Source organism: Astyanax mexicanus, chromosome 1 (assembly GCF_023375975.1).
Source record: "Astyanax mexicanus isolate ESR-SI-001 chromosome 1, AstMex3_surface, whole genome shotgun sequence".
In the NCBI taxonomy this organism is placed as follows: domain Eukaryota; kingdom Metazoa; phylum Chordata; class Actinopteri; order Characiformes; family Acestrorhamphidae; genus Astyanax; species Astyanax mexicanus.
In genome coordinates, this window is record NC_064408.1 from 63,614,816 (window position 1) to 63,666,528 (window position 51,713).

At 36.4% G+C, this 51,713-nt stretch overlaps 3 protein-coding genes across 4 annotated transcripts; 1 reads left to right on the forward strand and 2 right to left on the reverse strand.

Annotated features, from left to right (window-relative positions):
- Positions 1–408: 408 nt before the first annotated feature.
- Positions 409–24,056, forward strand: hook1 (hook microtubule-tethering protein 1). Its single transcript, XM_022664663.2, has 22 exons — positions 409–567; positions 5,560–5,645; positions 7,157–7,229; positions 7,344–7,394; positions 7,658–7,790; positions 8,550–8,617; positions 9,010–9,072; positions 9,691–9,774; positions 11,510–11,673; positions 12,743–12,883; positions 13,129–13,330; positions 15,087–15,197; positions 15,297–15,384; positions 15,634–15,700; positions 17,659–17,799; positions 18,874–18,961; positions 19,118–19,149; positions 19,554–19,636; positions 20,774–20,874; positions 21,201–21,302; positions 21,391–21,459; positions 22,417–24,056. Exons 1-22 carry the CDS (start codon positions 523–525, stop codon positions 22,570–22,572), a joined length of 2,148 nt encoding a protein of 715 aa, XP_022520384.2. The 5' UTR covers positions 409–522; the 3' UTR covers positions 22,573–24,056.
- A 1,726-nt stretch (positions 24,057–25,782) lies between these two features.
- On the reverse strand, positions 25,783–35,463 carry LOC103035066 (cytochrome P450 2J4). The gene is made up of 9 exons (XM_007259503.3): positions 35,191–35,463; positions 31,669–31,831; positions 31,114–31,266; positions 30,011–30,171; positions 29,685–29,858; positions 29,383–29,524; positions 28,124–28,311; positions 26,371–26,512; positions 25,783–26,268 (listed from the first exon to the last, which is right to left on the reverse strand). The coding sequence occupies exons 1-9, from the start codon at positions 35,377–35,379 to the stop codon at positions 26,093–26,095; spliced, it is 1,488 nt and encodes a 495-aa protein (XP_007259565.3). The 5' UTR covers positions 35,380–35,463; the 3' UTR covers positions 25,783–26,092.
- A 4,212-nt stretch (positions 35,464–39,675) lies between these two features.
- LOC103035382 (cytochrome P450 2J2) lies at positions 39,676–51,354 on the reverse strand. 2 transcript variants are annotated; one of them, XM_049481708.1, is made up of 9 exons: positions 50,926–51,353; positions 43,896–44,055; positions 43,196–43,345; positions 42,720–42,880; positions 42,363–42,539; positions 42,121–42,262; positions 40,968–41,155; positions 40,706–40,847; positions 39,676–40,142 (listed from the first exon to the last, which is right to left on the reverse strand). In XM_049481708.1, the coding sequence occupies exons 1-9, from the start codon at positions 51,106–51,108 to the stop codon at positions 39,967–39,969; spliced, it is 1,479 nt and encodes a 492-aa protein (XP_049337665.1). In that variant the 5' UTR covers positions 51,109–51,353; the 3' UTR covers positions 39,676–39,966. The 2 variants fall into 2 exon arrangements, with proteins under 2 accessions (XP_049337665.1, XP_049337668.1); XM_049481711.1 differs by having other exon boundaries at positions 40,054–40,616; positions 50,926–51,354.
- Between the last annotated feature and the right edge of the window lie 359 nt (positions 51,355–51,713).

A 51,713-nucleotide genomic window follows, 5' to 3' on the forward strand; every position in this document is an offset into this window, starting at 1 on the left:
AGGACATATTTTTTCTTTCTTTAAATTCAGATACAGAGACCTTCAGCACTACACTGCCTTTTAACCAAATAGGCGACACAGAGTGACAAGCAATCAGTCATATATGGGGGAATGTAATGGTGACAGATTGCAAGAAACACTGTGACAGAGTGACAAATGAACAGCAGCTGATAGTAATTGTCAGTGTTCTGGCAGCTTCTTATGCTACATTATTGCCTTTAATGAGAGTCTCACAGTGATTTTGGTGTAGGTACTTTCTTCTTCCCAGTGCTTCCTTCAAAGTAAGTGGCTTTTGATTCCGCCTAGGCAGCATGGCATTGAGGCAGGTGCCCTCCGTTTCAGATACAGCCTAGGATCGACTAACCAATCAAAGCGAGGGGGGGGCGTGGTTTCTCCGTGAGACGGGTGGAAAACAAAAAAAACGCGAACGCCTCCAGGTGAGGTCAAATGCAGTGGGAAAGGGGAGCGCTTTGTTGACAGGTGGACGGAAATATCTGCCGGACGGCGGAAAGAGAGAGAGTCATGGAGTTGAACAAAACGGTGCTGTGTGAGAGCCTCATCGTTTGGGTGAGTTTATCCGCGGGGTTTCCGTACAGCGGGCGCTCGCCTGCTCCTGTAGTCTCACATCAGTGACGGTGCGACTAACTACCTGTCGCAGGTAGGGCTGGACCTCGGGCACCGCCGTGTGCACAATTCACACATACACACTCACACACACCCCTTGATAAAGAACACAGACAGGAAATGAGAGGAGGAGGCACAGGTTAGCTGTGTTAGCTCCCTGTGTGTGTGTATTTGCTGCTGGTGGTGCTAAAACAGCGCAGCTAGCTCACGCGCCGCAGCCGCAGGCAGAGTTCAGATAGGAAACGTTAACCAGCGACGTTTTCATCCGATTTGAGAGTTAATCTGTTTAGCTGGAGCGGTATTTATGGAATGTCTGCTTCTCTTATGCAATCTAACATGATCCAGACTGAGGGCAGCGAGGGGGGCTCTGCGCTCTGGTGGCAGGGGCTAGGTGTGCTGATTTAGAGCAGCAGAAGCCGCAGCAACAACACACACACACACACACACACACATAGACTGCAGTGATCGATAGTGACTGCACCGCTCCCAGAAGGGCTGCTGCTCCTGGCCCTGACAGTGGGCTATTCTCACACCAGGGAGAGAGAGACCTGCAGCCAGGGATCCACTCAGCTGCTGCAGATCACTGCTTTCTGCTGTTTACCACCTCAGACCCCAGTACAGTGCAGAACACACACACACACACACACACACACACACACACTCACGCCATACCCTGCTGTTTACACTCTCCCCATAAGGGATCTACTCTGGCAGAGTGCCATATAACCTACACATTTGCATGTAAAAGCCACTCGATGACGACTCGGATCTATTTCCTTTTAATCATTTTATTACAGTAGATTAATTTCAACCTCTAGTCATTTCTAATAGTCTGTGCAATAGATTAGTTTCTGAACGCAGTTCTTTATGCACAATTCCAGTCTCCCTCTACCTTGTTATTTTGAGCCAAAGCACTTCCACTGTTTTACAGTAACAACTAGTGGTACTGATACTATGTCTATCACTAATACAATTTATTCAGAAAGCTTTACAATTACAGTAACCCAAACGAGCCAATGGTGCTGTATGCGTCCCAGACCCATTATAATCTGTTTTAAGTTCCTTACAGCAGCCTGTCCACACTTTAACACTCTACAATATGATGTGACATGCATTGAACATCCTAAAAACACCACTACAGGACAGTGAGTAAATGTATAATCATGTTCCCTTATTTAAAGGGGCGTGCTGGGTTTGTGCTGAAAATAAAACTAGCTCATTTAAAGGTTTTTTTTTTTTTTGTTTCTTCAGCTCAGTTCTATTTTGTTCCATCAATTTCAACTAGTCGGATGCTTTACTTCAATGTTTTACATTCTGTAGAATGTTATTGTGTCATTAAGTAGTATATGCTTTATATTATGCAACTGTAATAATAATACCTGTAAAGAATGCTCAGCACAGAAAAAAATAAATTGGGGAAAAAAATACAATGCTGAAAAACAATGGGCCTTGAGTCCCTTCTTAGAAGCCCTTAATTCCGCAAGAGCCCGAAATCATCACCTGAAGAAAAACTTTATAGATATTTCTGTGAGTATTTTTATTGCATTTAAGCCACAAGGTTTGATGTAGTAATGTGAGCAGTCAGGTACTTATGTTAATTAAATCGTTCTGGATCTGGAGTTGTTGCATGGAGTTATATCCACAAGGATTTGTGCCCCTTTGATTCACATTTGGCACTGTGTGTTGTGACCCTAGGCTCCAGATTATTTCATTATATTTGCGTTATAAAGCTACAATTTCTATGGAAATTAAACTGTATTTTACACAGTGCAACAAACAGGAAACATATGGATGCTGCAACCATGATTTACCCCAATGAGACTTGCTTTAGTTTTATTGTGGCCTGCAACTATGACTGTAAATCCGACTGTTTTTCCTTTTTAAATACAAACATACATAAAGTCTGTTTGATAGAGGGCTGCCATGCTTGAGTGTCATTCCAGCAAACACTGGGATCAGATTCTTACTGTTCCACAAGCTCTACTGATGATCCAGACCCTCAGATTAAAGCTGTCTGTCTTATAGGAATACATGCCTACTGAAGCAACTCTCAGTGGCTTAATGCCCCACAAAGTGACAAGTTTTCCCCCGAATGCATTGCTTGTTCAGTTTGATTGTCAGTTTGGAACTAAGAGGGCAGGTTGCAGTGTTTGGACACGCTATATTGTTGTGTCAGGGTGTGTGGGTGATTTAAGACCTGAAAACAGACTGCCAAGTCACAAAAAACAGCACAGTATAATCCTGATCTTTTAAGATTAATACTGAGAATTTTTTAAAATGCATACCATTTCCTATATCATGAGCTAAATTAACTATTCTAATTCTTAGCTTTCGTCACACAACTTTCTCAGTATTCAAATTTTACCAATAAGTGACATTAAAAAGTTCAGGTACCCTGTCAAAATATCTGCTGATTACCAAAAGGTATATGATTAAAATTACATGTTTTTGAAATATTTTAAGCAAGATTTTTTTTATTCCCATCATTTTCAGTTTCAGAGTAAGATAAAGGAAAGGGCATAAACCCTGCATGGTCAGTACTTAGTAAACCCCTCTTTGAAAAGACTTTATTTGGCCGTTCAGCCATACTTCCTTCCTAAAAGCTTAAGACAGTGGTGAGGTTCTTGGGTTGTCCTGGATGCATCTTCCTTTGTAGTTCAGTCCAGAGTTATGATGATGTTTAGGCCACGGGAGTGCAATGACCCCAACTTGCACTTCTTGGGTAGTCCATTTTGAATTTGAGGTGTATTAAGGACTGTCTTAAGCTAACCCTGACATTTTTTGGAAGAATCGCAGGTACGCCTGCCGGGATGATTACATTATCGACTTATAGTACTTTGCTGCCCTCTGTAATGCTTGATAATATGTGTATTTTAGCAGATAAGTTACTTTTAGCCAGTCAAGCTGTTCCATTCTCCTCTGCTACACACACACACACGATTGCAGTTTTACTTCTGTATATATAAAACATGGTGGTGGTAGTGTGATGCTTTACTTATTTAGGATCTGCAAAACTTGCTGTAATAAATGGAACCAGGAATTCTGCTTTTTACCAGAAAATCCTGAAGTAGAATAGGTGTGTAGGTGTAGCTGCATAGTACAACAGTACACCACCACTCTCTACTTTGTTACAGCTTCTTAAAGGTCTTTTAAACTGGTTTTGAACAGTTCCCTTGAAATGCTCAATAATATAGAATCCACAAAAGTGAGCACACCCCTCACATTTCTTCAATTATTTGATTATATGTTTTTATGGGACAATACTACAGAAATAAAACTTGGATATAGCTACTAAGAGTAGTCCGTGTACTGCTTGTATAGCAGTCCTCTGAAATAGTCTTAACACACAGACATTTATTTCTAAATACCTGAGTAAATACCTGAACATACACCACACAGTGAATATGTCCAAATTGTGGCCAACGTGTTTTTTGACTACTATGATTGTGTAGAACTGCCATAACCCTCCAGTAAATATATACTAATTTACAAGCTTTACACTGACTGCTCTAAGTTTTATCCTAATTTCAGGTATAATAAAATATTTGTGGAAATGTGAGGGTGTACTCAATTTTGTTGGATACTATACTGACTACTACGACTGTTGGATGAGGTCCAAGGTGGGTTTTTGCCCCCTTTGGCTATAGATAGTGTGCACGTGCCTTGCTGCCATTTTACCATATCTATGTGAACTTTGGATGAGCTTGACATTCCTGTAACTGTAAAGAGTTTACAACTTCAAACTGCTGATTAAACTGCTTTATTTATTGGTTTGGAGGCTCTAACGATAATTTAGAGGTAAATACACATATATGCAAATATTTGGGATGCTGTTAATTGTAATAAATGCAAGATAAACCATTTATGTACTTCTGATAGAGTATGAAATATATACTTTAAGGCTGCTTCTTTTCAACTCTGTAGTAAATAAAGGCATTGGTATAGGGTAGATGATATCTTCACAGTTGTATTAATTTTTCAAACAGAAAATATATGTTACGTTTTGGAGGTAATAAATGTAGAACAAACAAAACATAAAACTCAGTTTGTTTCCTCAAAACTGACAAACACAGTTCAGTGGTAAATGTGTGGTTGTGAACATTATAAGTACAGTATATTAACAGGTAGTACACAAAATCTATATTTTATATATTTTTAAAAATCATCTAGTATCTGGTGGAATCTTTTGATGTAACTTGGATGTCCAGACGTGGGTAATTAAATGCACCTTAAGTGTCTAGATATGCTGTATTAAATTAAATACCCACCAGCAATAAACTGTACACTGTAAATGCACTATAAATATACAGGGTTTGGACAATGAAACTGAAACACCTGTCATTTTTGTGGGGAGGTTTCATGGCTAAATTGACCAGCCTGGTGGCCAATCTTCATTAATTTCACCAGTAAGAGCAGAGTGTGAAGCTTCAATTAGCAGGGTAAGAGCACAGTTCTGCTCAAAATATTGCAATGCACACAACATTATGGGTGACATATCAGAGTTCAAAAGAGAACAAATCGTTGGTGCACGTCTTGCTGCCACACCTGTGACCAAGACAGCAAGTCTTTGTGATGCATCAAGAGCCACGGTATCCAGGGTAATGTCAGCATACCAACAAGAAGGACGAACCACATCCAACAGGATTAACTGTGGATGTAAGAGGAAGCTGTCTGAAAGGGATGTTCGGGTGCTAACCCGGATTGTATCCAAAAAACATAAAACCCCGGCTGCCCAAATCACGACAGAATTCAATGTGTACTTCAACTCTTCTGTTTCCACCAGAACTGTCCGTCATCACAACAAATTACTGTGGTCTAAAACCAGGTGTTTCAGTGTCTTTTTCCAACCCCTGCACCTTTCCCAATAACAATAAAAAAAGCTGTTGTGTCTTTCAGTGCTAATGTTTGTATATTTGTTTTGCTTAATTTCTTCAGCTGCAGACTTTTAACACTACAGCACCATGTAAGACAGTGAACGATCTCACCACAGGTGCGGCCATGGCCCAGGCTTTACACCAGATGTGAGTACATGTTGTATTTTATTTTAATATTGTTGTTTTTCTGTATGATCATAAATCCCTCTTTTTCTCTCTCATTCTCCCTCTTTCTTCTATATCAAGAAATAAGCCTGTTCTCTTTTAGCATTTAGGATTGGAGAGTACAGAGTAGAGAATTTGAGACCACTCCTATGTATATGATCTTTTTAGACTATCCAGGGTCTCAACCCACAGATTCTAATGTGCTGTAGATCAGGTACCTGAGGAAGTTTATGTTTATTGAATTTAGGTTTATTAGCAGATCTGGACATAAGTTTAAGATCTTTTCTCTTGCTGAACATATCAATGTATCAGTCCATTTAAAGTCATAGGGTTACTTCTTAAATGTTTTAAGAATCTGAATAACCCTAAAGAAAGAGAAATATTAATTAGGGTAAATGCTTTAGTTACATTTTTCATTATTTTTTGGATGCCAGTAAATATTAGCAGAATCTTAGCGCAATCTCTCTTAATGAATTTAGCTCAAATAAAAGTTGGATGTATACAGTACTGTATGGATGTTTCAGATTCCAAAATGTGTAAATATCTCTCTGCATTAACGCAAAAATGTCCATATCACATTAAAATGGACGCAGTTAAACATGAGACATAATAAGAATTTCTCTGTTAGTGTTTGCTATTTTTTGAGTTAGTTTAAAGAACAAAGATTCAGTTCCAGATGTCTCCTGAAAATTCCCAGCCAGCACTTGTGTTTGGCCAATTCCATCCGCACATCATCTGATTTAACACCATTAAACACTGAATTTTGTAACAGCAACGATAAATAGTACTAGTCTGCCACATGGAGAGCTATGACAATGTTTTAATGTACACAATTAAATACACAGTGTGTTCTGTATTAATTTAATTTTTACTGAGTAAATGAACATGTACTGCTCAGACTGCTGAAATAGCTTGTGTGCCTAAAAGCTTTGCACAGTACTGTAAACATGTTTTTCAGTGTGATATTAAGCAAATTCTGTGAAAGGTAAATTTTGAAATAACCCAGATTTTTAAAACCTTAAATTTCTTTTTAGAACCACAGTCAAAAATTGTGAAAGGGGCAGTATTTGTTGTTCTTTCTTGCTCTCGTGCAAGCCACATCTGTCCACTTGTGACCAGAATTACTCATTTATATCTCAGCTCCTCCTTGCCTTAATAATTCATTACAGCCACTGGTGAATTGTGGGTAGTCTGGGGGTTGGTTGTATTACCTGAACAGTCGACCTTAAGTTGCCACATTCTTATTCACTCAAGAACATCACGTTTCATTATGTTCAGTTGAACATTATAAAATTAAACTTTATTTGCTCTAACTGAGTTTTAGGATGAGTTTTATATATATATAATTATCTAATTATAGCAGGCAGGGATAATGTTGCCTAATGTAATTACAATTCAATTCTGATCCACTTTTTAATTCAACATTTAACCATTTGCCCTGAATAAAGGCATATTTAACAAATCTCCATTGAACACAATGTGTTTTCTTTCAGAGATCCATCCTGGTTCAGTGAGAACTGGCTCGCACGTATTAAAGAAGATGTAGGTGATAATATGAGGCTCAAGGTAAACTACCCAAATCTATACAACAGTTTCTGTCTAGCTCCAGTTTAAAGTTTCTGTTCATTGATATTTCCTGCTTTATTAACTGTTAATTGTTTTTAAACATGAACTGTTTAGGTGAACAACTTGAAAAAGATCCTACAGATCATTGTGGATTACTACAATGAGGTAGGATTGACAACAGTTTCATATTAAATAAATAGTTTATGCTTAGTTACAACCTATTTCAAAAGTTGCTATTATCATCATCATCATCATCAGTAATGACTGTGTGGAGCTTTGTGGTCTTAGGTGTTTTTTTTAAGTATATAGAATGGAAATTCTTACATTTATGTTTAAGATGAATTATTTATATTTCTTAGCGTTTGCTAAGCATCATAAGCCTGTAGTAGACACCCCCTCTCTGTTTTCTTTCTGTCCTCCTCTCTCAGGTTCTGAATCAGCAGATCTCAGGTTTCACTCTGCCTGATCTGGTGCGGGTGGCTGAGCACTCTGATCCGGTGGAGCTGGGGCGCCTCCTGCAGCTCATCCTGGGCTGTGCAGTCAAATGTGACCGGAAACAAGGTACTGTCCAGCTTCCGTCTGAAAAAAAAAAAGACCAAACAACCAATAACATGCTAGTGCATTCAGCATAATCACCTAACCACACAGTAGTAAAAACAAATTAAAAAATTAATTAATAAATACATTAATTAATAAGCAAAATGTTTTTGTTTATTATTTTTATATATAAACTCTGATAATTCAGATACTAAATTCTTGACTGTAAGACCTTTTTTAATATTTCGTAAAATATCTAACATTCAATATGTAACATCCAACACTATTCAAATATGACCTGTGAATGAAAATTTATATACGGTATGTATTTTTTACCTCCAATTTTTATGTTTGCACAAGACGTGGTCCTGTGGAAAATGTCTAATCTAATCAGCAAAGTGTTCTATTGGATGATGTTAGCAGGAAATTAAATATTTCAGTAGGTTAGATATTTATCCCATTCATTGCAACAAAGATGATAGTCTACTTGTAGAGGGAATTTGTCTGTTTTTAAGAAACAACTAAAGTATTTTGCTTGATTTGCATACCGTAGTTTAATATTATATTACGCAGTAAACCATACTAAGACTTACAGTAAATGTCTTACCAGTCAGGCTTTCTTTTAACATGGTAAAAGTTTGTGTTGTTCACTGTTAAAGGTAAAAAACAAAAAGGTGAGGATAATAAAACATGATAAAAATAATAAATCATATCTCAGGAAATCTTGACACTTCAATACATATAGTATGTGTTTATCAGTAACCATGTTATTATTTCTTCCAGAGTACATCCAGATCATAATGACCCTGGAGGAGTCTGTGCAGCATGTAGTGATGACGGCCATTCAGGAGGTCAGACTGCAATTCGATTTTTAAAATAAAGTTTTTGTTACACATACAGAACAGCACTGTGCAAATGCTTGGTCAACTGAAAAAAAAGGCAATAATCTGTGCAGTAAGCATTTGTTAAAACATTAGAATTTTTTGACACATTAGAATGAATTCTATCATCAAAGTAAAACAAAATTGCTTCTGCTGCAACAGAACAAATCCATACAGTGACTGGAGTTCACAGGGAATCAGCAGCCTAACCTCTGTTCTTCGAACTGTTTTTTATTCAGATCGATATATCACACTGCTCTCTAACTTTACAGACCACACCTTATGCTGTTCCTAAAACATTTGCACTCTACATTATTTATAGCGTGTTTCTGTTTCTGTATCTTTCTAAATGTCTTGTACAGCTGATGAGTAAAGAGTCCAAACCCCATTTTGGAACAGAACTGGTTGGGGATGTTGATCAACAGGTAAGATAATTCAGTTCTAGCGGACAAAATGAAGGATCTTACTGTATGTAGAAAAAGCTTTTTTAAATTTCTTATGTTATCCGATTCTGCCTTATGATTCCACACTGAGTTCTGCAGACATTTCCATGATCCAAATAATGTTATATTTAGCATTGTTTTTTTTTTCACTGCTTGTCTGTAACTTTACATAATGATCACTCTAGTTCTCTGTATGAATATCCATGTTTTTCTCTCAGCCAGGATCTTTTTTATTCAAGCCGTGTCTATACTTACTTTAGCCAGACTTCTATAGCTTAAACAAAAATGTCTAATTCTTATAAACCTCTAAAACATTGTTACCAGAAGGCAGTACACATATCAAACTGTTATTACCAGAAAGTTTAGCTGCTGCGGGAAGTCAAATGTGGATAAATAGGTCTCTGGTATGCAAATATGGATAACAACTGTTGAACTGTGTTGTGGTGGGGTTAGTGCTACTTCCCCAGAGGCAGGGTGTGAAACTTGCAGTACCAGGATACAAATCCACAAACGAGTGCTTAGCCTACTCTGCTATTTAGATGTAATTCTAATAGCTGCTTAGAAAAATCACTAAGCGTGTTTTATGCATGTGTTTGATAGCTGAAAAAAGCTCTGGAAGATTTGTCAGGAGTGATGGCGGAAAAAGAAGAGCTGGCACAGCGCTGTCAAGAGCTGGACATCCAGGTAAGGAATTTCTCATTTTTTAGCATTTACACAGTGTGAAAAGAAGAGAACCTTTAAAGAAGGTTCTCTATCCCTTAATGTCTTACATTGTAGTAAATAAGGAGGTCAATGCAAGTTATTAAGTAAAGTCAAAGTAAATTTAAAGTAAGACTAATTCATGTCAATACGATGTTACTTAGAATGCAGTGTAGAGATGAAGTTCTGTGTATTCAAATCTAAAAGGTGTGATGCATCCTAACATTGCAAAAAAATTGACAACTCACTGCCAAATATAAGCATGTAGCTGTGTTGTCATTAGTGCCTAACTTTTTTACCCAGAAATACAGAGGACTAGATAAACTGCAGTTCAGACCTAACGTGGTGTCTCTTCCTCCCTCATAGTTCTGTCTGAATAGACGGCATATTTTTATATTTTATATTTAGACTCAGCACATAAGCAGCTAGAACTAATTTAACCCACCAGCTGTTTAGAACCTGCTTATAAGCAGGCAGGGAGTACTTTTATCTACCAGAATGTTTAGAACCTGATCGTAAAAAGACAGAATTGACTTACCATCATATTTAGAATCTGTGTGGAAGCAGACAGAACTGATGTTACCCAGCAGCATGCTTAGAACCTGCTGAAAGCAGAGAGAACTGACTTCATCTAGCAGCACTTTTAAAACACTAAATTTTGTCAAATTATGAATTTATTTTCTGTATTGCGCTGACTAGTGTTGTTCTTTTCTGGTGCTTGACTGGAAACCATAATTGTAATTGGAACATTTGCTGAGCTCAACAGGTCGCAGGTTTGTTCTCAGACTTGTTCTGTCAATCCCGGCTGAGTATCGGCTGCTAAATATCACTAAATGTGCACAATAGTGGTAGTTATTAGATACATTATTGCCTTATTCATTAGTTCTTATTCTTCTTATTAGACTGTTAAACTGCTAAATATAAAAATATTAGGAATAGTCACAGTGGATTTTTCCAATAATAATACCATTATCCTTACACTCTCATTGCGCTGTGGTAATCTGATTGACTGCTGACACTGATTTTTGACAGATTGAGTATTAACAGTTCCATGGTGAACGAGGTAAGTCCAAATGGCTGCATGGCTACAGAGCCTAACCAAAGCCTTACTAAAGCCTTGTCTTAACCAAGCTAACACTGGCAGCAAACACTGGGGAACGACTCACAAAACCTGAGGTAGGGCTTTTTTTTGTATGGCAGTGCTGCTAAACCTTGGCTTTACAGTTTGCAACACTCAACAGTTTAACATCTAATACTGACACTTTGTTATTGTTCTTTATTATACTTTATACTCTTCTGACAAATGGTTGCTTTTGGAAGTGTAACAGTAATTAATTATCAACAATAATGGTGAGTTTCACTTATGTTTCCATTAAGGAGTTAATTATATCTGTCTCTTTCTTTCTCTCTTCGTGCTTTAAATTTGTCTGTCTGTTTTTGAACATCTTATTTTAGAGGATTAATGAAGCATTTTGCATCAAATAGTCTTCATCTATTTGAATGATCTGTTGACCTAATGTGTAAATACTGCAGACATCCACAGGATTTATAAATTCTTTGATTCAATAGGTTGTAAAATGATGTCAGCAAATATTAAAAGTTAATATCGGTAAATAAGACCTTCAAAAACAAATGTTGTTTTCATACCAGAGTAACACCAATAGCAAGATCTACTTTTAAGGTCGATCTCTGCCCCATTAACTGTTGATCCCCTGGACAGGTGGCAGTTCTGCAGGAAGAGCGCAACAGCCTCTTAGCAGAGAACGATGTTCTGACAGACCGAGCCAATCAACTGGACACGTTTGATGATCCCAGCACTCCATCAGGGAAGAAACATAGCCAGCTCCAGCTGCAGCTAGAACAGCTCCAGGAGGAGAACTTCAGGTAGTGCTGCTCTGTATACTCATGGTTCTTGGCCTGCAGATTGCTATGAAGGAAAACATATATTCTGATTTGCTCATTAAATAATTCCATGTTTTATATTTTAGGTTCTTAAAAGTATCTCCTCTTGCGTAGATGACAGTTTTGCAGTTCTTGAGAATGTTCTCAGTCAGCTGTATGATGTCAAATTTCAGTTAACAGCTGTGCTAAACTTATCAAGAGTTAATTACTTGAATTTGCTTGTCTCTTAATGTGTTTGAGAGCATCAGTTGTAAAGTTGTGAAGAGGTAGAGTTGGTATACAGCGAATAGCCCTACAGCTCTAGGAAAAAAATAAGAGACCATGTAATGATGTTTTCCTTGATTTTGCCAAATTGAAAACCTCTGGAATATAATTAGGAGGAAGATGGATGATCACAGGCCATTTCAAGAATTTTTGCACCAGGAGTGGCATAAATTTGTCCAAAAGCAGTGTGTAAGACTGGTGACGAGAACATATGCCAAGATGCATGAAAACTGTGATTTAAAACCAGGGTTATTCCACCAAATATTGATTTCTGAATTAAAACTGAAAGCTCTGCATCTTTTTTGTTATTGCAGCCATTTCTCATTTTCTGCAAATAAATGCTCTAAAGGATGATATTTTAATTGGAATTTGGAAGAAATGTCTGTAGTTTATAGAATAAAACAGCAATGTTTATTTTACTCAAACATCTACCTATAAATAACAAAATCAGAGATTTTCTTCCGGAGCTGTATTTGAGTTATGTTCTAATCCATATTGTAGCAAGAACTTTTCAACTAAGTAAAGAAAAAAATATTTAGGAAATGATGGTTAGTCAAACTGAAGAATTTCAAGAACTTTGAAATTACCCTCAAGTGCAGTCTCAAAGAGCATTTAAAAACATTATGATGAAACTGGCTCTCATCAGGATGCCCCAGGAACTATAGTGTACTAGTTGAAAGTATCCTAAAAATAATAAGGTATATTATATTCTTCAAGGTGCTGAAAATGACAGAACTAATCAGAACAAGTGCAAAATGCTCTGTGTCTGGTTGTGTGCAATTGTCAGACTGGAGGCAGCTAAGGATGATTACCGTATTCACTGTGAGGAGCTGGAGAAGCAGCTGGTGGAGGTTCAGCACCGAAACGATGAGCTCACCAGCCTGGCTGAGGAATCTCGCGCACTGAAGGATGAGCTGGACATTCTGAGGTGTGAAATTGTTTTTATTGAATTCTTTTTTTTGGACCAATTTTTGATTCCTTCCTCAAAATGAACCCAAAATCATGTAGAAGGCATAGTCTAATATACTGTTCAGTGGAGATGCAGTACAGGCAGTTTTCCATGCAAAGCTCCATACCTTTTTCTAATCATTTGCTGTAAACTAAGCTGTGCCCAGAAGCAGCTGCTTTGCATTGTTTATTTAGAGAGCTCTATCAATATGTGTTTGTGTGTAGGAGCTGCTCTGACCGGGCGGTGAAGTTGGAGGCATCTGTGGAGACGTACAGGAAGAAATTGGAGGACTTAGGTGACCTGAGGAGGCAGGTGAAGGTGCTGGAGGATAAGAACATGACTTATATGCACAATACTGTCAGTCTGGAGGAGGAGCTCCGGAAGGCCAACGCTGCACGAGCCCAGCTAGAGACTTATAAAAGACAGGTATTACACAGTGGATACACTGCACATGTTGCCCACACACATACAGTATATTAGGCTGCACATACAGTCATGTGCAAAACATTAAAGCCATTATCTTTGTGTTTTTTAAACTATTTATCATAAGAACATTTGGTCTTCATTTAGTGTTGAGACACGGTGTTAATATAACTAAAGAAATGTCTGAAAAAGAAATGTCTACAAAATTATTTGTAAATCATTATTAATAGACAACAAGTCTTAAATGTTTAAAATTATAGTTAGGTGCAGCACATTAGCTCCAGTTGATTAGTACGTTGTTATTAAAACAATTTGGAAGAGTCTTATTTAAATCTCTTGAGTGGGTGTGAGGAGACATTACGACTGATGCTGTAACTATATACAGATTAGGGCTGCACATTAAATATCATTTCAGCATCGGCATCACAATGTGTTACAACAGTTACATTGCAGGACATGGAATGTCATGTAGGGCAAATTTATTTTAAATGTTATAACAATTTAGCTGCTTGATACAAAAGGACAATTAATGTTCCTCTGATTTCCCATGACAGAGGAAGATTAAAGCTGCTTATGTTGTTTATTTTGCTCTTTGATCTTCCATAAACAGAGTACACATCACAATTTGATGGATCATTGACTTCTGATAAAATGTTTTTTATATATAAATATGTATATGGCAAAAAAGGTCACCACTTGGATTGAATTAAGCATATAGGTAGAGGCACCATTAAATACATTATGCATGGGTGATTGTTTTATCTGGCCACAAGTTATGCAACCCTAACTAGTGAGTAGCTTCTCATTTGTTAAACAGCCATTGGAGGGACGCATCCTGTGGTGGTGGAAAATATGTTAATGACGGATTTCTTTTATTTATTTATTTTTATTATTATTCAAAGGAAGCAGTTTAATATTTTAATTTTTAGTAAACCTTACTGTAATTTATAGTTCTATACATCCATATTCTGCCATTTTCAGCTTCTCTTCTGTGGTTAAAAGTCGTCTATTCTGTGTGTGAGGCTCGTATGTGTGTGAGCTTGCAGCCTGTTGTTCCTTGATTGTCTGGACACAGTGCAGCTGCCAGATTGATTAAAATGTGGAAGGACAGTGGGAAACCATCATCTTTGAGGAAAGAATGTGGTTAGAAATTGTAACAACGGGTTATGTTTAATTGATGCACCCTTCATGCCTAGGGTCTACTGTACAAGCCTGTGGGGGGCAGGGCTATGATCTGGGGTTGCTGCAGTTGCTCCAAATAATGAGGTCAGCTGACTACCTGAATATACTGAATATAGACCAGGTTATTCCATCAATGGATATTTTCTTCCCTGATGACACAGGAATATTCCAAGATGACAATGTCAGGATTCACAGGGCTGGAATTGTGAAAGAGTGATTCAGGGAGCATGAGATCATCATTTTCACACATGGATTGTTCACCACAGAATCCAGACCTTAACTTCATTGAGAATCTTTTGGATGTACTGAAGAAGACTTTGTATAGAAGTCAAAATCTTCCATCATCAGTACAAGTCCTTGGGGAAAAATGTATGCAACTCTGGACTGAAATGAATGTTGTGACAATGCAGAAACTTGTGTCAAAGGTAGCACAGCGAATGTGTGCCGTAATCAAAGCTTACAGTGGTCCAACTAACTGTATGTGATTTTTTTTATTTTTATTTTGAAAGGCAGTGTATATTGCAAGTGAAAAAACTATTATTCATACTAAAGACATTTTTATTATTTTTTTCACCAGGTCCAGGAGCTTCACAGGAAGTTGTCCGAGGAGACACGCAGGGCTGATAATTTGGCCTTTGAGATGAAGAAGTTTGAGGAAAAGTATGAAACCCTAGTGAAGGAGAAGGAGGTACATACATGCGTGAATAGATATCCAAGATCCTGAATTCTCACAATTATTCTGCCCCCATTTGATTGTGAATTTGTGTTTTGGTGTCCAATCTACCAGAGAGTCATCATTGAGCGGGACTCTCTAAAAGAGACCAATGAGGAGCTGAGATGTACACAAGCTCAGCAAGACCAGCTTCTACAAGCAGGTACAGTATTGGATGGGAGCAAAGACTTCTAAAGCACCGAGGAGAATGCACACTCAAAATCAAAGCCTCACTTGCTTGTCTAAATGGTTCTATTAACAGCTAAAAAAACATGGTTGTTCAAATTACATTGTTATATGGTTAAAATGTAATGTTCAAATATAAGAATATGGAAGCTCTTTGAAAACAAGGATAAAGAAAAATGTAACAAATCCAAATGCAAATTCATGTATGTGTGTTTTTGAACTGTAGGAATGTTTAAAACTGGGAGTCCAAGCCATGACAACTTGGCAGCTGAGATGTTGCCTATTGAATACAGGTATTGTTTGTATTTGTGCATGTGTGAGTTATTTGTGTTTAAATGTGAGATTATTTTAGTTTGGATTAGATCTCAAGTTATTTTTAGGTTACCTAAAATAAACCTACATTGACAATGTTTTTTTTTCAGTGTCACCAATAATCTATCAACAAAAAATGGGCAGTAGAACACACCAAAAAACTTTTTTTAAAGAGAAAACAAAGGGTGATTAACATAACATGGGAGCTTTGCCCCCAGTGCTATAATACAGTTTTATTTAAATAGTAGAGAAGTAGAGAACTAATTGTCAGTCAGTAAAGTAGTATTTCACTAAACTCATTAAAATATGAAATTAAAATAGATTTTGCAGTATAATGGTATTTTTACATGATGGTTGAATATGTATATGGCTATTGATTTAATATGATTGATGAATGATTTGCATTGTATTAATTAATTAATTTTTTGGCAGTTGGAATTTATCTGAATATACAGTGGTGTGAAAAAGTGTTTGCCCCCTTCCTGATTTTTTGCATGTTTATCACACTTAAATGTTTTGGAACATTTAAACCAATTTAAATATTAGTCATAGACAAACACAAAATGCTATTTTTAAATGAAGGTGTTTATTATTAAGGGAGAAAAAATCCAAACCTACATGGCCCTGTGTGAAAAAGTGATTGCCCCCTTGTTAAAACACACCGTCACTGTGGATTCTGACAACTGAGTACACAGTCTCTAGCCACACCCAGGCCTAATTATTGCCACACCTGTTCTCAATCAAGACATCACTTAAATAGGACCTGCCTGACAAAGTGAAGTCCACCAAAAGATCAATAAAAGCTACACATCATGCCGAGATCCCAAAAAATCCAGGAACAATTAAGAAAGAAGATAGTTGAGATCTATCAGTCTGGAAAGGGTTATAAAGCCATTTCCAAAGCTTTGGGAATCCAGCGAACCACAGTGAGAGCCATTGTCCACAAATGGCGAAGACATGGAACAGTGGTGAACCTTCCCAGGAGTGGCCGGCCGCCCTAAATTAGCACAAGAGCACAGCGACGACTCATCCAAGACGTCACAAAATACCCCACAACAACATCCAAAGAACTGCTGAGCAAAAAGAACTTAAAGCTTGTTTCAATTTTTCCAGAACACATCTTGATGATCCCCAAGACTTTTGGGAAAACATTCTGTGTACCAACAGTAAAACATGGTGGTGGTAGTGTGATGGTCTGGGGCTGTTTTGCTGCATCAGGGCCTGGAAGACTTGCTGTGATAAATAAAACTATGAATTCTGCTGTCTACCAAAAGATCCTGAAGGAGAATATCCGAACATCTGTTTGTGACCTCAAGCTCAAAAGAACTTGGGTTCTGCAGCAGGACAATGATCCAAAACACACCAGCAAGTTCAACTCTGAATGACTGAAGAAAAACGTCTTTGGAATGGCCTAGTCAAAGTCCTGACCTGAATCTGATTAAGATGCTGTGGCAGACCTTAAAAAGCCGTTCATGCTCGAAAAAACCCTACAATGTGGCTAAATTACAACAACTCTGCAAAGATGAGTGGAGCCAAAATTCCTTCACAGCGCTGTAAAAGACTCATTGCAAATTCTTGCAAACGCTTGATTGCAGTTGTTGCTGCTAAGGGTGGCCCGACCAGCTTTAGGGGATTAGGGGCAATCATCTTTTCACATATGGGCCATGTAGGTTTGGATTTTTTTTGTCCCTTAATAATAAACACCCTCATTTAAAAATATTTAAATTGCTTTGATGTTCCAAAACAAGTGTGACAAACATGCAAAAAATCAGGAAATCAGGAAGGGGTAAACACTTTTTCACACCACTGTATGGCTGGAGTGGCTTCATTTCAGTAGACAGTCAGCCACTACAGTGAATGTATGTGTTGCAGCTGCAGCTCTTAAGGGTTGATATAGTGTGTGTGTGTGTGTGTGTGTGTGTGTGTGTTTGTCTTAAAGGGAGAAGTTTATTCGTCTGCAGCATGAGAATAAGATGCTGCGTGTGCAGCAAGAGGACTCAGAGAATGAGCGCATCACTGAGCTGCAGGTCCAGTTGGAGGAGGCGCGGCGTGCACGCAGTGAGCTGGACACTGAGAACAGGTATTATTAAGGAAATGTTCACAATCTGTAATACAATTGTTCTTATAGGGACCCATGGATATAACAAGTCTTATTAAAAGAGTTAATGTAATTTGATATAAGGAATTGTTATATGTAACACCATGTAACACTACTTTATGGATTAAGTAATTATATTAAACACAAGGTATTAGGGGTGTCACGATTCTCTAATTTTATTTGCGATTTTAGTGTCACGGTTCGATTCGATTCTCGATTTTTTTTTTTTTAACAGCAGAGAGGCCTTTGCCAGTTTTAGATTGGTTTATGATCAGTCATTGGTTTGATTCATCAAATTTACAATATCTTATTGCAAAAGGTGGGCTTGATATAAGTGATGCAATGTGATACAAGTGATCTGTAATACCCCACATATTTAATTAAGATATATTTGTAATGCCATCTAGTGGCTTTTTTTGGTAGCAGTAGTGTGAACTATTAAAATTAATAATAAAAAAAATACTGGAACAGACATGTACAAAATAATAGAACAATTAGAGCCTTACGAAACTGAACTCTATCCTACTATAACAGTTTAACATGAAAAATAAGACTTTAAGACTTTTTCGGTCCCTGAGAATGACATGTTTTTTTTTCTTTAACAAAGACATATTATTAACTGAGAGAAAGATGCTCCTTAAGGTACCAAAACTATTAACATATTTGAGGCTAGATAAAACAACTGTTATTTTTATATTTTCAAGTTTTTTCTATAAGAATATTCTCTGGAGAAAGGGCTGCTCTTTGAGCAGTCACAATGTCCGCGGCGTCGGCTACAGTGAGCTGCGCTATTTGCGTAGCGTGCTGCACCATTTGCGGGAGGGATCGTCGGTCCTCTTTTTGACTTCGAGGCTCGAGACCATGACATAATTTCGATCGATTTCGATATTTTATGTGACACCCCTACAAGGTATAAAGTAGCTTGAAACACACAACTACTGTTTTACCTTAGAATTAATGGAAAAGCACAGAGGTATATATTATTATAATACTGTTGAGGTGAGTAAGTGTGATGACGGCTGTCGTTACAGTATGTGTGTAACTGTGTTCACTCAGGTTAAACAGGGAGAGGGTCAGTGAACTGCAGCAGCAGGTTGAAGACCTACAGAAAGCACTGCAGACACAGGGAGCCAAACCTGAAGATGTGAGTCTGATGTAAACGCACACTGTCACATCTCCACTGAATATATCATGAGCTAAACACATTTACTATTTTTTTTTGTGCAGAACCGTGTGTGATCAGATTAATGTTATTTAACTAGACATTTTAAAAAGTCACATTTCTGTTTTTTTCCCCCAGTCTCATCTGAAGAGGAAGCTAGATGCTCATATGTAAGTTTTACATTTTTATCTGGTCTGTCTATCTATGTTATATATATTTCTTTGAATTATACACTAATCAAGCCACAAACATTAGAATTGTAACAGTCTGATTGGCTATACATATATTTAATTTCCTTTCAAAGCATATAGTTCCTAAGCACATCAGATTCACGAACAGTAAAAAGTTTTGTATCGTAAATCCTGGTAGCTTTTGAAAATGGCATTACTTAAAATATAGATAAAGCTGAGCTCCTTTTTCATTATTTCTTAGTCATTTTCTTGTACACCCTCTGTAGAGTCATATGGAGTCCTAAAGCAACAACAATTGCAAAGCAATTAAAAGATTGTGTGTCAGGAAATCTTAACCATTCTGACGTGGGATTAATATGGTTTCTTTGTGCTCACTCTCTTAGGGTGCAGCTGAATGCTGCACAAGATGAGATCATGAGGAAGAAAGAGTTACTGGAGGATCTACAGCCAGACGCAACTCAAACCTGTGAGCCTACAGCCTGACCTGACTGTTGATATTGAACATTAACATTACATACTGTATATTATCATATTTGTCAGTTCAGGTCACATGATCTAAGAGAGGGTTTAGTCTGTAATCCAGGCAATTTACAGTGCAATCTTTAAATATGCTGAAGAGTTAAACTCTCAAAAAAAACAGCTGTTCTAGTTGTAGGAAATATATAATTTCCTTAGTTGTCTGAAGTGACTGTGTTAGTGCAGGAATACGCAGACATCTAGAACAAACGGTGCTCCAGGAGAAGGGTTAAAACTTGGGTTAATATGTTTAATAAGAGTTTTGAACATGAATGAGAATTGTAAGCTGACAAGGTAGTTGCTCTTACAAATTAAACACACTATGCATTCATTCTAATATATTTTAAAATATGAAGCATAAACTAGAGAACACATTTTTTCCCCCCAAGTCTGAATCATTTTATTTTGAGTATCTGCCGGTACGAGTTCTGATCCGATGCAATGCAGCAAAAAAAAAAAGAACAGAAAGAACACATCCAAGTTGTCTCTTTTTTTGATTACTTTTTAATTTATATTGAAACAACAGTATCAAAACATACCATTTTTATCACAAAATAAACTAATACTAAATCGCCATAAAAAGGTTTTTATATTCTATTCTATTTCATTCTATTCTACTCTACTAATATGCATATTTTCTTAAATAAATGAAAAAATGGATCACACAACAACAATTCTGTGATTAATCATAATTAAGATCATGATTCATTCTTTTTAAATGCTGGTATTTCCCTGTATTGTTGGGAGGGAGACAGTAATAATAGTATAGTGTGGGTTAGGCCAGGCAGACTAGATTTAGCCTAGTGCTTCTTTTATTGTATTATAATATCTCAGGGCAGTTTTGATGCTTTTCAAATGAGAATATTCTAATGTGCCGAGTTACGGAGATTAACGGAGAGCTTTTGGAGGAAATAAATGCTAGTGTAGCTGCATATTTGGCACATTTTTGCGAATTCCACCTGCGCAAGTGTGTGAGAAAGAGAGAGGGAGAGCCTGAAATTTCTAGTGTATTTACTGTTTCATATTATTATGTGTAAAATCAGAAACAACTATTCCGGTTCATGCTTATATTTATTTTAATTTTCAGCTCTGAAAATGGATGAGCTGATGGCGGCTCTGAAGAAGAAAGATGATGACATGCGAGCGATGGAGGAGAGATACAAAATGTACCTGGAGAAAGCACGCAATGTAATTGCATTCATGTCTATTCCACTCTTACCTGTAGCAACTCTGTTGGGATTTCAGAGAATAGTTATTGTCAGTATGTGGCATTTTTACAGTGCTACAGGGTTTAGGTTTAGTTTTTTTTTTTTTCCCCCAAAGATTATTAAAGCATTGAATTGATGTGAAAAAAAAAAAACTTTGATCTTGTACTTGCCTTGAACCATCCAAACAGCCAGTGAATATTTATGAATGGCCGTGTTCTGAAAGCACATACCAACATATTTAGAGACTGATTAGAAGTTATTGATATAATATGTATTTTGTAACTCTAATATGTATGTGTTTGACAGGTGATCCGTGCACTAGACCCTAAACTGAACCCAGCCTCAGCCGAGATCCAATCCCTGAAAGTCCAGCTATTAGAGAGGGAGAAGAGAGTTTCTGCTTTGGAGGTCTGCGTCTCTGTGTGGTTTAATCTGGTTCTCTCTCACTCTGATCTTTCTGCTTGTCTTATTTACCTCTTATTTCTGTATTCTGCAGAGAGAGTGTGAGCAAGCCAAGCTGCGGGAATATGAGGAGAAACTCATTGTGACTGCATGGTACAATAAGGTAATTGCATTACACAGTATTTTTATTTTTAGTTTGAGGTTGTAAGTAGTCTTGCTCTTACTGTTCAGAGTTAGCTTAACTCTGGCATGAGAAAGGAGAAAACATAAAACTAAAAACATCAATTTAGAATTTTGTATAAATGTACACTAAAGGCCAAAACTATAAAAGAATGAAGTGATAATTTAAACTGTAAAAAAAATCTGTAAAACATATTTCTGAGTTATTTTCATTGGATGTTGTTGAAGTGTAGCATAACAGTCCATAACAGTCTCATACTTTAAGCATTTTTCAGTTATTTACGTAATTGAAGATTTTCACAGAATTCATCTACATGCATGTTTAGAAGCCTGGTAATAAAACATTTAAAACAGATGTGGTACCTTGCTGTAGACATGATCCAGAGAAAGCCCATGCTAGCCTTGTGTGACCTAGGCACTAATGCTTTGTGGTGCCCCCCATCTCCAAAATAATTTCTTAATATTAAATATCCAAATAGGAGGAAGTTAAATTAAATAACTTTTGCGTTAACAATGGTACTAAACAGTTAGAATAAATAAAATAATTTAAAATAATGACTAAATACCACTACCATTATTAAAAAAAAAGGTCTGTGAGGCAGAAAGTGTGTCTGTGAGGCTGTGTCCCAAAAATTGTGCCTGTTTACAACATCGCACCCTGTAGGTCTCTTGCCCAATAGCATTGCATGTTATTGAAGCTGGGCTTGTTAAACTATTTTCAGGGCCCCCAAAGCCTGGGCCAGGCAACATCACTGATTATGATTACTATTATTAGGGACGTGATCCGTGCGGTCGGAGTGCCGGCACTGCTTCATCTTTACAATGTTGTATAATTGTTTAATAGAGGGAAACTTAGCTAATGGTAGGAATTCAGCATAATTAAACTATGGATTACCTTAATTAAAAAAAAAAAAACATAAGATCTCCTTCTCACACACAGAGCCTGAATTTCCAGAAGATGGCGATCGAGTCTCGGCTAAGTGGCCGTTCTAACTCTCTGGTGCCGCCCGGTCAGTCCTTCCTTGCCCAGCAACGTCAGGTGACCAACGCCCGGCGCACAATGTCGATCAATGTGCCTGCTACTTCCACTAAGTAATGAAGACTTTGTCCCCTTTCCCATCTCCCCGTACCTTCTTTACCCCTCCCCTACTCCTCAATCACACACTTAAGTGACCTTAAGCACACTACTGAATAAAGGGACAAGCATGCCATAATGTGAATAATAGCACTTAAAAAACCTGTTTCACTCCCTCATATGTACACAAACTCAAATGCAAGAAACAAGCAAGCACAGGTTCAGCAACCCCTCAAAAACTCTACACTCAGTGAGCACTCTCCTTCATAAATCATTCTTTAGGACAGAATGGATTGGTGTCTGAATGTATTTTGTTTAAGCACTGAGGCTTTACTTTGTGAAAGACTAATTAGGAGATGTGTGTGTTGTTTGCTTGGTGCCGTACGTGTGTTTATATATCATATGAGAAGGACTTAAAGGGCAGCATGCATGCTAAAGGCTTCCATTGGTATTCTATGCAGCCGGCTGACGTGTACTTCTGTAAGTATGTATAGTACAGTTGTACTGTATGTATGTATATGTAGAGACATGTGCTTGTTGTATCATAGACCTGAAATCAGCATTCCTTTTTGTCTCTCCACATCTTCGCATGCATTTTCACAATCAGCTACATTAACAGATAATAACAAAGCTTCAGGACAAAGGCCTATTTGGTGCTGGACACCAAAAAAAAAAAACATTTTTTCTACGACAAAATCTTTTCATACAATTGAATACAAAAAAGTAAAGAGTAACGCGTCTTCAAATAAAGAAACTGAGAGTCTGGTTGCTGCAGCCATTCTATAATCAACTGGAGCTTTGAAGACATTTGAAGTATTTCTTTTATACAGTAATTTACTGTGATTAATCTCTTGCATGCTCTTGTAAAAGCAAAACAGCAGACAGGCATTTACTGTCCACTGAGCATTTGCTGTCTGGCTTCAGCCCATAAAGGCCACAGATATCAGGAATAAATCACCAGCTTTTGGTCATAGTAAACCCAGCCAAGCCTTCTTTTATAGGGTGAAATGCTGTGACCATTTTTTGGAATGGCCTTTTTCAAAAAGGGTGTTTCTCGAAAATCTCAACCTTTGTAATAGCCAGTGAATCATCCATAGCTGCAGTGTAGGCTTAGAATGGCTGTACATTGTGATAATCTGCCCTGTGTTAGGTCTAAAGAATTTGGGGCTGTTAGATTCAAAATGTGATTTGTTTAATTTATGTTGGAACACAGTTGGGTATCTTTAGGATCAGGCTAAACCTAATGGTAAGGGTTATTTACAGATTTCATTTTGTCGGGGGAAAAAGGCTTTGTACCATGAAATATGTGATAGAGGAACTTTAAATGACTGTAAGAACACATGAAATGCTAATTAAAAAAAGGCTTTTAAAGTTTTGACTTTATTTAAAAAGTGTCTTTGTCAAAGATGAAGCATATTAAAGATGGAATCTCTGGAATATTCGATGTATATGTAAAGCTTTTGTTTTCATGTACAAATAATTAAAAATAAACACTGTAATTACAAGTGGTTTTAGTGTTGTGTTTAATTTAATAATCAAAGAAAAAGTTCCAGTCATCACCTCTAGATGGAGTATGCAGACTGCATGTTCTCTGTAATGTGTTCGAGACTTCTTGCATTTGTTTATGATAAATTATTACTATTAGTTAGAGGTAGTTTATTTTTATTTTATAATAGAATGTCCTAATGTCCTATTACGCCATAAAACATCACCAGAACGTCTAATCTGTATGAAGATGTTTCTTTTAATGACAGTGCCCTGCCCTGCACATTTTAGAACCCTTATTCTGCTTTAGCACATCCCCTGACACTCTAAATAGTCTTGTTAATTAACTATTTAATTGGTTAAAGTAGGTATGTTGATAGAAGGCAAATTAACAAATGTGCATTCAAGCAGAAATGCACAACCTGCAATTAATATTTATAGAGGTCCATATCTCCATTATCAGCTGCAGTAATTAATATATCTTACTAGAACAGAGGGGATGCTGGGAAAGTATCTGCTTTTGCTTGTCTGGAATGACTAAGCAGGTTTAGACTAGCTGTGTATTCCTGTCACATGATGTCTCCATGAGGGTGAAAAGATCAAGCTTCATAACCTGGCAACTCTACGGTCAGCAAAGTTCAGCACATGGCTGCAAGCCAGATCCTCTGTCCTCTTTTGGATCCAGCCTTTGGTATCTCTCACTGACAAACACACACACACACACACACACACAATAAAAGCCTATTTTCTATAAAACACTGTGTGTATATACAATTGAATATCATCGAATAGTTTTTCAAAGTTTATTTCAGTAAATCAGTTCAAAATGTGAAACTCATATATTATATTACACAGTATTACACACATAGTGATCTATCAACTACTAATTTTACTGGTATTTTACATATTTAGAGATCAATCTTTTTTATAGAACAAAAAATGATTTGACTGATGCTAAAGAGGAAGCACTTGGTTTAATAAAAAAAATATTTTTATATTTTATATATTTATTTTCATTTACAATACTAGTCAAAAGTTCAGTTTGTTGTCTTTCTTTTTATGATTTTTTACGTTGTATTATTGAAGACATTAAAGCTATGCAGGAACACATGCCGAATGATTTTGTAAACAAAAGGTGTTACACATGCAGAATTTAGCTTTAAGGACAGATATGCACACTCTTGGTATTTTTATCTCAGTGTCTTCATGAGGGAGAGTCACCTGGAATAGTTTTCTCAGCATCTTAAAGGTGTTTCTGGAGGTGCTGAACAATAGTTGCTGCTTTTCCTTCATGCTGTGAAGCTCCAGCTCATCCCAAATCACCTCAAATCACCATCTCAGCTGGGTTTAGGTCAGGAGATTGTGGAGGATGAACACTTTTTTACTGTTTACTTCGTAATTCTATAAGTGTGCATTAATTGTTTTGATGTATATAAAATAATGAACAGAGTAGAAAATAAATTAAATAAAGAAAAACGTTAAATGAGAAGGTTAAATAAAAAGTGTGCTCCAAGGGTTAGAATATTCAGATCTGCTGGGTCTGTAACTTCACCTAATTTATGTGGAAATAAAGGGAAAATGTAACTCTATTATGTAGCGTAAGATGGGAGGAGACCTTCTGAATGTTGATGCGTCCATTGAGTGAAAACTTGTTACACACACACACACACACTAACATTACATTTTTTTCAGATGTACTGAGAAGCTAGATATATTCTAGAACAAAACAAAAATCTAGCCTCAGAGTTCATTAAGAGTTAAAGTTTATTTCATTTTAAAATACATGAGAAATTATTGTACAGAGCAGATTGTTGGAATCTTTATTGTTTTATTGTTAGGTCAAATAAAAAAAACACTCTGCATGTCTTTTAAAATTCTACTTTCAGGTCATTTTTTTATGCAAAATCAAGCTTACCCCCGGTGAAGCTGTTCTCTGATGTATGCTTCAGTTTTTTAACATTTTGTCATGTTCATAAGTCATAACAGAAGTTCCAGAAGTGGAACAGTTGTATTGTTATGTATGAGATGTATGTTAAGCGTGTGTAGTGGAATGTGCTCATCGTGCCTTTGCATGGATTTTATAAGGGCGAGGAGTTAGTGTGACTCCCAGAATGCCCTCTGTGTCCAGCTCTTCCCCCTCCACTTCAGAGAAGCGGAACTTCTGGAAGAGGCAGGTGAAGAACAGGAAGAGCTCCATCCTCGCCAGCTGTTCTCCTAGACACACTCTCTTCCCTGATGGAGAGAGAGAGAGGTTGAGTGTGTGGGACAGAGGAGGTTGGGGGATCCTGTTTATCTTATTTTTTTTTACATTGTACTATTGTACCACGTTCTAACCTGCAGAGAAGGCCAGAAACGCATCTCTCCTCACAAACTTGCCCTCTTTATCAAGGAAGTGCTGAGGATTGAAGCTGTTGGGTGTCTCCCACTCATCTTCATCAAACAATACAGAGTGAAGTATGGGCATAATTGTGGTTCCCTGGACACAGATGCAGATAAACACAGAGAAGCAGTTATCAGTCAGTGTAGTACAACTCTGTTTTTACTGGATTATTTAAGTAGGAATCTATTATAAGAAGCTAACCCTAATAAATAAATCATTTTGACACTATCTAATAGAAAACAAGTATCTTCTAAACAGCACATTTACAGGAGAAAGATAAAACTTTCTTAACTTTCAATAGAAATCAATGGAAAATGTATTTATTTTAGGTAATTTGGGATAATTTCTATTGGTCTATTTATCAAGAAATGTTGCCACAGTGTAAGGGACAGTTTATGTGTCCAAATTTTGTAGTAACTTTAATTATGTAGTACATTTTACTGCGATGATATACTGATCCTTACCGTAATCCTAGGCTCCAAACTTTATTGTTTCCTATAAGGAATGCACAATATGGATAAAAATATCTGACATGAAATAACACTGTTGGATATCCTGATGTTGATGTAAAACATGAAAAATACAGACTCTGAATTCTATTTTTTTTGGCACTTGGCTTTGCTGCAGTGATTTTTTTTTTCCAGACTAAGAAGTAGTTTGATATGAGATTCACTGTGTACCTCAACCTCGCTCTACCTAATTCTGCTTTGCTCTGCCTCCAGCATATTCATGCCATGTAAGCACAGCCTAAAGTGTAAAGAGCTCTCTCTGTGTGCAGACGGTTGGTGCAGTTTGAGTTCCTGTTATTATACACACATGGACAAAACTGTTGGTACCCCTCGGTTAATGAAAGAAAACAACACAATGGTGACAGAAATACCTTGACTGACAAACCTCTGACAAAAGTAATAATAAATAAAAATTCTATGAAAATGAACAAATGAAAATCCGATAAGAGGAAAATATTGGACTGTTCTGAAGTGGCCTTTTGTGAGCCCTGACGTAAATCTTATTGAGCATCTTTGAAAGGAGCTGAAACCTGCCATTTGGAAAAGGGACCCTTTAAACCTGAGACAACTGAAGCAGTTTAAGTTAAGGGTACCATTATTTTTGTCCAGGCCTGTTTCATGAGTTTATTTTTTTAAATAACTGACTTTGTTCATTTGTTCATTTTCATAGAATATTTTATTTTTTATAACTTTTGTCAGATTCAAGTTATTTCATGTTTTTCATTCATTATCGATGTGTACCAACAATTTGGTCCACGTATGTATTTAATATTATTGCAGCTCTTAGTTCAGCTTTTCCAAAACACCTGGATATTGAGTGGATGGACTATGTACTGTTTGTTAATTGGTTTTCCATTCCTGATCTTGAAATAGAATATTTTAAATAATTTTAAAGAAGTCTAACAATGTTAGGTCTTATTATAATTTTTCTGTTCTATGTACACGCTGTGCATCATCCACCTCTAAATTCTTGCCCAGGGCGTCACACTGGTCAGGGCTGGCTCTGTGTTTAGTGATTGTTAACCCGTCTATTATGTTTTACAAAGATTAGCAGAATTGTAACTTTGTTGTTTGGTCTTGTACAAGTCTGTCATAAATTATTTGTGCATTTCCAGCATTGTATTGTCCAACAGCTCCTATTGAATAGGATTCTCCATGTTTTTTACTAGTTTTTATCAACAAACCATATGTCACTCACTTTTAGAATGGCGTATCCTCCAAGTGTCGTGTCCTTCGCTGCTACTCGAAGTCCGCTCAGAGGCACAATGTCTCCTCTCCTCAGGATCTCGTGGATGACAGCTTCAGTGTAGGGCATGTTGGGTTTGTCGGCCATGCCGGGTTGTCGGGACTGCCCAATCACTCTGTCTATCTCCTCCTGCACTTTATCTGCCCCAGCAAAACATTCATATAGTTTTCAGATTGTTTAATTATTAGACATTGTTTCGTGAGAACTCACTCGTACTATTGGCTCATGTTAAAGATGAGCAGATGCTATAATTTTTTGTCAGCTGATACTAATATAATCTTAGGTAAAAATATCAAAACCTTAGATTTGTGGTTGAATTAGACAAAACAGATCAAAGAAGTACCAAGTACATTCAATAATGTTGAGGTCTGGAGTCCGGGGTGTCCAGTCCATTGTTCTGAGAGCACCGGTAGCATGTTTAAATTGATCTGTTTCGTTTGTTTTTCTTAGTAAGAGCTACACACCCTTTTGGACTCGCATAATTTAATTGTTTTCTCACACATATTTGTGGGACTTGATTTTCTCAAAGATTAAAGCTTTGATTAAATTGCTGTATAGTTTGTAATTGATCATCAAGTTTACAGTGCAGATCGCTTACAGATCATCAATAAATTAAAACAAAATTCAGACATTAATCCTAGATTTCAGTTTAAAAGTATATTGTCTTACTAGTTTGTTTGTATTAGAGATATTTTGACATGGTCTTTCTGTCATGTAGTTGTTGCATTTTTTTATTCTGTTACACATTTCATAGTAATAATAATAGAGCATGTCGTTCTAAAGTTGACTTACTTTGATTTCTCATTTTTAAACTCAGCTCATGTCCATATGAGACTCTGATGCCTCACACTAATAAAACTCTGCTCTCCACTCAAACTCCTGCTGCTGAGTTTGTTGCTTTCAACTTTGCATCAAGATTGAGTGAATAATTATATAAAAAAAAATGACAGCAGCGTTAAAACTGTATTCTACACAGTTATGGTTCAATCTTGTCAATTAATATGCAGTTCAGATACACTCTGATTGGTGGGGAGTGATTAATATGTATTACTATTATCTGTGATCTGTTACACTGTTACACTGGGAGGAGCCATTTTGATTTTAAACTAAATATAGTTTATCTGATTTTTGACAGGTGCCAGTTTTATTCAGATTGCAGATTTGATGCAGATTACTGAACAAAATTTAAGATGTGTAAAACAATGCCTCACCCTGTATTTCTGGATTTTTGGCAAGGTAGATGAGAGCCCAGCCCAGTGAAGTAGTAGTGGTTTCAGTTCCTGCGAGAAACAGGTCCAGTGTACACCTAACCAGATTTTTGTCACTAAAACCATCAGCTGGATCATGAGAATTCTGCAAATAAAAGAAAGTAGAAAGAAAGAAGAACTCAGGATGCGAGAGAACAATTCTAAAATATAAATGTGGAGCTACACTAAGATCATCACTCAAGGCAAAATTTTATTGGGTCATTTACACAATTACACAAGAGCCACTGTACAAGTTAAAATCCTACCTCTTTCTCAATCAGAAAGCTGTCCATGTAGTCTCGAGGATTGGAGGGGTCCAGGTTTGCTTTGTGCTTGTCCAAGTTCTTTTTTATAAATTCAGAAACGTGTTCATAGTTGCTAAAAATAACATTGTGTCGGCCAGGAAGATGCTTCATAATGTTAGGAAATGATTCATAAAGCTATTGGGGAGAAAAAGAAACATTTTTTGTGAATGTCATAATCAAGACGTAATCTTGCTTTAATACATAATCACTGCAGAGATCAGCTGGAATAAATTTCTTTTCTAAGTAAAACTGAAGACATGATTTTTTTTTATGAGTGACTACCTTACCCATCCCCAAATGGAGCCCTCTAGGTGAATTGCTTCAGATGTGTACTTCAGCATCTGCTGGAAGTCATAGTCTGCATAATCATATCTCTGGCCGAACACTAACTGGCAAATGATGTTGGAAACAGCATTGTTGAAAAGTCCAGAAGGATCAAAAGCCTGTCCTGAAGATAAAACATGTTTGTTAGCTTGAAATGCATATATGAGTTTAATTAAATTTACCCTTTAGCTAGTATTACATTTGTAGATAACTAGGAGAAACAAGGGAAAAGGCCAAATGTGCTCTCTGTGCCTCTGCAATAGCATCACCAAAATGTTTAATCTTACTTTACTAACTAATTCATTTTCTCCATGTTTAGCTCTCCATATTTTAACAAGTGAACTGTTTATTTTATATATTTTATAATGTGTATCCTCCCTCCCTATATAAGGTACTCTTATATTCCTTTTTTTTCTCCAAACACTTCCTTTTCCCATCTTTTCAGGTAAAAAATAAAAAGGTAGTTTTTCGTCATGTTTTGTTTTGTCTAGGCCTCTAGCCTCAGGTATTTACTGAGAACAACTACTAAAGAATAAGAAATTACATTTATGTGCATTATTAATATATTTTTACTTTGTTTGACTGAACCAAATCCCTCTGCCTGGCTGTGTTTAATTTGGCCATGTATGTGTTTATATGAAGTGTTTTTTATAATGCTTTACAATTTGTTATGTTTGTTGCAATTCTTAAAATATTATAAAATGCAGACTCTTTCATTCTGATGTATTACACATTTCACACTTGCAATTTGAATAGAAATGTATTATTATTGGATAAAGGATTTAACTAAACAGTATGCTAACATAAAATCAGTTAAGTCTTGATTTTAAAGAGAGGTTGAATTAGATTAGTAATGTACTGGTAAGGATATAGATTACCAAAAGATTACCAGAACATTACCGTGATTTTCATACCTGTGCTCTACCTGTATGTACATAACAAAACATTACCATTTCTTTCTTTTGATCAGTGTATATATATTGACTTTTTACATTGTATAGATGTCAGAGTGTTTTCAGTCAGAGTGTTTTCAGTCTGAAGGTTATTCTAAAAGTATGTTCTGTACCTTTGTGTCTGTCCATTTCATCCAGCAGAAAATGGCTCTCCTCACAGATGGCGAGCTCCATAGTCTTCTTTCCAAGCCCAAAGTTTCTCAGTGTTGACAGAGCAAAGCGTCGCTGCTTCTTCCACAAGTTACCATTGCTGGTAAACAGTCCACCTGAAGAAGCAGAAAGAAATCAGCAGTGCATGCCAAAATCATGTAATATTATCAGTCAGATTAAGCTGATCAGTTTGACATGCTTGAATATATTCGCATTACTGTTTTAGGAGATTCTAAGAAGAGCAAGGTGACTGTCTTTCCAACCAATAATTTGATAGAAATGCTAAATCCACAGCTAAATTTATAAAGCAGTGATTCTAGGAATTTAAGTCATACTGTATCACCTGCTTGCTATTCAAGGTTAAAATACCGAACACAAGCAATAAACACTGACACGCTTTGCTGCAAAAGGTTCTTTGAGCAATACTATACAATAGGTATTTATTTATTTACACTTCACTTGATTTAAAGGTTTACCAGTGTAAAAGTGCCACTGTTTGGTGAACAGCAATAACTTACCATTGCCTGAGTAGATCCTCTCTGCAAGGGGACTGTAAGGCCTATCCACAAAATTGTCCGTCTGGTTCACCAAAGCTTCCTTCACCATTTTGTAACCTGTGAGAAGGATCATCTTCTGTTGGCCTATTCGCATGGAAAATATGTTGTTGTAGGCCTTGCCAAGCTGTGGAGATGCAAACATTATGGAAAATGATGAGTGGATGTATAGGTGTAGTTCTACAGTGTTTTTAAAAACTTTGTTAAATACAAAAACAGAGGAATAGATGGTGTAGACAGTCCACATAAATATATCAATATATTTACAAAGAATGAGAACTATTCTCTTATTTTTTAGGTTTCTGCTTGGGGCTATGATGCCGCAAATCTGCACATTCTGTCAGCATGTAAGGTGAGCTTGGTGCAGGGACACACTACACGTGGAGGCATGATCAGGTACATAGGTCTCTAGCTGGTGCCCTTATTAAGAACTGCATTGAGGTTAATAATATGCCTGTAGTTGGTGGCAAGAGGTCAGTTGGGTTTGTTTTTGAGGAGCAGTGTAATGTTAACAAGTACAAATGTCAAATCTTGCTACATGGCCTGAAGCAAGAGTTTGGAAATTACAGGTTCCACATTGTATTGTTGTAACTACTTTGGGGCCAGATATTGTATTGTACTCACAGAGTAAAGGGATTGTTTGTTTTATAGAGCTATCTGTGCCATTTAAGGACAATGCTGAAGGAGGTAAATGTTGAAGTGCGCAGAATTGGTGAGAGAATGTAGCTGGCAGCCTAATGTTAGACTGGTTTTCTAGCAAAGAAAGTTACATCTGTGTTGGTGGAATTTGGGTTTAGAGACTGTGTGCTGAGGACAGTAATTAAGGAACTGTCAGAAGTAGCTAAAAGATCTAGGGAAATGTGGTTGTGGATAAGAAGGAATGAGGTATTGTGGGAAAGGCCATGGTGTGGATGGGAGTGTAGATACAGACTTTGGTGTTTGGTGTGTGATGTTGGAATTGTGATATCAAGGTTGTGGGTAAAATCCTGTCGTATCCTTTGTAGTGAGCCTGGGATGCCAGAATTCACTGCTGAGCCTTCGGCAGGTGTTATTGGCCTAATTCAGTAAAACACTGACTAAGGGAGCTGCCAACCTGATGACCCCTGTGGAGAGCCTCAGTGAGGTGGATGATGAGTGTATTTGTGAAAGAAAGGTTAAGTGTTTCTTGTTTGTGTCATGTGGCTGATCTGATCTGATCATAAACAGCCAGAGGGAACTAGCTGTTAGGTGTTGGGTCTTAATGTTTGAGTTAAATGTTGCTGATCGGATTATAAATGGTCACATAAATATTAGGTGCCAGGTTTTATTATGGCTGTGTAGTGATTAATAGGGAGTGAGTGGGAGAGTACAGTATAGAGAAAGGGAATGGGCCCTATGGTGCAGAATTTATTATCTGCCTGTATTGCGTTACTTTCTTAAAAGCAGGAGCAAATGAATTTGTTTTAAAATAGATTAGGGCCATTCCACTGAATAGGTGTGTCATGTCCTGGCCCTGTTCCCTGTCTGTCCTCTTGCCTGTGTGTGTCCCATGTGACCTGTGCCCCTGTGTTCTGTCTCAGTAGTTTTCCACCTGTGTCAATTTGTAGCTCCGCCCCCCAACCCCAGGTGTTTTCACTTCCCATGTGTGTTAAATAGCCCTTCTGTGTCAGTGTTTGCTGTCGGTCTTTGCACCAACTCCTGTCGTTTGGCTCTTTGCGTTTCATTGTTTTCCTAGCCTTAACCCTAGTCCCTTGTTCTTTGTTTATATTGTGTTTTTTCTACTCCTAGTCCCCTGCTTAGTGTTTAGTTCCTAGTTTATTCCTTGTATAAATCCCTGCCCTGTTGTTTCTTTGTCTATTACTCTCTGTTTGTTTTATGTTATCGTTACACCCTGTTTGTTTTGGTTTGTTTCCTCGTTCTCTGTTTATTTATTCATTTATTTAATAAAAACCCCTTACCTGCACTTGCATCCGCCTCCTCGTCTCCCTGCCTGGTCTACCCTGACAAGGTGTTATTTGCTTGTTGTAACTCTTCCAAATTAAACTTGGAATGGCCCATAAACTGATAAACAAAATAACTGAAATAAAATGCTGAATCCCTAGTAGTAGTGTCAGTCCTGTTTTTTTTTTTTTTTTTTTTTTTAGATAAAGGTGCAGATGTTTGAGGTAATTGACATATCGAGTTGCAGTAAACTGAGATGTTGCTATAGTTGTGCTTTTATTCTCACACTGCCGATTGTGTGCTGGATTCAAGTTCAGAGGCCGTGTACTGGATCACTGTTGGGGCATTACAGCAGGTAAAACAGTAAGCTCATGTTCATGGCCTTCCAGGTTGTGGCATAAATCAGCAGAGTACTTTGATATAAAACATAATATAACATAACATTTTGCCCAAAATTATGCAGGGTTTGTTGTGATAGTATGATGCATTTTACTCATGTAACTACAACACAGCTTGAAGTGAATAACTATTGCCAGACATGCTGTCATAAATATCGATTAAAGCAGCTCTCTCTCACTTAGTGCTGCTGAAGGGACAGTCAGTCACATGAGGAACCACTTAACATGTACACTCTTAATATATCCCCTATTATGAACCAGTCCACACTTATTTCCGCAGGTTTCTCTCTAAATAATCAATTCCACAGACAACCAAGTGACATGGAGTAGTCACGCCAACTGTAGAATTTCAACAGTGTTCACTGTAGACAGTTTCATTCCTCTACTCCGTGGCTGGGTGCTCATGTCTTACATGCATTAGATCTGATCTTATGCAGGGTCTCATCCTGGGGACACCCATACCCATAATTCCTAGCCAACTCTGCTGTTATTTGTTATGCCTCAACCACCCTCCCCAATAGCTGTGATCAATGCAGCTTTAAAATAGAACCACAATATTATGTTTTGCAATACTGTATCAATTCTGAAAAACATAGTATTGTTTTTTAATTAACAGTTTACATATAAATATTAGTGACAGACTGTGTTTATGTTTTAACTACTAACCACTAGACATCAGTATTGTACTCTGTCTTCAGATCACACTGATACAATTGCTTAGCAATATTTTTCTGAATGTAATATTGTGTTTTTCATACTCTGGTGCTTTTCCTAAATAATACACCTTCATATATTGAATAATTTATTGCGTGTGATATTTTCTGGTTCTTATTAACACAAAACCCTACTTTGAAACAAGACATTGTTCAATACAATTCTGAGATATACACCACAAACAGTATAGAATTAACCGTGCTTTTGAGAAATGTGATCTTCAGAAATTATGTTTGCATTTGTAAACAATGCAGGGTTAATACAGTTGTTCAATGAAATGTATCTGCTTACAGAAGTTAATTATAAACTCACTGTCATAACTAGACAAATTCAGTCTGTGGACAGTTCGACAGATGTAGGAGTCTCTTTAAATACATATCATTTTGAATAATTCAGCCAAAACATTCCTGTACATAGCAATAACATGAGTCTTGCACCAGAACTGTTTGCTCACCTTGGTTAAGTAAATATGTGGCTGTGGGGAGGCAATGTCCAAGATGTTTCCGAGGAACGGGAGTGCCAAGGGTCCAGAGGGAAAGTTCAGAGAATTTTTGTTCTTTAAGTAGTCGAGAATCAGCAAAAATGCCAAAATAAAAAGCAGACTCTTCATATCAAAACTCTCTAGGAATGGTAAAGACACCATGGTTAATCCGGTGACACGGTGAGCGACAGACAGAAACGGAATGTAAAGGAAAACAAGGAACGTGTGTGGTGTTGTAGTTCAGTGCCTGTTATTTTAAAGCTTTAAATGGTCACACCCCTCTCAGCTTTCACTGTTATTATTTTTTAAAGGAATAAAGTATAATATAAATATATAAACAATATATAATATAGAACATAAACTTTATATAAAACACAACCAGAATCATGACAAAAAATTTCTCTTTAGTTAGCATGTATACAGTAGCAGCCAAAAGTTTGGACACACCTTAAATGTAGTGTTTTTCCATTATTCTAAAATGTTCTACTTTTGAGATTAATAATAAAGTCATCCAAATTATAAAGATAAACCTATGGAGATATTTAGTAAGCAAAAAGTGTTAAACAAATCAGAATATGTTTTATATTTTAGATTCTTCAAAGTAAGGCTTTTTTTCTTGCTTAGATGATAGTTTTGCACATCTTGGCTGGATTTTCTCAGTCAGCTTTATGAGGTCGAGTCACCTGGAATTCAGGCTTTCAGTTAACAGCTGTGCTGAACTAATCAGGAGTTAATGACTTGAATTTCTTGCCTCTTAATTTAGGTGCTTGAGAGCATCAGTTGTTGTGTTGTGAAGAGGTAGAGTTGGTATACAATGAATAACCCTATTTGAGTAATATTCTAATTCCAATTATGGAAAGAACTACTCAACTAAGTAAAGAAAGAAGTACTTTAAGAAATTAAGGTTTGAGCTTTGAGTATTCTCAAAAGCAGCTGCAAAGACCATCAAAAACATAATGATGAAACTGGCTCTCATAAGGACCACCCCAGGAAAGAAAGGCCAAGAGTTTCCTCAGTTGCACAGGATAAGTTTATTAGAGTTACCAGCCTCAGAAACAGCAAGTTAACAGCTTAAGCACAGATAAGAGCCTAAAACCTTCACAGATTTTTTTTACACTTTTAAGTTACTACGTGATTCCTTATGTTTTCTATCATTGTATTTATTTACAATGTATGGAAAATAATAAAAAAATAACAACTTTGAATCAGAAGGCGTGTCCAAACGTTTGACTGGTACTATAGTTGTGTTAATGGGGAATCAGATAAACTATTTGCAGCCAAAGTACATTTCAGTATTTATTTCTTGATTTTTTTTTTTTAATACAGACAATAATAGATTGCACAGATTGGAAAGGTTTAAAAAAAGAAAAACTATGATGTAGGATAACATAATGCCATTCAAAACTTTGTGTACCCCAGCTAAAAATGTCCCGCAACTGTTCATTCATCTGAGAGTAAAACATTAGCCCTTTTCTCTAAATGCCAAAGATTGATTTTTTATTTCAAGATCTAAGGTTCAAGATAAAAAGCAAATATTTGGTCATGTATTATCTAATATTTAATGTATTCTGTAACATGTGTCATACAAAATAAACTTTCATTGCAATTTGCTGAAAATAAATGAGTTATAAGAAGGTCCATGTAGCAACAAACCTATGAATTAAATTGATGTTCATTTTATTTTATTTTTATTTGTATATGAAGTTTATATAATGCACTCTGACCTTGGGACTCAACGTTTCATGTTTATTGTGTTTCATTAACCTGACTACTGATACACATAAACCACATAAACCACTACCTACTTTTCTTCAACCCTTCACCCCATGTGTAAACATGTCTGTAAGGTCTGGATATCAACAAGGTTTGAAATGACTCAGCGATATTATCAGAGTTTACTGCAGCTTAGGATCTTATGCATCTGGGCTGATGTTTTTTTATGGGTCACAATATATCAAAAGCAATGATAGATACATTTTTAAAAAGTAATTGAGATAAAGCCCTCTTAGTTCTTCTTAAATATCATGATCCTTTCACCTCAGTTAAACATTTACTAAGCACTGTACTCACCTCCCTGCACATTGACCAGTGCAATTACTATTGTATTTATCATCATGCATGAGCTACTGATATATATATTTTCATGCCAGTGCTTATACTGTATATTGTGCAGTCTTTCGAAATTAATGTATTCATTTGTTTGGTAACCCCTTTATTTTGGTTCTTTGTTGATTAAATCATATTAGATTAAATAGAATGAGGACAAAACATTGTGTAATAAATAACAATGCATATGACAATGTCATTTCCTTGCAAAAGACTTCTGTTGTGTACACTGTGGCTTTTGTATTTGTGATTGAAATCTTTAATTTCACTTACACTGGCTTAAAATGTGCCCGCCACCTACAACTTTCTTTTGTTTTTGCTTCTTTTTCATACTGATATTTTTCTGATTATCAAACAGACTTTAATATCAGACAAAAATAACCTGAGTAAATATAAAAAACACTTTTTACATAATAGTTTTATTTATTAAAGCAAAAAGAACTATCCAAACCAAATCAAGCCCTATGGGTAAAAGGATTTGCCCCCTAAACCTACTTATTTGGCAACAACTGCACTTAAGCTTTACTGATAACTGTCAGTGTGTCTTTTACAATACTGTGTAGGGATTTTGGCTCACTCTTTTTTACAGAATAGTTTTTTATTCAGACACGTGTGAAGTTTTTAAAGCATGAACCACCATCTCAATCAGACTTTGACTAGGTCACTTCAAAACCTTCATTTGGTTTTGTTTTTTTAAGCCATTCAGGTGGCCTCAGAAATCTCCCATAGATACCATTTTCGACCAGTTTCTATCTTATTATTAATTCATTAACACACACCTTAACTGTGGCAAGTAAGACTTGCAGTTCTTTAAATGTAGTTTCTTTTAATAACACTTTTTGCTAACAGCAAATGTTTTTCCTGTTCATTGCAATTACTTTGAAACCAATAAAACATTAAATAATAAAAATAGATATCATCTTTTTTTCTGGCATATAACTGTTTGTTTTTGTAAATACTATTTAAGATTGTTTGTGTAGAAACATTGTTTGATATATTGTGTGATATAGTCAAATGGTTTATCTTTCAAATTTTAACTGATTTTTTAACATTCACTAAATATTACTGATCTGCCATGCCCTGCTTTCATGCCCTACATCATCGAACTAACATTTATAAGGTAACAATTCTTTTAATAAAAGCATAGCTAAAAAAAAAATTTGTTGTTAACTTTTCGTTCAAAACCAGTAGTGCTTTATCATGTTCACACATATTTAACATGGATTCTTTTTGTGACACACCATGGACTACTTGCTGATATTGTTTTTTTTTTTTTTCATAAATAAAAATATACTGTTTTGCACTCTGTTCATTTGGTTAGACTTGAGCTTGATAGGCCTTTTTAGATGTTTAGAAGATTCTTATGGAAGTAAAAACCTGCTCTCAGCACTGTTTTGTTAAGAGTTGGACTAGGATTTGCATATGGGTAGGGGGTATTGGGTTGATGTCATAGTTATGATGATTGTGTAAGTACTGTAACCTGCAAACTGGAAGAAAGAATATTAAGTGAAATGTATTTACATGTTTTACTTCTTTTTTTTAATCTTTTTTTTTTTCATTTTCTCCCTAATTTACATGGCCAATTACCCAACCCACTCATTAGGACTCACTCTATCACTAGTGATGCCCCAGTACACCAGGAGGGTGAAGACTAGCACATGCCTCCTCCGATACACGTGAATTCAGCTACCACCTCTTCTCAAACTGCTGCTGATGCAGCATTGCCAAGTAGCATCACTGCGCTCAGGGGAGGAAAGCGCAGCGACTCAGTACCGAAACATCAGCTCACAGATGCCTTGTGCTGATCCACATCACCCTTTAGAGTGATGTGGGGAGAGAACTCCTTCTACCCACCCAGAGAGAGCAAGACCAATTGTGCTTTCTCAGGGCTTCAGTAGCTGATGGCAAGCTATATGAACAGGATTTAAACCGGCGATCTCCTGATCACAGAGGCAGCGCTGGACCAATCAGAGATCTGTTACTATAACTTCTTTAGGAAGATATTTAAGCATTATAGCCACAGTATGTTGTTTTGAGTTTTTTTTAATTATCTAAAAAAAGAACCGTTTAACACTAGGATGACTAGAATTTAACAATATTGAGGACATCACCCCTACTTCTTGTCAACAATTAGAGGGCCATTAGTCAACCACAGCACCCCCACACCCTTAACCCCAACTCTCTCTCTCTCTCTCTGTGTGTCTCTCTCCCTCTCTCTCACTCAAGATTCAAGGTAGCTTTATTGGTATGACTGTAATGGCAACAATACCGTCAACACATTCCGACAATAGCAATGAGAAAAACTTACAATTAAAGAAAGAAGTGACAACAGTAGTGAACAAATGCAAAATGTTACCATTTGTTTCTGTATTTTATTTATATTTACATTGTACTGACAAATCATTCACAGAAAAAGTGTAAGCATGCAGAATGTGCTATGAAGTAGAGAAAGGGGTGTGTAGATTAAAATATATATAAGAGGTCCATAATTTAAACATTTAAAACTATTTAAAATATAGAGCTAATATAGAATTATTCCAACAGTTTTACACACTATAATTACTTTTCACTATAAAATGTGAAGAGAGCACTACAGCATCCAGAAAGTCTCAATTAAATAAGTACTGTACACTATACATGATTTTATCTTGGGATAGCACACAACTTGTATGCCTTTGGGGCCTGTGTAAAGCCGAGCTGACTTTCCAGACTGGGCTCTTCACCATGAGGAGGACTAAAAGTGAAGGTCTGAAGGAGGATGGTGAAGAGGAGGAATAGCTCCACACGAGCCAGATACTCTCCAGGACACATCCTCTTACCTACAGCACACACACACACACATCCAAAAATCCTATTAGACTGAGTCCAACAGCACCACCAGCCTCCAGCTGATAAGATAGTTAATACTCTGCCTGGCCCAAAAAAGAAAGTCTGTACATGGATTTAAGTAAGTAAATGATGTGGGGTTGATGCTGCAGTTGTTCAGGTCTGGGTTCAGCAATGTATGTGCTGAAAGAATGAGGTCAGCTGACTACCTGAATATACTGAATATAGACCAGGTTATTCCATCAATGGATTTTTTCTTCGCTGATGCCACGGGTATATTCCAAGATGACAATGTCAGGATTCATGGGGCTGGAATTGTGAAAGAGTGATTCAGGGAGCATGAGATCATCATTTTCACACCTGGATTGTTCCCCACAGAGTCCAGATCTTAACCTCATTCAAATTCTTTGGGATGTGCTGGAAAAGACTTTGTGCAGTGGTCAGATTCATCAATGCTGCTGCAAGATCTTGGTGAAAAATGAAAGAAACACTGGATTTTTTTTATTTTTTGGCCAGGCAGTGCACAATGCAGTGTTAAGCAGTGGATTTGCTGTACCTGCAGAGAATGCAAAGAAAGCATCTCGTCTGTGGAAGCGGCCCTCCGAGTCCAGAAAGTGTCCAGGGTTGAAGATATCTGGTGTTTCCCATTCACTCTTATCACACAGCACGGAGGAGAGGTTAGTGATCATTATTGTTCCCTACAGACAAAACAGAGAGATTCACAAACAAGATTATCTTTTTAATACCTATATTAAGGCCAAAAAACTGAGCTTACAGGCCAAATTTGTATCAAACACTGTGTAGATTTTTAGCTTTACCTTTGGTATAAAGTAGCCTCCCAGTGTAGAGTTCTTTATGGTCACCCTGGACATATTTAGTGGAACAAGATTGCCTTTCCTTTGCACCTCATGAAGGACAGCATTGGTGTACGGCATGTTGGCCTTGTCTGCCAGAGCGGGTAAACGTGAACGTCCAACAACACGGTCAATCTCCTCCTGGACCTTCTCTGATTGAGGAAAAGTTCATGATTAAGTTTTTTTTATTATTTTACATTTAAATTTTACCACTTTCAACATATAATATTGTTAAGATTCAAAATAGATCACAGTCTAAGGGTTTTCAGCCAGCAATCATATTTTAAGAATAAAAACAAATTAAAGTTGATGACAAGATTAAAAAGATAGCAAAAACTATTTTGCTTCTGTAAAGTGTATGATAACCCCTTTCAAGTTTTAAAGATTCTTCACATAATTTCCTATTCATTTTAATGCCTTTTCACAGAACCTTTAATTTATCTTAGGGTTCTTTCAGTACTTAAACATTTTTCATACCTATATATCTCCTTTTCACTAATAATTCTGTAATAAAACCATTGACTGAATGTTTTAATGGAAAACATTTCTGCTATCATTTATCAAACACTTATGCCAATCAACAAAAGTCTACATTAAGTCTACATCACAATAATTACATTATCGACTTATCGAACAATAAATGGACACTACCTTAATAATATTTGATAATTGTGATATCGTCTATTGTGTTTATTTGAATGTTTATTCGCATATATAACAGAGTACATTATTTTAACCAGTCATGTAGTAAACAAATCTTCAACAACTGTAGTTCCATACACACAGTGTGAACTGTAGTAGGTAAAGAAAAGAGTATACATTTCCCAAATTATTATTATTTAAAATGTTGTTGTATTTAAAAGGGTATAAATACTTTGATATGATATACTATTATCTTTAAGGCAGTGACATTTTATTGGTCTTAAAATGACAATAATATCGTTTATTGCAATAATTTCTGGGATGATATAAAAATTAAAAATGCTATTGTGACAGGCCTAGTCTACATAAACAAAATCATTAAGGTATCCTTCCCCAAAATCTCTTATTAATAACAGGATAATATCACATACAGTATATTATATTAGTCAGATCATTACTCTCTGAGATGGTATACCCTGAATTAGTGGATATTTAATCATGTAGAGAAGAGCCCAGCGTAAAGAGTTGGTTGTGGTCTCAGTTCCTCCCTCGAACAGGTCCACCATGCACAGTGCCAGATTGTCCACATCAAACTTGGCCTCTTTGTCTGTCTTTCTCTGCAAATAAGATGTAAAAATTCAATATAAAATCTGCAAATGTCAAATTTCTATAGAAAGAATAACCAAACATCACATATAAAAAGAGATTTTTGACCACCTTCTCAATTTCTGCTAAGTAGGAATCGATGTAATCCCGAGGCTCATCAGGATTCCAGTCGAGTTTGTGTTTGTTAATCTCTTCTTTCAGAAAGGCTGCAAGTGTTTTGTAGTTGTTGATTATAGTGTGATGTGGTCCTGGTATTCTCCTCATTATGCTGGGGAATGCATCGTACAACTGAAAGGTGTGAAAGAAATAAGTATGTTTTATACAGTAGCAAATAACAAAACAACTCCTAAGATTATACATAACATTTTTTATGGTTGAATAAAAAACGTGAGGTTTTCTTTGTGTATGAAAAATTGTTTTACCAGTTATTTCAGTTGCATTTTACTAGTATAAAGTTTAATCCTGTACCTCATTCCACACAGAGCCAGTGAGGTACACCGACTCTGCACTCATCCGTAGAAGTTTCTGGAACTGAATGTCATCGTACTCATGACGATGGCCGAAGACCAGGGTGCCGATCACATTGGCCACTGCGTTATTAATTTTGAGCAGAGGATCAAATGGACAGCCTGTACAACATGAAAGTAAACAAAATCTATTTAGGTTTTGAAATCTGAAAAAAGATCTGTCTATATAATTCGATGTAATAAAAGGTCATATTTCATTAATTCTGATATCAGTATGATAATTTGCTAACACACTTTGCACTTAAGTAAAGGGTCTCAAGTATAGAAGGGTCTTTCATGTACAGTAGTGATAAACAATGATATTCTCCAGGACCAAACCCACAACACAGTAATCATAATTCATTTTAATGACTGGGCAATTAGGACACCAAAATTACCCTTAATAAGGGTATTTTTCTGCTCCAGCACAGGCCTCACCCTGTTCCTCTTTAAATGCCTCAGAGAGGAAATGGCTCTCTCGCTGGATGTTTTTTTCCAGAGTCCTTTTCCCTTCATCAAAGTTCTTCAGGTGGCTAACAGCAAACTGCTGCTGTTTCCTCCATGAGTAGCCATTGCTGAATGACACACCTGTGGCCCATCAGATTCCATCCAGGTAAACCAGAAAATGAGAAAGTAACAGAAGTAGAAGTATAGTTTAGTAGATTTAAAGCTTTCACTCTCTGATGATGGGTGTTATAATGTTATCAATTCTTGCATAAAGTATGTTAGCATTGTGTTATTGTATAATTAGAATTTTGTTGGATTTAAAATAAAAACAACACAATTAAATACACATGAATTTAACTGACAGAATTTACAAAAGTACGTTCTACAAATGTAACTAGGTATAATTAATAAGTAAGTAGGTAAGGTCAATTCCAATCATATTGTATCATATAATCATATAATCCACTAAAACATTAGCTAATATCATAAATAATGTATAATTACTTAAATATAAATATAAATAGATATGTTAAAGAAGTTGTGCTTTTATCTAATGTGAACCTAGAAAACTATAATAATTCTTGTATTTTTTCAGTAATTATACTACCATGTTTTGTTTCTTAAACTCACTGTATATGTAAAACTGTTGCATGTACAAGTGTTTAGATTGGCTTCTTTACATTTATCTTACCTCTTCCTTTGTATATTTCATTAAACAGAGGTGTAACAAAACGGGCAAAGCTTTCCACTTTTGTGACAAGAGCTTCCTTCACCGCCTTATATCCAGAAACGTACACTATTTTAGTACTTCCTCTCCGCAGACTGAAAATATTCCCAAATTTCTCAGCAAGCTGGAAAAAAGTGTTTACAAACAATATTACTCAACATCTCACTTATCACCAAGAAACACATAACTTTTAGCTTGTTGATTATTAAGTGGATTTAACTAAAACCCCACTATTCTGTACTTTAGATCATGTTAATTGGAATGAACCATTATTCACAATTACATAGACCTTCCCATTTCCTTCCCATTTTCACAAAAAGTAACTGACCAAACATACCGTGACATCATTCTACAAATGAGGATTTTTTTATATTTGAATACAAAAATAAAATGCTGCCAAAATCTTATTTATTAAAAAATTATGGAAAAAAAATGCCCCCAAACCTAATTGGTTGATCCGTCCTTGTTTGTGATAACTGTGATGTGATGTTTTGTGATGTTTTTGTCTTTCGCATCTCTGTGAAGGAATTTTGGCCCACTCTTCTTGCAGAATTGTTTTACAGTTTTTCTCAATTGGTTTGGCTCATTTCTTGAAACTGAGATGACATTCCTATAACTAAAAGGTAAATTGGCCAAACAGACTTACAGTTCTTCACAACACTTCAGATAACCAGCAAAATGTCATATGTCTCCCAAAACGTTCATTCTTGCTTCAAAATGAAGTCTTTCTCCCATATAAATAGTCAGTACCATAAAAATGGCATAGATCCTTCTCAATTGCTTTGGCACATTTTCATTCATTTCGTCCTCCTGTCAAAATAAACTGGACGGTGCAGCACAACTACATGGATCCTCATCACTGCTCATATCGCTCCAAAAACAGTTTACCCATGTGTCAAAACTAATTTCCTTTCTCACACAAATCATCAGTGCCCCCAAAATGCATTGTCCCTTTGGCATTGTGTAAGTACTGCAAGTCAAAATGCTTAGATGTTTTGTCTTTATGGCAGAGGTCTAGCTAAAGGAATACAATTTTCACACCACACACACTGCACTTATTCAAGTACATCTTTACACATTACTGTAGGTAGAAAAGAATAAAAATACAAAGGAAAATGTATCAAATATACTATGTATACAAAATACAAAAACCTGCAAAAACAAAGCAAAATACATTACAGTATGTAAAAAAACAGTCAAGCATCACAAATGCAGTACAGTAACATTCTGACTACTCTGTGTCACTTCCCTCTCACTCCTGGTCAACTCCCTGGCCATCCATCCACTGCAGTCTGTTTGGCCATAAATTCTCATCAACATCACATCTGATGTGTTCTTTAGCAATGCACTGTGGGAAGAGCGTCGTGAAAGCCTGAGCCATCCTCTACACTGATCCTTATATCATAACAGGACTAGCATCAAAGTACTAGCACCAGGCTGAGCTATATATATACAGCAATGGCAGCATTCACAATCATAGTGTTACGCCCTCGCTATGTTTTCCTGTGTTTTCCCCGTTTCCTAGTGTGTTTCTCTTGTACTTTTCCATTACGTGTGTAATTTGTAGCTCCGCCCCTTCCCCAGGTGTTTCTAATTATAGTGTGTTTTATGTTACTATATATAGCCCTCCTCTGCCACCTTGTCCTCCGTCGGTCTTTGCACCTTCCTCTGTCGTTTGTCTCGCCACGTTTGCTATTGTTACTACGTCACGTTATTGCTCTTTCTATGTTCTTGTATTTACACGCTATGGTTTATTTCTAGTCACGTTTATTTCCTGTTTGTTTCTTAGTTTATTTTGTATATATTTACGTATTTATCCCTGTTTATATTCCCTAGCCCTGTTTAGTTATTATCTGTTTAGTTTAGCCACTCATCTGTTTAGCTTAGCTCTTTGTTGGTTTTCCCTGTTTGTTTATGTTTATATATTTATTCGTTATTCCCCTGTTTGTTTATTTGTTTATTTGTTATTTATTACAGTTTTTCTCAATTGGTTTGGCTCATTTCTTGAAACTGAGATGACATTCCTATAACTAAAAGGTAAATTGGCCAAACAGACTTACAGTTCTTCACAACACTTCAGATAACCAGCAAAATGTCATATGTCTCCCAAAACGTTCATTCTTGATTCAAAATGAAGTCTTTCTCCCATATAAATAGTCAGTACCATAAAAATGGCATAGATCCTTCTCAATTGCTTTGGCACATTTTCATTAATTTTGTCCATCTGTCAAAATAAACTGGACGGTGCAGTAAAACTACATGGATCCTCATCACTGCTCATATCGCTCCAAAAACAGTTTACCCATGTGTCAAAACTAATTTCCTTTCTCACACAAATCATCAGTGCCCCCAAAATGCATTGTCCCTTTGTCATTGTGTAAGTACTGCAAGTCAAAATGCTTAGATGTTTTGTCTTTATGGCAGAGGTCTAGCTAAAGGAATACAATGTTCACACCACACACACTGCACTCTTTCTGCTGAGGAAATTGTAACTATTTTTATTTACAAGTACATCTTTACACATTACTGTAGGTAGAAAGAAAAGAAAATACTAAGGAAAATGTATCAAATATACTATGTATACAAATTACAAAAACCTGCAAAAACAAAACAAAATACATTACAGTAGGTAAAAAAATAGTCAAGCATCACAAATGCAATACAGTAACATTCTGACTACTCTGTGTCACTCCCCTCTCTCCATCACCTTCTTGGCCATCCATCCGCTGCAGTCTGTTTGGCCATAAATTCTCATCAACATTGCATCTGATATGTTCTTTAGCAATGCACTGTGGGAAGAATGCCTGAGCCATCCTCTACACTGATCGCCACAGGACTATATAATCATTATATCATCACAGGACTATATCATCGTTATATAATCACAGGACTAGCATCAAAGAACTAGCACCAGGCCAAGATGTATACAGTGGATAGAAAAAGTCTACACACCCCTGTTCAAATGGTAGGTTTTTGTGATGTAAAAAAAATTACAATAAGACAAATAATTTCTACCTATAATGTGACCTATAACCTGTACAATGCAATTGAAAAACAAACAGAAATCTTTCAGGGAGGTGAAGTAAAAATAAACAACTGAGATATTGAGGTTGCATAAGTGTGCACACCCTTTTATAACTAGGGGTGTTGCTGTGTTCAAATTTAACCAATAACCTTCAAACTCACTTTAAATTGGAGTCAGCACACACCTGTCAACAATTAAAGTGCCTCTGATCAACTCCAAATAAAGTTTAACTGTTCTAGTAGGCTTGTCCTGATATTTTTGTAGCCACATCTTTCAGCACAAGCCATGGTCCACAAAGAGATGCCAGAGCATCAGAGGTATCTCATTATTCATAGATATCAGTCAAGTGAAGGCTACAAAAGTCATTAAATATACCATGGAACACTTTGAAGACTGTCATCATCAAGTGGAGAAAACATGGCACAACAAGACATTACCAAGAACAAGACATTTGACAAAAATTGATGATAAGACAAGAGGAAAATTGGTCAAGGAGGCTGCCAAGAGGCCGACAGCAGCACTGAAGGAGCTGCAAGAATTTCTGGCAAGTACTGGCTGTGTAGTACATGTGACAACAATCTGCCGACTTCTTCATATGTCTGTGCAAAACAAACATCCAGAAAACATCTAAGCTCTACTTAATTTTCCAAAAATTCATCTGATATCTACCAAACGCATGTGGGAAAATGTGTTATGGTTTAATGAAACCAAGGTTAAACGTTTTGGACATAATTCCAAAAGGTATATTAGGCGCAAAAGCAACACTGCTCGTCACCAAAAGAACAGCATACCTACAGTGAAGCATGGTGGTGGCAGCATCATACTTTGGGGCTGTTTTTCTTCAGCTGGAACTGGGGCTTTATTCAGGGTGGACGGAATTTTGAACAGTTCCAAATACCAGTCAGTATTGGCAAAAACCTTCGGCCTCTGGTAGAAAACTGAAGATGAAAAGGAACTTCATCTTTCAGCACAACAATGACACAAAGGACACATCTAAATCAACAAAAGAATGGCTTCAGCGGTATAAGATTAAGGCTTTGGAATGGCCCAGCCTGAATCCAGACCTGAATCCCATTGAACATCTGTGGGGTAATCTGAAGAGGGCTGGGCACAGGAGATGCCCTCACATTTTGTCAGATTTTAAGCAGTTATGCAAAGAAGAGTGGGCAAATTTTGCCACATCAAGATGTGTCACGCTGATAGGTTCCTACCCAAAAAGACTGAGTGCTGTAATAGATGCAAAAGATGTTGCAACAAAGTATTAGTTATATGTATTTAACCAGGTGATTTTAAGTTTTTTGTTTTATATTTTTTCGCTGTAAAGATTTATGTTTGTTTTTCAATTGCATTGTACAGGTTATAGGTCACATTAAATGTGAAAAAAAGTTATGAAATTATTTGTCTTGCTTTAATTTTTTTACAACACAAAAACCTGGCATTTGAACAGGGGTGTGTAGACTTTTTATATCCACTGTATATAGAGCAATGCCAGCATTCAAAATAATAGACAACAAACTGATGGATTGGTCACCAGTAATGTGGGACACTCATTTTCGTCAAAACCTGCTTTCACCTGTTACCTACTCACCTGATTGTAATGAATTTATGAAATGTTCCAAAATATGTGTTCTGTATTGTATTACAATTTCTTAATCCATTTTGAGAATTGAGCAGACTATTCTGCAGATGATGACTTATATGATGAAATTGTGCTGACATGTTTTGGAGAGAACAACCATTACACTGAGAACTAACCAATTAAGATAGATCAACAAGATGCATTCTTTTGGAAAATGTACTAAATGTAGGATGATTGTGTTAAGTGTAGGCTACTTGTACATAACCATTTGCAAAGATGTACTAAGTGCTTGAGACATGTACAAAGCATTTGAAATGTGATGAAAGCAATGAGAAATGCCATTCTGTTATGAGAAACTGCAAGTTAGTTTGGGAATTTGTCCATGTTATTTTGAGAATGTCATCTCAGTTTCAAGAAATGAGCCAAACCAATGGAGAAAAACTGTAAAGTATTGTTCTTACCCGCTTATAAATCCGCCTCCCGTCTCATCCCCGCGTCACACATAGACAATAAACTGATGGATTGGTCACCTGTAATGTGGGACACTCCTCCTCGTCCAAACCTGCTTTCACCTGTTACCTACTCACCTGATTGTCATGAATTTATGAAATGTTCCTAAATATGTGTACTGTATTGTATTACAATTTCTTAACTCATTTTGAGAATTGAGCAGACTATTCTGCAGATGATGACTTATACGATGAAACTGTGCCAACATGTTTTGGAGAGAACAACCATTACACTGAGAACCAACCAATTAGGATAGATCAACAAGATGCATTCTTTTGGAAAATGTACTAAATGTAGGATGATTGTGTTAAGTGTAGGCTACTTGTACATAACCATTTGCAAAGATGTAGTAAGTGCTTGAGAAACGTACAAAGCATTTGAAATGTGATGAAAGCAATGAGAAATGCCATTCTGTTATGAGGAACCGCAAGTTAGTTTGGGGATTTGTCCATGTTATTTTGAGAATGTCATCTCAGTTTCAAGAAATGAGCCAAACCAATTGAGAAAAACTGTAATTCACCCACATTGAAGGGTTTTCAAGAATGATTGGCCTGTTGAAGGTCATGCCACAGCATCTCAATTAAGTTCAGACTTTAACTCCAAAAACTCAATTTAGATTATTTTACCCAGGTCAAGCAGCAGAAGCAGCAAAGCAGCCCTAGACAGTGAGGGGTGGTGACTTTTTGACATAGGGCCAGGCTGGCCAGGCTTTTTTTCATTAATAAATGTCAGTCCATTAGTAACACTGAGGTGTTTTGCTATAATAAACCCCGCCTACGCGATGCGGGGAGGGGAACTGTGATGATGTTGCTTGGGGTACAGTTCAGAACAGCTTGAGACAGTTCTCAAGCCAGGTCCCCCCCGAGGGGTGGTGATGGGGTGGAGGCGGGTGCGAGGTCGAAAGTCATGTGGGTGAGCACCTGGAAGGTATATATATATATATATATATATATATATATATATATATATATATAGGACCAGGGGGAGGAGCTCGGGAAATTGAGGCGTGGTTCATATCCAAAAATTTTGTTAATTCTTAACAACACTTAAAAACTCTAGCAGCACTGCTGTGCATTACATTGCTCTTACACTGGCAACGGTTCGGACAGCATATTAGCAAACATGATGCAATTTCTTTTCATAATTTGTCATATAGTATTGAGTGAACAGACCACATTTGCCCATAAACGATTAAATGTCCAATAACAAACAAGCTTATAGAAATTTAGCAATGTTTCTAAAATTTTGTTAAACCCCTTGAATGAAAGCTAAAAGTCTGCCCTTTAATCCGATCCTGATTCCTTCAAAATTACAAAAATGTGCTCATCATTTTTTATATATATATATTTTTGTAATTAAACAATGATTTTTTTTATATTTGAATGCAAATATAAAATGCTGTCAAAATCTTATTTATTCAAAATTTTATTTATTAAGGAAAAAAGATCAAACTGACCTGGTTCTATGTAAAACCTTAAACCTAACTAGTTGATCCACTCTTGTAATTCAAGTAATTAAACACCTTAATTACTCGAATTACTTAATAACACTTATCAAATGACTATGTCATTTGATTACAACACAGGTTGAATAACCTACAACACACAAATTACAAAATAATATTGTGCATTTATTATTTATTAAGTAGACCTATTTAACCTAGATAACCACAAAAAATATTTTGATATCATTTATAAGAGTATTTAATACATTTGAAAAACATTACTGTATTAAAAATATTAACCTGAGTTTCTTAGCTCAGAAAGACAGTTAAATTAATCTTGTATGGTTAAATATTAAAGTCCTGTAATCTGCAAACACACAATGTCATCTCTGTCATTAACTTGGCGTTTAAAAATTATTAAATGGAAATCACATACCTTGTCCATAGTTTTATAGTCAACTCCAGTGAAGACATTTCCCAAGAAAGGTAAAGGCCGTGGTCCTGGAGGAAAGTTAGGTGGATTTTTGTTCTGAATATAATCGATCAGGATCAAGAAAACTGAAATGATTATTAACCAGCCTTTAACACCAAACAGCTCAAATAAGGCATGCAAAATCATAGCCAACACCTCTTCAGAGTAAATGATTTAGAAAGCAGCAGCCTAGGCCAGTTTCAACTATAGAGTTTATCAACTGCAATTTAACTCTTCTTTAATCCTTAGGTTTTGTGCGTATGTGTAAGTAAAGGCTCTGTGTGTTTGCATTTGTGTGTGTCGTGCATAGGCAGTAGTTCCTGTGGCGAGAGAGAAAGAAGAGATAAGACCAAATATAAGGGGGGTAAAATAGCATAAAGGACTCCCTGTTCTCTGGTGAGTGGAGGGTTACATAACCAGGGGCTTGTGTTGTCTCCAAGTAAAACAGGGCCCCTAACAGCTCATTTGTTTACATTCTTTTCCACTCTAAAAAAAAATAAAAAGCTCTGTAGGGAAAGAAATCCAACTCTGTCCGATTCATGGCATCCACATATTTGTGTACAAGCATTTATTTATAACTTGTATATAACTATTTTATAATATGTTGACTTTCTTTTTTTAAATAGAACAATTGTTTGAGATTTGAGAGTATTTTGATTTTCAGAGTTTCAGATTCGAGTATCAAATCTTAAACTTATACCACCAGCTGGGGGCCACACACTGAGATGAAATGCCATTTAAAAAACAAATAA

Excerpts from the sequence above, each read along its gene's own strand:
- LOC103035066 (XM_007259503.3), bottom strand. The coding sequence starts at position 35,379 with ATGGTGTCTTTACCATTCCTAGAGAGTTTTGATATGAAGAGTCTGCTT. Across the intron at positions 31,267-31,668 it reads GAGGATCTACTCAGGCAATG|GTGGACTGTTTACCAGCAAT; the intron begins GTAAGTTATTGC and ends CTGCTTCTTCAG. Across the intron at positions 28,312-29,382 it reads CAAAAATCCAGAAATACAGG|ATAAAGTGCAGGAGGAGATA; the intron begins GTGAGGCATTGT and ends TTGCTGGGGCAG.
- hook1 (XM_022664663.2), top strand. The coding sequence starts at position 523 with ATGGAGTTGAACAAAACGGTGCTGTGTGAGAGCCTCATCGTTTGG. Across the intron at positions 19,637-20,773 it reads GCCAGACGCAACTCAAACCT|CTCTGAAAATGGATGAGCTG; the intron begins GTGAGCCTACAG and ends TTTAATTTTCAG. Across the intron at positions 21,460-22,416 it reads TGACTGCATGGTACAATAAG|AGCCTGAATTTCCAGAAGAT; the intron begins GTAATTGCATTA and ends TCTCACACACAG.
- LOC103035382 (XM_049481708.1), bottom strand. The coding sequence starts at position 51,108 with ATGATTTTGCATGCCTTATTTGAGCTGTTTGGTGTTAAAGGCTGGTTA. Across the intron at positions 44,056-50,925 it reads ACTATAAAACTATGGACAAG|CTTGCTGAGAAATTTGGGAA; the intron begins GTATGTGATTTC and ends ACTTTTTTCCAG. Across the intron at positions 42,881-43,195 it reads GGCATTTAAAGAGGAACAGG|GCTGTCCATTTGATCCTCTG; the intron begins GTGAGGCCTGTG and ends CATGTTGTACAG.